This window comes from Clinocottus analis, unplaced genomic scaffold (genome assembly GCF_023055335.1).
Source record: "Clinocottus analis isolate CAN_PGR_092001 unplaced genomic scaffold, fCliAna1.0.p SCAF_11, whole genome shotgun sequence".
NCBI lineage: Eukaryota > Metazoa > Chordata > Actinopteri > Perciformes > Cottidae > Clinocottus > Clinocottus analis.
In genome coordinates this window covers 14597219-14667218 of record NW_027175832.1, presented here as the reverse complement: position 1 = coordinate 14667218, position 70000 = coordinate 14597219, and the positions used below count along the sequence as shown (strand labels likewise).

The following is a 70000-nucleotide window of genomic DNA, read 5'->3' as shown; positions in this document are numbered from 1 at the left end:
CTGTACAGTTGGCTGTTGGTCCAGGCGACAATATAATAACAGGCAGTAATGACTGAAGCTCCAAGTAGGTCTAAAAGTAGGTCACCCATCCATCGACACCTGCGCCCTGTAATGTTTTATGACAGGTGACACACGCGCATGTAAACGATGCCGTATTGTTGTTCCGCCTTTGTGACAGTGCGCAGGGGCCATTTAACAGCGCAGGGCAAATTAGATTAGTGCAGGCGCTAAACAGGTCAGCGCCATAAAGCGACGTTTCACACGCGCTCTCTGATTCCATTAGAGGCCCATTAGTACATGTTGTCTGTGTGCTGTACGGCCATGATCCTGCAGAAATAAAGCACGCAGGATCTCCCACAGCAGCTCATCGTGCACGTGGGGCCTCGGGGAATGGAGCAAATTGTATCAGCTGCTTAAACACCGAACACAGTCGAGTTGGCTGCGGAGCTCCATCTCATTGTGTTAAAGCTACTCTCTAGTAGTAATTCATTGATGAAAACATGAATCCAGCAGAGGAAAATCACAATGACCCCTGGAGAGGCAGCGAGTGTGATTACTGCCATTGGCAAGTCTGTGGCAGGCGTCAGCTAGGTGGAGGTATTTTGCCATCTCTTATTGATTCGTTTGAAAATTGTGCATGTGAAATTGTTGAGTAAAGAATAAAACATGTAAATAAAAGAAAGAAGCCGCCAAGCTGAGTGGCTGGAGCCACAATCAACTCAAATAATGAAATACAAGTCGAATCATATCTCCACTTGTCCTCTCCTTATATGTAGTTAGGTGTCGGAGGTGCCACGAGCTGCCAGTACTAGTCAATACTAGTCGTGGCACTCCCGCGACAACTATTGTTGTCACGGGAGTGCCACGACTAGTTAGAGACTTGCCACCAGTCGTCGGAGAGGTGCCACCACAAGAGGACCAGTGGTCAGAGAGGTGCCACCACCAGAGGATCAGTAGTCAGAGAGGTGCCACCACCAGACGACCAGTAGTCAGAGAGGTGCCACCAGTAGAGGACCAGTAGTCAGAGAGGTGCCACCACCAGGCGACTAGTAGTCAGAGAGGTGCCACCAGTAGAGGACCAGTAGTCAGAGAGGTGCCACCACCAGAGGACCAGTAGTCAGAGAGGTGTCACCACTGGAGGGCCAGTAGTCAGAGAGGTGCCACCACCAGAGGACCAGTAGTCAGAGAGTTGCCACCACCAGAGGACCATTAGTCAGAGAGGTGCCACAGTCCTGACACCTGACTGACACCTGCCACACACTTGCCACAGACTTGCCAGTGCCACAAGGAGGAGCTTGGCTTTGCTGGACCCCTGAGAAAAAAAGCAAAGTCCCTGCCTTGTACAGAAGTACAAAGAGATAATTGCTTAAAGAGTTTCACCTCATTTCCGCCCCCCATGTCATGCATCACTATAAAGCACCTGGGCACACAATCACACCGCTTTGGGTTTCCTTGGCAATGCGCGAGCTAAATCCTGCTTCGCTTCTTCAGGTGGAAGTGAGTCAAGAGCGCTGTTGAACAAATCGCCCCCGTGCCACACGCTATGCTTTGTGCGAGCTCGGTGTAGAGGAGGGAAATAAAAAAAGAAATAAAAAGGTATAACGAGCACAGAGGCAGATGCCAGTGTACTGCCGTTGACAACAGGCGCTTGTCTCAACAGGACAAACACACGTTGGCATGAGCAGCCAGAACTACAGAGGCTTATCTGAGACAAACATGCTGTTTTTATTTGTTTGTTTTTTTTGTATTCATCACACCAACCACCAACTGAGCATCATTGCTCCACTGCTCTTTTCCAGCAGGGCCTTGGCACACCTGGGAGCCGTCAATACAGCAAAACTGAGCCACTGAGCAGCTGCAGATGGGAAAGGTGCAGTGAAATCACAAAGCCTTCAATATCCAGAGAATACTGTCAAATAACACACACACAGTGTGTGAAATGATTAGTTGATTTATTTTTCTTATCTTTTTGGAGGAGGGAGGGGGCAATTTAAAGATGTTACTTTGGTGTCTGGTGAATTGCATGTCATTTATTGTGACAACTGCAACCATCACATATAGGGATTATTGAATGGCAGGCATGAGATCCATAAAAGAGACAGCTGGATGCAGCGTGGATCTCAATAACACTGTAGTGTGAAGGATCTGAATCTTGTGTTGACTCAGTCAGCATAAAAATGCCAAGTCACCATGGTAACAGGGGATGCGAAACACGCTTTGTTAAAGGGCGATGGAGCCTGAAGACTGTTCGCCACGAGCCTCGTCCCGTGGGGTCTATTTCAGTTTAAGGATGCGGTGATTACAATGTAAAAACACACACAAACACAAATAAACGAAATCGTTGACCAAACCGGATATCCCATCAGATTGTGTGCACCGCTGCCACTACGGGTCACGTTGAAGCTCCTTCATATTACATAACGGTGTTGAATTACAGTGGGAGAATTAACCGAGCGCTGACGACATCACAATTCACACCCGATGGGTATTCACAGCCGTAAAAAAAAAAAATGCTGCTTAATAGCTGGACCCCATCGTTATAGTTTTGTTTTTTTGCGCCAGACACGCTGTAGTCCACAAAGTTGCGTAACATTTCTGTCACATTCCCCCTGCCTAACGAGCATATTTAGGGCCAACCATTAATACATCGTGGAGGGATATCATCTCACGTCAAACTACAACACCAGTCGACATGAACACGTCGGGACATTGTTGTATGTCTTTCAATTCGCGAAAATCTCTCCCATCCCAGTCCACCCACAGAAAGACATCTGGCCAAACATCGGACATTGATTATATATTTAGAGGTGGGGGGCGGGATGGATGGATGTGCGCCTACCTGTCCGCAGGTTGAAGGAGAGCCGGGATTCAACGAGGTATGGGGTATCGCTCTTGGAGCGGAGTCTCCTGATCTGTCTGCGGTCTGTGCTGCTGTCTGGAGAGGTCGCCATCAATTTGAACCAGCGTCCGGGGAGGACTGCCGGCCGACTTGGGCAGAGGCAGGAGCTCGGCCACTCACACGGAGAAGTGGCTATCGATGGGGAGGAGGGAGTTCACAGAGAGAGGGAGAGGGAGGGAGGGAGGGAGAGTGAGAGAGGGATGGAGGGAGTGTGTGTGTGTGTGTGTGTGTGTGTGTGTGTGTGAGAGAGAGAGAGAGAGAGAGAGAGAGAGAGAGAGAGAGAGAGAGAGAGAGAGAGAGAGAGAGAGAGAGAGAGGAGTAGAGAGGGAGCGAAGGAGAGAGAGAGCAAGAGAGGGGAATAGAGAGGGCGAGAGAGAGAGAGAGAGAGAGAGAGAGAGAGAGAGAGAGAGAGAGAGAGAGAGAGAGAGAGAGAGAGAGAGAGAGAGAGAGAGAGAGAGGCGTTGGAGGCATGGGTGCAGGGTGAAGGAAACATATAATGATAGCAATTTGTGTGTGTGGGGGGGGGGGCTAAATCGGGCTCAGTTTTTAAGCAAAAAATTGGCTTGAATACAATTACATAGGCTACAGTATTGTTGTATAAATCATAGTAGACACTGCGTGCTATTAAACAGTAAAAGACAGATGGTACATAGTTGCCCACTTACGTATAACACAAAATGGTGAGAACCACAGCAGAAGAGATGCAATAAAAAAAGAGAAGATTTAAAGAGGGATCAGTGCAGATTTGATGTGATGTGTGATCAAGTTGTCAGTGATTGGATCTTGATTGTGTTTGTTGCATCAGGGAAACATGAAAACGCGGAGAGGAACACAGAGAAACACAGTGAGACTTCTACGGTCTGACCGTGATGTGGGGAATGAATGAATCATCCTGAATGAATCACACTGACGGCAGTCTACCACTAGGTGGCTCTCCTGAACTTAACTTTATTTTCTATCTCAGCTTCAGTTCATGTGTGTTTGTCTGTCAGAGTGCGATTTACGACAGTGGCGGTGGGTTTACGGTCTCTCATGGTAAACTGCAGAAAACAGAAGCAAGAAGACTACAAGCACGCTAACTCGGCGTGACTTTCTGCTTCGCGAAGTGTGGATATCTTTAAGTGAGGTGAGTATGATGAAGTCACAAGCGGGGAGGTCATTTACGGTCCGGTTTTTCGCCGATATTGTCCGTAAACACAACTGTTTGGATGTGCAACTTAGTTCCTGTTTACGTGACATACAGCACGGCGAGTTCGCGACGTTACGTTAACGTTGATGTTTTAAAGGACGACACGCAACATGAAAGTTAAAGTTAACTTCGTGGTATAAAAGTAAGTTGACTTTGTGGCCAAGAAACCGACATAACGACGTCTTTCACTACTGCACACATGCGGGAAGTTTGCAGCTCTTTTCAGTTGTTTTATTCGTTTATCGCCTCGTCAAACCTGTTGGGACGCATTCCCGCACGAGGCGCGCCCATGTTTTGTTGTTATTGATAGTTTAAACAAGCATTAGGCCGTTTAAAACGCAGCTTACCGCTTAAGGCTCACCCCCAACACAGTCAGATGTAATGTTACTACAAGGCAGTGCACGTGCGTGTTACCCGGACTTATTTTTATTTATATGAATAGGTTCTTGTTTCGAACACATGGTGTTTTGTGAAAGGTGCACACACACACACATTCATGGTCTTATCTGTGTCCAATAGCCAGGCCTCCTTGGGTTGTGGTGATTACCACTGCTTTTGAACGTCACATGACATGCATTCCTGCAGCCTTGTCCTGATAGTTACGTTTGATATATTTAAGGGTTGTACAAAGTGGAAAGAGTTGCACATACACATGCTCCCTTCTATTGACCTCCCTACTTAATATTAAGCTGTTACACCAACTGTGGATTGCTGCAGATTACCATTGCATAATTTCGTATATACGTGCATCCCAAATTTAACGTGACATAATGCGGTATTTTTGGAAGCGTTTTGTTTAGACCCCTGTTAAAATTTTACAGTAAAGATATGGGTTTGCGCTGCATGTCATGAGTTTGTAAAGAAAACAGGATCACTTTGTCAACTTTCACATTTGGGCACCTAAAAGTGAGGAATGCATGCATGTAATATAACAACTGCACATATCTTCAACACACACACACACACACACACACACACACACACACACACACACACACCATAAATTAAAAAAGTTGGTCAGGACAATGCAATAATATTTTTTTCTGTTTTGTGTGCTCCTTTCCTGTCTTCTGTGTGTTTACCTGATCCCTCTCTAAGGATAGCGACAATGCTTCTCCAAAATCGAGCAGCGCTGGCTCTCGGCCTTCGCATGTGCTCCACTCATGCGATGAAAGGACCTTTGATGGACACAGCGAGGCCCGTCTCAGGTAACAGGGAATCTGTTTGTGTAACACTGGAGTCCTGCTGTGTCGGGTCAATAGTGGCCTTTTATTACACGTTGGATGTCAATATGAATGAAAACCAAATACACCTAAATCAAGGACTATAGGTCATGATGAGTTAATATTGAACTGACTAGATTCAATGTTGATGAACTAGTGTTTAATGATTAGATCTGTATTTCCATAAATCACCTCTTCCCCGGATCAATTATTCCTGAATCCATTAATGCAAAGTTTGCAGTGTGGACACCAAAAACACTACAATACATGACTTAAATATTTACATAGTACTACTTACTGATATATTGGCCCTCCTAAGGCCTGAGTAGACATATTGTTTGGAGTGACATTTAAAATTGCTGCTGCATATCAGGACAAGCTCAAATAGTGGTATGGGGGAATACCACTATCTGGTATCAGATACCATTATTTTATTAAGTAACAGTTTAATAAATTTGTCTAAATGTATGTATTTATTTATTAGATTTTGTTGAACAAAGTTGGTGAGGTTTGCTTTCCATATAAAATAACAATCTCAGCCTTACAGCATGTTAAACACTCGGTACCGTAATCGCCCATGGTTTGGCTGGTGTGGTTCAAAAAATTTCCAAATTCCTAGAAAGCACTTTGTCATATGCTGCTCTTCCTTGTATTTTCTCTCTCTAGACATGTCTGAATTCCGCAAGGTCTTTTCCAAAGCCAAGCACATAGCAATCATCACGGGGGCAGGCGTGAGTGCGGAGAGCGGAGTACCGACCTTCAGGGGAGAAAACGAGAAGTGGAGAAAGTGGCAATCTCAGGTAATTCTTTTTTAAAACCAACAGACACACACGCACAAAGTTGTGCGTGGGTGTATTACTCTACATTTCTTTGTCTTTTATATAGGTCAAAGTTTTGTGTTTGGTCTAACATCCAGCTGTGGTTCAGAGTTGTTGCTGTGGAGTGGGTGTATTTAATGTTTACATAATACATCTTCACAGCTCAGTGGATTTATCTCGGCAGCAACAGCCAGCAAAGAGAGAAACGGAGGTTGTTGCATAATCTGGTTCCTTGTCGTGGGCTGCAGCAAGATTTACCTCCCAGGAGAGAATCCAAAATAGTGTTTTATACCAAAAAAAAGAAGATAATCTCCATTTCTAATTGAGCTGTTGAAACTTCATCTATGCTGCTTATCACTCTCTCTGTCCAATTCTTTCCTCTGAACGTTTTGGATCGTTTTGACCCAAAACGCACGCCTGTGTTGATGCATCCACAGGACCTGGCCACCCCAGAGGCCTTTTCTCGAACCCCGTCTCGGGTCTGGGAGTTCTACCACTACAGAAGGGAGCTGACTCTGAACAAGAAGCCCAATGCCGCCCACCTGGCCATCGCGGAGTGTGAGGCCCGGCTGAGGAAGCAGGGACGCTCCGTGGTTGTCATCACCCAGTGCACAGAAGACCTCCACCGGCAGGCCGGGTCCAAACACGTGCTCAAGATCCACGGTGAGTTGGGCAAAGTTGGGCCGGAACCACAGACTGTCATGCATTCACGCTGAAATGTCACAGGACATTATAGACATGATCGTGATGATTTTGAAATCACTTAATTGAGAGAGGTTGTCTTGCCATTTAGAGGCCAAATTGCTCAAAGAGGCTGAAATGAAGAGGATTCATTGCTCTATAGACATTGGTAATGTAAATCAAAACTAGAATCCCGAAGCCGCTCCTGAGTCAGTGTTTGCTGCAAACTCTGACCACATATCCCATGGTCTTACTGGGTTACAGAAACATTAAGTGATTCACAGTTGTTGGTCTTTCAAACAAACAACCCATGAGCCCACAGAGTTAGTCACTCATTCAATGTCGGGACACAAATTCTGAAAAGTGTTGCTTCTCTCAGTTCGATATTCAGTAGGCTTTTCTTTTTTTCACCCAGTTTGTCTTTGCATATGAGTCAGCAAAACTATCGTTGTCAATAAATTGTGTGGAGAAGGTGGAGGAGGGAGGCGGGGCTTCGATGAAAAACAGCTATGTTTTTTCATGTGTAACTGCAGGCAGTCTGATGGAGACGCGCTGTGTAAGCTGTGGACATGTGACCGTGAACAGGCGCAGCCCCATATGTGCTGCCCTAAAGGACAAAGGGTAAAAGGCAGCACATCTGTAGTACACACACGCACACACACACACACACACACACACACGCAGCCTGATAAACATGCAGGACATGTCGCCTGATCTCTTCGGTTTGACCCCCAAAGTCGAGGGAAAAGTGTAATTTAACCCCACGGTGTTTGTTCTCTTATTGTGCAGTGCACCTGACCCAGATGTTGCTGATGCCCAGATTCCTGTGGATAAACTGCCACGGTAGGATTAGTGTCACCTCATATTAATAACACTGAGGTCAGATTTACTAATCCTTTTGCACTGCTTTTCTGATGCATGCTACGCATGGAGTTTTCCTTTTATTAAACAGGTGTGCCACCCTGACAGTCATCTTTGCATTCTGCATGGCTGCAGTTTAGTGTGCTTCTCTCTCCTCCTCTCTTGGTCTATACATTTAGGGGGGGGGGGGGGCAGAGGGGGGGGGGGGGTGTTGGTAAATACCAGGAGATTTGGATTGGCTTCATTTTGTGTGTGCTAGTTTTCTCTCTCTGTAAAGAGCGGTTGCAAGCATGTTGAAAAAAAGAAGATTGTTGTGGGAAAGAAAATCACCAGTGAACCTGTCTTGCACAGAAATAACTATTGCAGCAGACAAGTGTGATAAGGAAGGAACAAAACATCCAAATGTTCCATCGCACTAACCTTAATATTCAGTTAACGGTAGAATGCATACAAGGGTGTAAGAGACACATTGTATAGGTAAAAAAAATTTCATATTAACTACACAGCAAGAGGAAATATTCAGAAAAAGAAACTCGGATTTTCCCAGATTAAAGTCATACATTTACATGAAAACAAACTCACAAATCTGCATTATTATTATTATAAAATATTGTGCAGTGCAAAATCCATAGTGACGACAGCCATCTGAAGGTCCTTCCTCCCTGAAGTGATAAGAGTTGTCGTGGTCAGGATGTCGTCTGAGTGGCGTGAAGGTCCTGAAAGATGCATACGCACGTTTTTATTTTAATGCTCTTTTATGACCATAAATAAATGCAAACCGTGTCAAAGTCGCAGCACAGTGGAGATTCCAACCGTTACGCACTGCGCTGCCATTGTGACACGCTACCGCTTTTAATAGGGAAAAGAGCACAGAAAAATGCACCTGACGTGAACCACAGATTACGGTGAATTATATTCTTAGAGGTCGCTGGGGAGATGGCGGTCAGGAATACCCAGCTTAGCCTTCTGCCTTGTGACCCGGCCCCGGGTAAGTGGATGAGAACAAATAGATGGAGAGTCCGCTTCACGCTTTTACCATTTTAATCTCAGAATATTCCGATTTGTTTATCTGTCTCATACATTTACGACATTAATCTCGGAATTTTTTATTCTCATTTCCATAATGATCTTTATATATATATATATATCTCAATTTTTAAACCTAGAATTACCCCCAATCCATAAATATGTGTATTTTACCAGCACTTGCTCTATGCTTGTGAGATACTAGCTGCATTAACCTCCACCTGCTCCACTTTGAGCTTCTGCTGGACCTGCTGCTCCTTCTAAGCCTCCTCCCTTCCTCCTCTCACCACCTGTCGCTGTGTCTTGTCTTTCGATTCATGCTTCTTCTTTTGTGTTACGGACAATTATTCCGTGCTGAATGCAGAATGATACAATGAATTGTCTGAGCACCGCTTGGTTCCGTTGTGTTAAAGGTGCGGCGAAAGCGACTGCCGCGGTCTGCTGAGGCCCAACGTGGTGTTTTTTGGGGAAACTCTGGACTCTCACATCCTGACCAAGGTGGAAAAAGAGATGGAGACCTGTGATCTCTGTCTGGTGGTGAGTCCTTCGTCCCGCATGTCATATTATTTTCCTCGTGTTATAGTTGTTGCATCAAACAATGTTTGCTTAGAATCTCTCAAGGAAATGGCGTACAGTGGATTTGAAGCCAACACCCGTGTTCTTGCTCCCTGTTGTGAACCCGTAGGTGGGAACGTCTTCAATCGTTTACCCGGCGGCCATGTTTGGCCCCCAGATTGCATCCAGGGGCGTCCCAGTGGCCGAATTTAACATGAACGCAACACCAAAGACGGAGTACTTCATGTAAGTGTATTAAAAAAAAGACGCCCCACCTTTCTGGTTCTCCAATAAATGACGTTAGCGTGACAACATATGTGAAACCAGGCCAGCAGGTAAGGCCTCTGAATCAGTGAGTGACCTTCCTCCTGTTTATTGAAAATTCTGACGTGTGTGTGTGTGTTTCTGTGTGTGTGTGTGTGTGTGTGTGTGTGTGTGTGTGGCTCAGGTACCACTTCCAGGGTCCATGTGGAACCACGCTGCCTCCAGCTTTGGCGCCACATGAGTCCGAGGTTTAGGAGGCTGTTCGTAAAGAGAATGACTTGACAAACAGCAACCGGCGGCTTCTTCTTCATACTAATGTAATCCAAACGTTTGCCTTAAGTTCATTTGTTGATGCTTGGTAGAGGGAGACATAAGCTTCAACTTTTTTCTCTTTTCTTTTTTTTAAGACTTCGATATGGATCTCTTTATACTTGAATATAATGTGTAGAGCAAAAAAAAATAAGGAAATGGAATATTGTACATTTTGCATGTTGGCTACTTTGAGTTTGAGGCAGTATCTATGCATCTTTAATGTTTATTAAGAAAAGGAATGCACTATGTATGTAGTGATTGGCATAGGATGGTTGTGTTATTATACACACACACATACACACAATTTGCGCATTAGATGCTGGTGAGGGATCATAATGCTTTGTTGTAGATAGGAACACATTACTCCCGGTGCTCAATGGAGAATACTCGTCTTTTTCCTCTGTCTTTCTCTCTCCACTGAATGAACAGATGTACGGAGCATAACATAATCTTGTGCCTTTTCAAAACTGTTTACACAACCTTGACCAAACGCTCGCTTTAAACCTCAAGTGCGAATCAACCAATGTTACAGAGATTTAGTTGAGTGTACAAAGTTTGCTTCTGACCAAGGACGGAGAGGGGAGAAAGGCCTTCCCTTTAATCCTGATTCATCAATATTTTAAATTAGTTTATTGTGACATGGGGTTATTCGTCCCCCATGTGTCATGGGGTTATTCGTCATACATTTTTACATTACTGTCAGTTTATAAAAAATTGTGTGTGTCGAAAAACTGTCGTTGGAAATTGTCTACAAGTGAATGCATCCATGTTTTAAAACGGGATTAGCTGTCTTTTTGTTTTGTTTTTGCCCGTAAAAATCACGCACAATTTACTGCTGCCAATGCAAAAATATATCATGTAATTATTAAAACACTAAAAGCATGTGTGCTGTTTTTGTGTCTTTAATATCAATGCATTGAGTGTACTGTACTGTGAGTGCCCCGAATGGACAGTAGATGCCAGCATGTAGCTTTCTATCGCAACCAAAGCTCACGCAGTGAGGCCCTGCCCTGGAAAGGCGGCACAGAAAAACAATATGGTATCCAGATTCTTCTCTTAGTATGCATGAGTGAGAGGAAACGCAGACTTAAGTGCCCCGGGGCCATCGGTGAACTCCAATTTGTAACGGCTGAGCCGTGCCGAGGAGGCGGCATCGACTTCAATCACACTGCTGCTGAGAATGGAAACAGTTTGAGGAGTGAGACACGTCTTATGCCAGCTGATCTCTGAACATGGAGCTGCATACATTTAAGGATTTCATTCAGTATTAATTGAGGGGGTGAGTGTGTCATTTAAAAAGATTTACAGAGTAAAACAAATACCGTTCATGGGTGTAATATTATTTGGATTACATTTTTAGGATTCAAGATTCATCCTTTTCTTTTTGGCGGCTTAAAGAAACGTCAACGATTGATTAGAATAAATAATTGATTCTGAATAGAAGAAAAGAAAAAGCAAAGAGTACATGCATTGCAGAAAAAGAAACCCCTTCCATTCGTGTGACTCTGTGTGGGGTCCTGGGGTAGGGGGAAGGGGGTGGGGGGGGTTGGAACAATCAGGGCCTTGTGCATCGTAGAGGCAAAAGGGGAAAAAAAAAAATCCAACTCCGAAAGGTGTTCATCTTCATTGACTGACTGGACTAACATGGTTAAGTCACCCAGTGGAAATGAAAGAGACAGCAGGGCGAAGAGTCATTCAAATTATCTGTGGAAGACTTCGCTCATTAGACTGTGCTACGATGATGTGCTGATAGTCGTAAAGGAATTATCTCCAGAGAGGGCCAAGGAGAGTAGCACAGTTTCACACACACACACACACACACACACACACACACACACACACAATCTTAGTATATCTTAAAGGAGTGATCAGGGCTGGCTCATTTCATGCCCACTGTAGTAGTTTTAGACCTTAAACAATGTTAAGTCCACACAGCATCACAACAGTTCATCTGCACTGGTGAAACGACACCGAAGCCTCTCAAGTTTTATCCTGTTGTTGCCGCCACACAATTTGCCTTGTTTGCTCAACAATTAGCATCCAAATCAAATCCTTTCATCTGTCCACCAAGTATGTTAATCTGTCAATGTATCATTATCGCGATCATCATCATCATCATCATCATCATTGCCATGATTGGATTTCCTCATTTCCTCTTCTCCCGCCGCTGCTTCCTCTTCAGGGAGAGGTAAGGCCAAGTCTCATTTGTCATCAGGAGGTGAAAGTATATGCAGGGACACTTATGTAAGGTTAAGGCCCTAAAACGTTCTGAAGAGTGTACAATTGTTTGTCATAGTGACCTCAATATCATCCACAAAAAAAAGTGTGTAAAATGTTGATATTTTGTGTTTTACTCAGAGAAAAGAGGATCTGGAACATTGATGCGTACAAGATGTGTACAGGTCATTGAAAACATATCATGCTAATTTTATGTTTACCCTATATTGTCCCCATTAAATTAGGAAAAGTCATGAAATATGAAGCAAAAAAAATGATGTCAATCATTAGACGTTAAACATTGAATTGGGTCAAATTGAACCCAAAGGCGGTTTAATGTATTTTTGGGAAATAAAGACGTTGTTATAGAAGATGTAATGTTTTCCTCACTGATGTTCTGATGATGATGATGTTCTGTTTTACATAGAAAACCTTCTCAATTTCTAAAATTGTGTTTGTTTTTCCTGGGGTCAAATTGACCCCGAACACATTACAATTGTTTTTCATTCCAAAAGTTATAGATAAAACAAATATGTACTTAGAAATAATATAAAGCCATTAAAACATCAAAAAAATATCTCTTTCCAATTGTAGGTCAATCAGTGAGATGTTATGGTGTTTTGCATATTTCACCAAGTATTCTGGATGTATCACCGGGGGTGTTACTTTATTTTTAATTTAAAGAACTATTTAGGTAGTCAACAAACAAACATAAAGTGCCTGACACTTCAACTTGGGAAACAATATTAATCATAATATATTTCTGGAGGTTTAAATTGTTGGGGTCAAATTGACCATAAGGGTAAAAGATGTTAGTCGGTAACAGGAGATCTCAGCCGTCTGGTTGTCGTTCCTGGAGCTGGTGTGAACAAGGCTGCCCGGGGAGCTGGCAGCTCCTCTCCCAAGTCCTGCAGCTCATTCACCGTGAAACGGGAGCAGTGGAGAGGTTTCTTATCCGACCCAAAAGCCGCCGGGTTAAGACTCATCGTTCAGCTCTACAAATATCCCTCTGTCTCTTCCAATGAGGTGGTAGATAGACCGGGACATGGTGTCTCACTGTGTGTGTAGGCATATACTGGTTTTAATATGTGTGTGTGTGTGTGTGTGTGTGTGTGTGCGTGCGTGCGTGCGTGTGTGTGTGTGTGTGCATGTGATTAACTCTTTGACTTATTTAGATGTAGTCTTTGTGTTTTTTTAAAAGCTGAGAGTGGTTGATGGCCAGCAGGATGTATTTGTGTGTGTGTGTGTGTGTGTGTGTGTGTGTGTGTGTGTGTGTGTGTGTGTGTGTGTGTGTGTGTGTGGTTTTCTTTCTGTAAGCAGACCGGCGGAAGTGTCAGACCACACCGGGTCAGGATCGGTGAGAAACTGTGGACATTACACAGACACACACAGAGAGCTTGTCACCGTCCATTAGGCCAATTAGCGCCGACACGGCCCATCCTGCTATTTCAGGACTACAGTATCAAAGTGAAGAGGGTTGCTCAAATCCTACATATCAATTAACTACTTGAAAACGTATGAAACCATGGTGGAGAGACAAAAAGAAAAAGGCCACAGACGACGTTGCAGCCACATTTCTGAAGTAGCTTCATCCCATATCACACAAATTAACAACTTGTCCATCATTAAAAGTGGTAATTCATTTAATGTTGTACAATACATTTAAGGATGGTTTGAATCATATTCAGTATGTACATACATACATATATACATCATTGCATTGATGAGGATGAGTTAATGTAGAATTTTAGTAAAAATGTGTAATGTGTAGATTATAATGAGAATCTCTGTCATTTGATCTTTTTTGGACTGAATTTGTGTCTGTCGCTTTGTTTTTTCTTCTTTTTTGTTTTGAGAACATTTGAAACATGATATAAATATATGTTAAAGATGTACGTTAATCAATTGTTAAACTTCCAAAGAAGATTGATTGCACTGTGAAAAAAATAATAAGCTCTCAATATTTCAATTTAGCTGCATGGTTTAGGGAAAAAACAGAACTATACACAGGCGAGGTGTTTTCTATTTATAGCAACTGTCAATTCACAACACTGGAGACGAGCCAGGGGCTTGCCTCACGTGCGCACACACACACACACACACACACACACACACACACACACACACACACACACACACAGACACATGCACCCAGTGCTAGCAACACATACTAATCTCCTCGTGGCCTTCTCTTCCCAGCCTTTCCTCGAACTCTTTGTGTTTGGCAGACATGGCTTCGACACCAAAGGTTTGCGGCCAATCGCTCCGTTGCCATGAGAGGCACCATTATTTAAACGTGGCGATGGCACTCGTCGCCCGGTCCTCGAAAACTGACCGGTCACCATCCAGTACGTTGTGTTTTGAGACGCTTTAACTTTTGCTCCCCCCCCCCCCGAACAACGAGCTGAAGGATAAACAAGACGTGAGAAAAAAAAGGTTTCATATGACCCCCACCCAACCTGAATTATGCTGATGCGGGTGCTTTGAGGTATAGCCTGATTGGGAGGGAGCTGTTGTTTGAGAAAGGCTCAGGTGCAAGCTAATCTGCTCTAACTCTGCACTAATTAGGATCAAGGCCAGTGGCCACTTTCACCCGGTTATTGATCAGCGGACAAGTATTTGGCTCCATTATGAGAACAGCGGCACACCAGAAGAGGAAGCTCTCCTCACCCCACCCCGCACTGCCTGCATGCCCAAATGTTGTTTGTGTCTTTGAAATTCAATATCCAGTTCCCATTCAGTGTCATGCGTTCCCAAGTGGTGATGAGTCTCATTGGTTACATCTCCAATCGGCCCCGCTCTGTTTTTGCTTGTTTTTCCGAGACCCGCGCTCTTCATCTGACCCCATGGGACCCCCTCGGTAGTCACTGTGTAGGTCTGCATTAGCCGGCAGGATGGGGATCTCGAGCAACCCCCGTTTTTTTTTCTTCTGTCGCTCATTACTTGCTGCCACCATCGCTCGCTTTCTCATTTCACTCCACTTGAGAAAGGCTTTGCTAGGACATAAACTATTCCCGAAAGCTATTTCCACTCACAAAGTCAATTGCAGAGGTCTGGGCTATAAAGTCTGGATTGCAAGCAATCAGATCTTAGAGGTTTTAAACAGCCCCCCTCCTAAGGTAGCCAAACTTATTTAAAAGACAAAACAAAGATGAATGGTTAAAAAAAAAAAAAGATTACAGAGTCTTCCAGTGTCAGGAGGTGTCTTTAGTATTGGCTGTCTGATTGTCTGACTGTTTCTTGCCCTATTGGACTTTAGCAGCATTGTCGCCATGTTTCCAGACCTCAGCCGTTACTTTGGTGAGTATACTGATGAGCAGAGAGCTGGGCGATATGGACAAACATCTTCTGTCCCGATGGATCATTTGTTTTCACGAAAAACAACTAAAACGTCGCAGTAGAGCATGTTTTTAGCAAATATGATGGATGATAATGACAACGCTGACTATGTTTATATGGACACAAATACTATAGTGATCCAATTTAAGAAAAACTGTTAGATTTACCTCCACGCTGTTTTTTTTCAAATTTGAGTCAGTGTATGCTCACTATTATCAATTTAGATGACGAAATTGTAAATCTTGATTTCATCAGTAGTAAATAGTGCAGTGTTTTGGATGACCATGTCTGTAAGTGAACCGGTACATTTTAATGGAGTCTCTCTCTCTCTCTCTCTCTCTCTCTCTCTCTCTCTCTATCTCTATTTCAGTTGGGCACGTGACACCTTGGAGGAGGGAGGGAGCAGGGCACATGGACTGGACGCAGACAAACAATCGCACTCACACATTGCCTCTCCCAGATTACTTGAACTATCAGGAGCTTTAAGAGGATTTCACAATGGGGAGGGTGTTGCACTTGAATCACATGCACCTGATGGATATTGATCCACCCTAAGCTTTGCACAGAGACACATGCCAAACAGCCACGGTTGTTACTTCTTGTTTTTTGAAAACAAGCCTCTGACCTTACATCTTGAGTTTAGTGTTTAGAGGTGCGGGGGCCTTCTCCTTTGAATTCAAATCCGCGGTTCGATACTTTGAAATTGCACCGCCCCGATGTGTCTGTATCACAGTTGGACAGAAAGTGTTTACACATGTATTCCACGGACCGCATAAAAAAATGAACTCCTGAGTAACTTTGATCACACAATCCCATTTCCATCTCAGTGTGCAGATAAACTAAATGGGTCCGTAAACAGTACACTCCAGCCGCTAGGCCTATTAGCATCGCCGATGTGAGTGGAAGATTGAAGGGGCGGTGTTGTCTGTTAGCGGAGGAGATGCTGATCGAGTCCCTCGGATGTGTAGGTTGATAAGCGAAAGGTCGTAATCAGCAAGCTGTCATGTGAGAAAAACTGGACGTCATGTATGCCGTTCAGGGAAAGGAAGGGGCTGCATCAGGATGACTTTCGCTAACAAGCCTCACCAAGCAAACCGAGGAGGTGTCGCTTCAAGATGGTGAGGCAAATACTGTTTTTACTTGGGCTGTATTTAAATATTTAGTTATATTCCACACAGTATTTGCCTCCAGATCTCTTTAATTTACCTTCTCACATGTAATATTAAAAGGCAACATTGCAAAATAATTAGGAAGGAGAAGACGTCCAAGATTATTCGTATTTTTTGCCCATTCGTTAAATCACCCCTTGACCCCAAATGTAATGTCTTAGTCCACTGTTATTCCAATAATCAAGATTAATTAATTAATTAAGATATTTTTTTTTTGCAGTTGTTTATTGACATACACAAAAAGCAAAATTGTGATACGGTCTGTCAGAATGCGACAAATTTCGAAATTCTGAGCACATCAATTGCCTCCCTTGGCTCTCAACATGGCGACGGCTGAGCTAGCAGCCAGCGGCAAACGATGCGATTGTCGGAAACAGTCCCGGATGGGGAAAGCGGAGGGTGGGCGCTGTATTGGATCTCAGGACAGCGCGGTTAGCGGTAAACCGCCGCGAGAACGCAATGCAGAGCGGGAAGCTTCTGAGCTAAGCAGCGGTGCGCGCACAGGCTAACGTACGCTAGCCAATAGCCAATAGCTCTGTGCGGCTCTATTGAGAACCTTTAATGCCAGGAATACTTAATACTTGATCAGAGTTTTGCTTTTGTGTGAGGTTTCCTTTAAAACACAGTCCAAACCTGTACAATGACCTCGTTGACACTGAACTGACAACTGCAACAACACACATTGTGTTCAAATCATGGATTCTAGGGTTGTGTATGTAAAGCAGCATCGAAGGGGAAGAATTACACTCGATGCTGAATGAAGAATAAAGCGTGTGGATCTTTTTTCTCCTCCGCCTGCGTCCAGTTTGGATTTGGTAATTATGTGTGCATTATGTTTTTCAGCCCTGACAAATGGAGTTCTGCAGTCTCTTGCTGGAGGCTGGAATGGGACTCATTTCTTTCAAGTTTATGTAAAAACACCGGACTCATGGCCATATTTGATGTATTCCTTCTGTTCTATTTCACAAGTAAAGGGAAAGAAACAGCTACACCACCGCGTTCTGAACGTAAAAATCTCATCTATATATAAATGAAGCTCTCACACCTTGTAGAGTTCTCCTTCTTTTCTGATCTTCCAGAGACATTTCTCTGAGGAAACCAGGAGCAGCACACCTGACTGATAATCATGGGAAAAAAAGGTGTTCTGTTTCTTAGCACATTTTAATTAAGGCTGACATTAGCTAATTCACAACATGCATTGCCCGTCCCTCCTGGGTCTGGCTTGGCTGTTTCATTTGCTGGTGTTGAGCCAATGTGTCTGTGATTATAAGATCAGCAATGCCTCAACCATGCACATCTGGACCCTGGTGGGACTTGCCTTCTGCTGGGCTATCATTACAGATGATCACTTGATGACAGCAAATGGAGAGCAGTATTGAGATGGAGAATATTGTTCTGCTTTTTCTCTGCTTTCCATCGCAACAGCCCCCCCCCCCCCCCCCCAAACACACACAAATAAATGATGTGGACATGAAGAAGTCTCGTTTGAGAGACCAAAGGCCCAGCACAAGACCAACTTGGTAGCAAGCAAGATCCTGTATGTGCCGTCGATCAGCTTTTTTTTTTTTTTTTTTCTTTGGAAAGAAGCTGCAACTGACAAATGCCGGAGAAAGATTTAATTGCTCCGAAGAGCTCAAGCTGTTGAGTCATCAAGCTGTTATTCAAATAAACGATTTTGCGATGTAAATATGTCAGATACATAATCATCTGTTTGACGCCACTTCGGATCCTCAGCTGTTTCATGTCTTTTCAGTCTGAGAGAGGATTTTTTTCGTTTTCGTGGGTAAAGAGCAAGAGACAGAAATAGAAAGACAGACGCATGAGGAAGCGGAGACGCTGTTTTAGCAGAGAGGCACCGCAGCAGGGAGGCGGGATGCCGTCTCCTTGTCCGACGCCCTTGGAGTGCAGTCGCTGTGGTGTGAACTCCCACAAGACCTCTCTTTGTTCTCACAAGATGAGGGCTGGCGGAGTGTGACCACGGCGCTTCCACCTGAAGCCATCAAAAGGGGAGCGAATGACACTTTTATCCCATAAAACCCCCGAACCCCTCCCACCAATGTTCCTGGTCACAAACAGGCCAAAAGGTCCCCCTGGAAACACTGCACACCACACAAACGCAAAGAAAGCATCTGCCAATCAACTGGCAAAAAAAAAACAAAAAAAACAAGCACACAAATAACCTGCACGTGCAGATACATAAATGGCAATCTGAATGTCAGATTCTCATCTTGTTTGACATTTGCATCAAAGGCATGTGAGATGTCTTACAAATTAGAAGAAGACCAAGCGGCAGTGCTGATTTATTGAGATTAATTTAGCAGCTGCTTACACGTGGATATTGAACTATTGATCAGGGCGATGGCGCGAGATCAATGTCAGATTAATTACACTCAGGCGGCCGGACTACACATGACGACGCTGTTTTGTTTCATTTGCGTGTCACCTCAGGCTGGTTGAAAGTAACCTGTCACCGACACACTGTCACAGAGTTTGAGTGCTGGCTAATAAAGTCGAGCAGACAGGGGAGGAGGGTGAAACACTGAAGCTGCAGCAACGTGTCCCACATCCGGCTGTCCCACGTGTCTCTGCAGGAGCGGAGACAGAGTGAGACCAAATCATTTAGTGTGGACAAAAGTTGCACTCCACCTAGCTCGGGGACTAAAAAAGAACTTTCATTACAGATTTAGATATTATATTTTGAGTCAGTGTTTGTCCCACACTATATCTTTACAAAAAGTAAAGCGTCAGAAACAGATGACAGCTGCGAAGAATGCACGTTTTTGAGAATAATTAATGTTCTGCCAAAGGGGCTGATCAACTAATGAATCGAAACTAATCGTTTCAGGTCGACTCGGCATCGACTGAATCGAGCTTTTTTTTTTGGTACTCTGATGTATTCAAGATGTTCTTTTCTCTTGCTCATATCGAGACGACGTGGTCTTTCATCGTCTCTAAATTTGGTCGGCTGCCAAAATACTTTACTTCTGTGTCTCGAGTCAGATCGGTGGAAGCGAGGACACAAACAGCTGAGAAAAAGAGAGAGAGAGAGGAGGGGAGAGAGACAGAGCTAAGGAGGGGAACAGAAGGCTCGCCAGTGCCCTGCAAAGCACGGCGCAGTGCTGGACTTTGGCATGGGCCATCCATCTGTCACTTTCTCGCACCCTGCCTGGCACTGTCGGGTCACGGCGACGGCCGCCTGTGACGGATGACTAATCTTCCCCTGGTAATGAATGAGAAGCCACCCCCTGAATGCCAAGAGGGTGCTGTTGGTGAGGGTAGCTGTCTCGCTGGCAACACAGAAATCATATGATGAATGGCATGCAAGCATGTTATCCCGCACCCGGGTGCATGCCAGCCACACACAGTATAGCTGCTGATGCCAGCCTACAGTGAAAAGGGAGAATCACGGTCTGAAAGCATTACTACAATATTAATTCTGCATATTTCTTTCCCCCGTGTGTGTGTGTGTGTGTGTGTGTGTGTGTGTGTGTGTGTGTGTGTGTGTGTGTGTGTGTGTGTGTGTGTGTGAGAGAGAGAGAGAGATAGTGGAGGAGACAGGAAAAGGAACAGCATAAATGGATCAATACATATAAAATAACTAGATTGCGCAGGCTTTAATGATGGAAACATGTCATCATGTGTAGGTGGAACAGAATGGGTGATGTATGAGCTGCTCTCTGTCACATTAGTGCGCTCTGCAGCCGCACCAGTCACATCGTCTTGACTGTGTGTTGAGTAGCTGAGACCTGTCTTATCTTCACCTCATAATGCGCAGGCGTGATCCTATCTGAGCCTTGCACACAAAAAAAAGAAAGAAAAAAAAAGCTTTTACCATCTGAACTAGACGTCGTGTGCGCTGCTCTTCGTGTGGCGCACAAACGACTGCTAAAAAGAAAATATATACATATATATATATATCGGTATATCTATATTTTATTTGTTTTGCAAATCACGTGGAAAATACAGCCGGGACATGAAGGTTTCACTGGTCGCTGATCTCTCCTCCGAACAACACTATTCAACCTGTGGATAGTGAGGAGCGCGCCCGCGGCCACCGGCCAGTTCTCCGGTTATATCTGGGACGCTCTGCCTGCAGCCGGCTGTCCTGTGCGCGTCTTTCCCCGGTCTACGTCGGCGTGGGATCCACTCTTCCCTTCGACCCGAGCCGTGAGCAGGTATTCAGTTTATGAATGGCACTGACATGGAGGAAATACCGTTTCAGAAAGTCAAAACCAGGCGGAAGAGAAGTCACTGTCCGACGGGCGTCCCCCTGACCACCATCGCGTGCGAGGACGAGTTTGACTGCAAGGAGCTCGAGTCCCTCTTCCAGAACTACAACCTGAAGCTGGAGCAGACGTCCACTCTCAAAGCCCTGGCCGTGCTCATCTTCATGTCCTCGACGCTGACCGTGGTGGAGTTGCTGTCCGGCCCCAGCCTCACCATCTCCAAGGGGTCCCACCCGGTCCACTGTGTCGTCTTCGTCTCCCTGTTCATCGTGACGAACGTCAAGTACCTGCAGGTGACTCAGCTCCAGCAGATCGTCAACCTGGCGCTGCTCTTCGGCTTCACCTTCTCCTTCCTCTGCTGCCCCTTCTCGCTGGGCGCCATGGGCATGGAGCCGCCGACGTCCCCGGAGCAGGGCGTGTGGCAGCTCATCCTGGTCACCTTCGTCGCGTACGCGCTCCTACCTGTGCGGACGCTCTTGGCGGTCGTGTTTGGAATAATGGTCTCCATCTCGCATTTGATAGTGACCGCCACTTCTGTCACGGCGAAGACGCAGAGACTGTGGAGAACGGTGCGTATGTATGTGGTGACACACGTTGCGCCCTTTTGGTTGTTGGTATGTTGCCTGTATGGTGTAGACTCGCGCAGTGAAACGAAACCAAGTTCAGCACCGAGGACAGCTCCCCGTGGTTGCGCTTGATGGAGTTTGGGAAGGGTCTGATCACGTTTGACAAAAGTGTAGTTCTGGGAACGTTAAGGGCACCAAAACAATTAGATTCAAATAAATTAAGTGCAGTTTTTGGATCCAAAAAGAAAAACACTAGATTGAAGAAGACTTGATCTTGTGGGCAAACACAAAATGAGACAGTGAATGGTTTGTTTGGTCACTTTCCCCCTCCTGTAAGTGAGTCTCCATATCATTTTACAGAGGTTTGGTGTCCTGTATGGGGCCGTTTCTGGTGATGCTTCTGTATACCTGTACGACCCCCCCCCCCCCTCACCCTCCCCAACCCACACACACACACTGACCAACCCACCCTGAACAATGAGGAAAAATGAATGAGCCAAGCAGTCTGCTTGTCCATGACTGTTTTCCATGGGGATGTGATTCAGGCCCAAAGGAGCTGCCTGGGAATCAGAGTGACATCCTGCTAGCACCAGAAGTAGGGCAAACAGCGGGGCCCACACACACACACACACACACACACACACACACACACACACACACACACACACACACACACACACACTATATATGCTTCCGTTATGGAAAAAGAGGGCACAGTCATTCATGTCATTTCCGAGCCGAAATAGAAATTGGTGCGCCTCTCTCTGTGCGTTCATATCTTACACCCCCAGTCACAATACTCCCACTTCTGACTGACTGTCATCAGGTGTGAGGAGGAGAAGATATGTAACATCAGTCAAACCCCTCTGGGGGAGATGGGGGGGGGGAGGCGGGGCCTCCTCTGCACAAGCAATATGACACAAAGATTGTGCGCTTGGTAGGAAGCGAAATTGAGACGCGATTGGTTCATTGCGTCCTCGCACGTTATTCACACGGCAAGCGTTATTTGCAGAGGAGAGTGTTCCCACCTGCATGCAGCGGCTGTGAGAGCTACCTGCATTGCCAAGTGAAGGACACTGCTAGCTGCACTACCAGAGAGGGCTAATCCATTAAGCTGAGAGATGAGCTGTGTGGCATGGCGTGACCTCGCGCGGCCCTGGGCCTGGTTGGTCACCCACCTATAGGTGCCGGGCACTCTGCCTGTGGCTCAGTCCACCTGAAATAACTTACGAAACTTGGAGCGAGCGTGGGATATTGCTTGAAAAAATGGGATATCGCTCGTGCCCTACTCTTCAGCCGTCTGCTCTTATTCTTTTGAGTGCCCCGTTGTGCTGCTGCAGCAGAGAGTTGGGAGTAATACACATGTCACATGGCATTAGTTTACAACCTTGCTTGTAGCTTTGATTGGACACTAAACAACCATTACATTAAATCCAGAGCACAGTAAGTCACATACTGTCTGCTATAAATAGTGCCAGGGAGTTTGTTTATACCGTTACCATTCACAGTGATAATAGCCTGCCTTATTTAATAAAAGCCCTATTGCACAACAGAATAGTACAGATGTACATATGAAAAATCATATATTTTTTTTACATAGTCAACGCCAAATGTAGATGTTGGGTGAACTCGATGTAGGAGTGACGATACAGCACATTTCGATCAGTTTTTGCCATCTCAGGGTAAAATTGGGGTTCGCTACGGCAGAAAGGCGGAGGAGTGTTCTGCGCCGCTCGTTTCAAACGTCCACATTTACTTACTGGAGGTTGTGAAGTAACTTGAGCAGCGTTTGAACATGTTGATGTTTGCCAGCGCTGCTGCCGAGCACAAAGACAGACTGCCGCTGCCAAACACGCGATCCATTATTCATTGGACTGGGAAACAAGCCTGTCTGTGGCAAGAGGAAGTTAGTTCAATTTGAGAGTATGTCTTGTGAAACTTTTCACATATTTTTCTTTTAAATAAGTGAAGTGAAAAGTAATTGGTTATAGATTTTTGTGTGTCGTTGTGGGAGAGCTATCCAGTGGAAAACTCTCATGATGAATGGACGAAGACATGAAGAGAATGAGTTCCTTTAATCCTATGAACATACAACCACTGCCCCGTGGTAACAGCTTGCTGGTGGACACTGGAGGTAGATCTTGTTTGGTTCGGATGCGAAGTCTTAGCCAGCTGACCTCAGTCAAGTAGAAAGAAAAGAAAAGAAAACAACAACACTCTTTTCTCAGTGTCCCGGACAAGGTTGGAGCGGTCATGCTGCTGTGCATCTGCTGTGATGGATGAACCAGCGCACGGGTTCTCAGCCACTTTAATGTTGCCCGCTCCAAAATAAAGAAACGTTCGGCCCCTCCACCCTCTCATCCTTCTCTCGGTACTCCGAATGCAACAGCATGGAGAATAGTGAGAATATTATTCTGGTCAACGCAACTTTGTTTATCCGTGTAAATAAAACCTAAGCACATTTTAGATAGGAAAAGAGAGATACTGAAATCTAATTAATCAAAAAACTCAACTTTAATAATACAGTTAAGGGTTCAATGGTTTAACAAACAACCACAAATGTTGAATCTAAAAAAGACACAAACTGAAATGAAGCCACAGAAAAACATATCTGACTTAATGGGACTCATTTAATACTTAAACTTTTCAAAAGCCCCTTTGAGGTACCTATTCCTCAGTTATTGGACCTCAGAATTAGAGGACACAATGTCACATCTGCAAGTGTACATGCATATATGCAGCTCTTTCACTAAATACACACATTTAAGAAGGTACCAACACACAAACAAGCTTGCAATTAGAATACAAATCAAATCCCTCTTAAGCAGTAAGGAGTATATAAAGCGACACACATCTCTTAATGAGTCCCTAATACCGCACACGTGTCTTTGACAACTGTACGAAATCATTTGAAACAGTGTGATTTTCTGTTCCTTTTTTAATATAAAAAAAATACTTCTTCCGATTGCAGTTGGTTGCCAACACAGTGCTGTTCACCAGTGTCAACCTGTCAGGGCTGTTTGTGCGCATCCTGACAGAACGAGCCCAGAGGAAGGCCTTCCTGCAGGCTCGCAACTGCATTGAAGAGAGACTCCGCATGGAGGACGAGAACGAGAAACAGGTACAGGCACCTGTGCATTGCTGAAACTATGGGTAAAATTAGATGTGCGTCTGCCCCCCCTCTCTCCTCCATCCCCATCCTCCCCTCACCCTCTTGTGCCGTGAGTCACTTCAACACATTATTCATTTCGACTAGATTTCATACCTTTTTGTCTGGCACATTTCTTATCGCTTCTAACACTTTGTCCTATGATAACTTTGCTGTGTTTGACTGTATGAATGTATATTTGAGCTTACTTTATCTGCTTTCTCCCTCCCTTTTTTGTTCACATACACACACACACACACACACACACGCACACACTCACACGCAGGAGCGCCTGCTAATGAGTCTGTTGCCCAGGAACGTAGCTATGGAGATGAAAGAGGATTTCCTGAAGCCCCCAGAAAGGATCTTTCATAAAATCTACATCCAGCGCCACGACAATGTCAGGTAGGATCCTCACATGGACCGAACACAGCCGCAGACCAATCCCGGTGGTGATTAAATCCCTCTTGGATTCACTTACCCAACAGCACTTTTAACCGTGGTATTTGGAGATGCTCTCCGCATGAGAGACTTTCCAGCTGAAATGATGGAATAAACGCTGTCCCAATGCATTATGGTGCATGCTTAAAAAGAGGAGAAAAGGGACTGAATAACTTGACCAAACATGTCGTTTGGAAAGAGCACCGAGGGCTACATAATGTGGTGTGATCCGACCCAACAGTGTCCTGAAACATTAACACGGCCCCAGGCCGCAAAACTGAAATATTTAATTCCTCTCAGTGAATATCAAGGGTGAGCTTCCGACTCACTCGTTTATTATCAGCCCCCAGAACGCGGTCTCCAAAGACGCCTTCGATTTGTTTAATACGGGTGGGCAATTTTGTTAGAGAAATGGGCAACAAGGAGCAAACCCAAATATGGTCATATTCTGATTGCGCTGCGGCTTATATGCCAGTGGTGCATATGCCAACTTGTGGGCCATCATATCCTGGCAGCCCACAAGGGAAACGAGGCTTTCTGAGTTAGGGTGCCTACTGGGGAATATAGAGAAAGACAGATAAAGCAAAGCTTAGTGAGGAGGAGATTTCTCTGGCACTTATCCAGTGTCTCGCTTTGAGAAGTTACAGAAACTCCTTTTTTTTTTTCAGAAGACATCACCTTTCCTGCCTCCCAGACATTTTTTACATTAACCGCACCATCTGTTTACCAATTGTGTCCAACATTTGTGAGTGGACTGGCCCTTCCTGGCCATTTCCTGTCTTTATGTCATTCATCGTAGTCTAATATACAGTGTGCAGGGGACAGTGGCAGTATTCAGATCCTCTGTGGAGCCAGGCGATATGGCCGAAACCTTGTCACATGTGTATCTGCAGTACTCCTTTGAGCCACAAGGGAACCGCCAATCTGATAACTGTAGCTATACCGACGACATTGCATCGAACAAAAGGTTTCGTGCACATTCTGATTGTTTTGCTGTTGACAGGTTGAGCTGGATATGTTTCCAATAACACACGCATGAAGCAATGTTATGATTTGATTAAACGCATATCTCTTCAAAGATGTGTGTTTTACCGATCCAAGATGATATACACGGTGACGTGGCAATGGCAGCAAGAATGTGAAGGAACGTTTATTTACGGACAGATTCGCTCTTTGGCCTTTTGTGAGCCGGCGAGTGATGGTTTGTCAATAACCAAACCATTTCTTTCTGTCCTTACTATGATCCTTCTTATCATTGTTCTTCTTCTTTACTACAATGGATACATTAGCAATAAAGTAGCGTTTTGAATGCTGTAGCCAGTCACGAAGAAACTCATTTAACTACGAACACAAGTGTTTGTAGTTCAACAGAAGCAAAAAAATAAAAATTTGAAAACGTTTGAATGTTTTTTTTTTAATGTAAAATCTTTATCTGAAAAGTTTGCTACAGTACTCAGACAGCTGTAGTGGAGAAGAAGTTGCAATAAATAAACCATCTCGGAACAGTAAACTCACTTATTTACATCGGCCAGCGTACATCTGCAGTGAAGACAGTGACTCCTGCAGCTGCAGTTGACTGCCATTGACCTTTCGACCCCATTTTTTCGCTCACGTTTGAAACCCAGACGCTCTCCTTTCACATCACCTCGCTCTGAAGATCTCCTGCATCACGCTCCAACACTCCCTTTGTTTCCTTTTTCTCGTCTCCTCCTCCTCCTCCTATCCTCCGTGCTCTCGGAGCAGCAGGGAGGCTTGAGGAGAAGAGTTTGCTTAGCCCCGGGATTACGTTGCTACAGGGGATTAAATGCAATGGAGACTAAATTCTTGTTGCATAACTGCGTGTGCGCGCGCGGTGGTTATATATGGACACATCTCGGTGGAGCTCTGCTGATTGCTTCTGTGCCCTGAACTCCTTCAGATAGCGCCACCCCTTCGAGAGCGCTCTAGACTGGATGCGGACGTGATTTATGTGATTTGGGTGGACTGTAATTAGAAAGTAAACATTGTGGCGCACAATGTACTGTTGGTTTTCTTCATTATGCTCTGAGACTGCAGTGTTTGATCTGATTAAAACCCAGCCACAGGGATATTGTAATAATCACTCACGAAAGAAAGACAAAACGACAAGTAACAAACCTGAAGTTTACTTAACATGATATGTGGGACCTTAAAGCCCCAGGTTCACATCTACACTTTCATTGTTTATGACGGTTGTAGTATAGTAACTCATATGATAAAACAGATATAAAATGCTCCTGAGCTGAAAACAACAGTGAGTATTTTTTTGGGAAGACATTTATTTACAGTAATTATTTCAGAATTGTTTCCTGGTTTGTGAAGTCACGTTTTATAAATTGCCTTTTTTTTCTCATTTATATGATTAAAAATGTGAAAATAGCCACGGATTATAAGCCTACACCTATTAAAATCCCACCACTCTTCTAATCAAAGACCTTTCAGTCTTAGCATCTCTTATATAATCCAGTCTTCGTTTTGTAATTCACAAGCATTCATTGCCACCGTGTCTATTTCTAACATTCCTTTTGACGCCCACACACACATATATAGCAAATACAGGCACAAAATGCGAGTTAAAAGACTCCCCCCCCTCCTCCCCTCTTCAATGAAGGCATTCCGCTTACAAAGTAGATGTAATGTTGCTCACTCACACCATCACGAAGAAGTTGTACTTTAACCTTTAGAGAAATTTGTTGTGAGCATCCTGCACACCCGTCTGCGTCGGCCCTGTTATTGGCCCGACGTCAGCACATACACAGCCCACATACTGCAGCTCCAGAGGGGCCCATCCAAAGTTAACCCTTGAGTTGGCTCGTGTCTTCCGTTACGTGATTAAATTGAAGCCGTGTCTGCCAAAATAGCAACAGTAATGCCTCCCACGAGGGAAGGGGAACAGGAGATAATTGAGGGAATAACTTTCCGCGAATATGCGCCATTGGAGAGGAAACAATGGATGAGGTGTGAGGGAGGTCGAATTAGACAATATTATTAGACGAGCTGTAGTCACCACAGGAAGAATCATCAAGTATTAATCGTTTGTATTGTTGGGCTTTGGCTTGCTGAGGATGGTAGGGAGTACAGGGTCAGAAACCTGAGTTGGCGATGAGGTTTTGACTTTGACCAGGGAATTTGGTCCACTTACAGGAGGTACAGGAGGTTTGGACTAACTCTCAGCTGTTGCCAAGAGTGCTGCAGCGTTTGTTTTGAAAGTTTTTGCCGGAGGACATTCAAAATCAGATACGGGGGCTCCCAGTCTGAGCTTCCTGCGCTTCTCAGTGCCGAGAGTGCCTTCGATGTGTGAGATTACTCACGGAATTCTTTTCCTGATGCATCTGCAAAGTCTGTGTCAAGCCTCTCTGGAAACACTTCAAATTCACATGTGTACATTTTGCACGTGGCTGTTCAAATACAGTTTAAATGATGCAGATATGTATATGTACAATATAGCTATGTATACATAGATCTATTGTACATGTACATATGTATATATCAAAACTAATGCAGTGGAGTTGAAAATAAGCCCCAGATGTTTGTGTTATTAACTGAATGCTCAGCACACTCCCCACATTCATATTTATCTTTATGATTTAGTCCGCCTGTCCTCGCACACGTGGACACGGCTCCTTATTAGCAAGTAAGCTTATATGTATTCCTGGATTTATGTACCTGCATGATGTGCTGAGTGGGACTAGTTCCTCATGATGGGAGGGTATTTAATCATAAACATTTGAACATGAAGTTACGAACATAACATCTGTGGCTTATTTAGAATTCTTCAGCTTTCATATGACCCATTTTTTTCTATCTTTTAAAGATAATTTTGGGGGTATTTTTTTTGTCTTTATTACAGCTACAGACAAACAACAAAGAGAGAGACAACGGGTCGCACTCGAAAGCACCCTGACCTTAACTCTGTGCGGAACACAGGCCCCACTGGCCGTGCATGCGTCACATTAAGGTGGAGACAATAGTAGGCATGTGGTTTAAATGAGGTAAACACGGCCAAAAATAACCGAGCGCAGTGAAGTTCACGTTGGGTCACGAAAAAGGGACCGTGCCCTCAATGGGATTCTCCCTGCAGCACGTCATGACTGGTTTATGCTTCCTGCGCTACATGTAGGAGCGCCTGGGCGCTTTCACTGCGAACCTGTTTGGTGTTCGCTTCAAACCAACTCAGGTCCATTTTTTAGTTAGTATACGGGTTTACTTGGGCCGGTGTGAAAGCTGTCGATTGAAACCCTGGTGGCGACCAAGGAAACGGACCGAAACCTTTTCAAAAGATGGGTCTCAGTTCGAGGTTTGAAAGCTCACCAACCCACAGCAGCTATGTGTTTTTTAGCACCATTTCACAAACATATCCATCTGCTGGTCATGAAATCTGTTCACGAAATGATCTTATTGATCTGTATTTACGGCCACGTATACAAGCGTGCCCGCTTGGGTTTTTTCAATGATTAATAGGTTATTATTAATAGTCCAGTAAAAACTGTATGACAGCGATCACATCCCTTAAGCACGTGTTCGTCAGTGTGAACAGGAACCGCAGCAGAAGTCCTACTTTCCTTAAGGTTCTTTCCATAAAAATACCCCAAACATTTGTATGCCTGTATGAAACATTCGGCCCAAATCTAACCGAACTACCGGCAGAAGGAAATAAGTTGTAGCCTTGAGCTGAGTTGCAATTATATGCTGTCACACAACTCATTCATCAGCTTCCAGTCCAGTATTCGTCTCGAGCCATTATTCTGCTGTTTCTTTTTGCCTTTTTGAGGGACGCGTGCTTGAAAGCAATAAAGCAAGTGGAGAGACGATTCACACAATGCGGTCTCGCGAAGGCGCGCTTGAATGTTAAGCCCTGCAGTCGTACGGGAAGCGCCGGAAACGGCACAGTCTGCTGCCTCCACGTGTCAAGTAGCCACGCAGATCTCATGAAGCAGACGTGAGCGGAGACATGTCGTCACATGCATGATTCTGTGAACGAGTGCACTCGCGATCGTCCTAGAAATGTGTGTGCGTGGCTTCTTCCTCACCTGTGTAATATTATCACATGAGAGAGAGAGAGAGAGAGAGAGAGATAGAGAGAGATAAAGAGAGCGATGTAGTGCTACTGGGCTATTTTTAAAAGCAGAGCTCTGAAAATGATTAGCATAGTTCAGTTCACGTAAAGACACACAGAAAGGCCTGATGATCGTCTCCAAATAGAACAACAGGATTTCAACGTGTCGTTTGCATCCTTTCTTTCTTTCCGCAACTGCTAAAATAAATAGTTCCCTTGTGAGAATACGGTTGGATTTTCAGCTGGCTTTTGGGCGATTACCTAAGGTTAGGGGACTGCGAAATGAAATTTCTTGTTTTTTTCCATCAGCTTGTCTGAGTTTACATTCCCAGGTCTTTGAAGAGAGTGACAGAAGGTTGGAGACGTTTGGGTAAAATGATAATCGGCAGTTACTTTAAGACGACTCGTTCAAGGCAGTTTACGAGAAATGGTTTTGGGATCCGGAGCAGGCATGAAAACAAATATTGTCGTGTTAGCTTGAGGGATTAAATAACTGGGCACCAAAATGAATTTGGTGTTCATCCAGCGCTTTGCTTTATTTTTGGGTAATTCAATGCGCACATTGAAGATGCTCCGACTGCATTCGCGCAATCATTTCTTTCCACGGATGAAATGCACTGTACCATCGGCTCAGTTCTCTGCAGAGTTTCAGTGAATTTAAGTGTTTACACTGGCACAGTCTTTAACGTTTCAAATATGGGTTGGCCACAGATGGTTGCTGATTAAAACACTCGCGAAAGTGTAATCTATTTCCCCTCGTTACAGTGACATCTGCGAGGCGACAAAACTGACATTTCGCAGCTCCCCGTTAAGAGATCCAGGCCTCTGTCACACCGTGAAAACACCAGCCCGCATGCCGGCAACAGTCTGCCGTCAGAGCGAGAGCAGACATGCGAGTTGGACAGGACAGTCAGAGTATGACAACTAATCCCTTCAGGAAAGTGACCTTTCCTCCAGAGCCTGTTGTCAAGTTACAATGAAACATAATGAATGAGATAATCAGTACAAATCAGTAACGCCACAGAAAAACAGAAACGACCAACGGTCAGGATGCAATGTCTAAAGTCAACCTGATGTGTAAAATCTTTGGTAGCACTTTATAACAAATGCACACAATTTAGCACGAGTAAAGCATTAATAAACAATGAACTCATCATTTATCAAGCATTATTCCAACACACAGTTTACACAGTACATGTTTAATTCTTGATTAATGAGCTTGGGTTTTATACTGATGGATTCCCCCGTTTGCAAATTAAGCATTCAGGACTTGAGGATGAATAAGATAATTTGTAATAGTGTTAGTAAATGATACACAAAAAAATGCTGCAATTCTGATTAATTTACAAAGCACCTATAAGCATTGTCTCACAGCTACCAGAAGTCTCAGTTATCTTCTCAACAGTTATCTTCTCAAGTGATAAAGAACATTATTATGATGGTGCTGAGGGGCCACGCCCGTCAGTGGCACGAGTTTTCAAGTTTGTTGGCACATAGCTACACATAATTGATCACGCTAGCCATGTTTAGCTCGTTAGCCCGTTAGCTCGTTCGCTAGAAACACTGTCAGAATGGAATAGGGCCTCATTTAGCCAGGCAGCAACCTTCGGGGTCTGAGAAGTGAAACCAATGCTGAAATGCGTGCGTGTATGGTCTTAATCGCAAGTTTCAAGTCTTCTTCAACACAAGATTGTTCATTTCTAAAATTGTGGAAAGAATAGACAATAAAGCAGTGTATGGATTGGGGCGTGGCTACCTTGTGATTGGCAGGTCGCAAATAGTTCAATTCACTTAATTTCAGTTAAACCTTTCACAAATAATCAGTTTGTGAAAGGTTTTTACAGCCAAACTGGAGGCTGGTTGACGTTAGGGTGACTATGTTGACTTCTGATAAACAAATCTGAACGTATTCTACTCGGCCAATCAAACGGTTGTGTATTCCGGTCATTATCGAGTGAGAGACCGGGAGCGAAGACCCAACAGTTGGAGAATCACGTGATTCAGAGAAGTTATTTCACATGGTGTGCTTGGAAAAGAGAAAAGTGGACAGCGAGCCCAGATCCTTTGACCAAGAACGGACAGACTCTTGTTTGTTCAATCTTCCCACGTGCCGCTCAAAACCAGTGTGTCTCATCCTCTCAGAGGCTGTGGCGATTATTGAAAGTGGCAACGTGAAGCGCCACTAAGAGACAAAGCACAACTTTTGAGCAAACAATCCCACTCTGTGTGTCTATATATATATATATATATATATATATATATATATATATATATATATATATATATATATATATATATATATATATATATATAGACACACACATGCACATTTTGTTTTATCTATGAGCCCAATAGAAGCAGAATCCTATCACATTCATTCACTGCCCAACAATGATGTTTACAGAGAGAAGAAGCAAGTGGTCCCTTCACACATTTGTCTTTTTAGAAGATAACAATGTTATGGATTTCTTGTCTTTTTTGATTGACATCGCATTACCTGCGGGACAATTATTTCTAAAAAGAAGTGATAGCTTTTGATTTGAAGAGTCACATCTTTCAAAAGCTTTCTGTTATGCATTCTATTACATGTTTTACTTCAAATGAGAGAAACACATTTAAGTATTATTTACAATCAATTACATTTGAAATCAATGACAATAAATACTGTTGCGATATTACCGGTAGTCAATTGAACTGTCTTGACTTGATTTGACAGCAATCGTTGACTCCTTGCAGGTGTTGATACAACTGTTGGCTACCTCAGTACATATGGCACTAAATCTTAGCGCTGGACATTCTTGAGATGTCCGGGACCTTTGCATGAGGACATTCTCTCTAACTGGACCTTGCTGAATATTGATTGAACAACCCTGCACTAGATGTTAGTTTTAAATCATCTTAGTTTATGTCAGCACTTGTCACACACTCGAACCAGCGTTAGCTGTCATTGCTTCCTCATTGTTTCTTCCATCGCCCAGTTGTGGTAAGGACTAATAACCAACAACAGATAACGTCTGCCTTCAGTAAGCTGTGAATCCAATGTAACTAACATGCAGAGTCACTGAGCAACAGACGGAGCCCTCAAATCACAGATGGAACTAACGGCTAAAAGAGGCGGTGAACAACATTAGCCCCCCTCAGCCAGTTAACTGCTTGTGTGGCTCTTGGAACTGCAGTGATACCAATAACTATTTTAGTGCCCGCCTACACAGATACTGGACCAATTGCATTAAAGCACCGACAGTCGCAAACCGAAGATCCGTGCCACCTGCAGAGCATTAAAGAGGTGCTATAACAGCAGAGAAGTAAATTAATCGTAACGTTTCTTCTTTTTTGGATAATTGCGATTCTGACTAAATCAGCACACAACTCCAAACAAAAGTGCTGATTTCACATCGGTTTTTCTTTTCTTATTCTAATAAAATAAATGTTCAGTTCCATTTTAAACCTCAAGCACTCTCCAGCTCAATTTAGCAACTGTGTTTAGCAACTGTGAAAAGGGAAAACAAGTTTCACCAGGTGAGGTGACAGCGCCTTGATGGTTGCAATAAATCCCAGAATGGCGGTTCACCAGCTCCTAACAGGACATGTCTCCACCTTGATCCCCACGAGAATGCTCTAGCTTCTATTTTGAGTCGCTCTGCTTGACTGCGCTTGCCTGTTAGAGAACGGAGCACGCTCGCTCCTGCTCGCTCTCTCTCTCTCTCTTTTTCTCTTTCTTTTTGCTGCTGCAGGTCATTAATTTGAATGTTTGATTAGCTTCCTGTAAAAAAAAAAAAAAAAAAAAAATATTATCAAAAGAGAATGTTCAAATTGACTTGAAGCTCAGGCTTCCATAGATGCCATTTACTAAAACCTGAAAGCTAATCTGATCAGACACCCAATAATCTTTTTTTCTTTCTTCCTTACTCATCCTTCATACATGCTGCTATAAATAACCTGCTTTGACTGAAAAGCTTCTCTTTCTCTCTCCGCCACAGCATCCTGTTTGCAGACATAGTCGGTTTCACCAGTCTGGCCTCCCAGTGCACGGCCCAGGAACTGGTTAAACTGCTAAATGAGCTGTTTGGAAAGTTTGATGAGCTTGCAACGGTGAGTTTGTTTCCCCTTCCTTGGACACATATCCCTCAATTACAGCCACTGTTGGCATGAAAAGCTGCTCTTTTGCTCGTGCTCCGTCCAAACTTTGACACGGGATGGAAGTGTGTGTGTGTGTGCGCTTGTGTGTGCGTGTGTACTGCTTTGGTCATAGGCCTCTGGCACATGCCACTATTGTACCAGCTTAGCATTATGTCACTGTGAATACTGGAAGCCCATATGATGCTTAATATGATTACCCGGTGCTTCATTTGAGGAAGAGTTGACAGACCTCTCTAATCTGGGCCAGATTTACACAGGGCTAAACCTCGCCTCCACTCGTCACTCGCTGTGTGAACGGACTGAATGAGGCGGCCACTGAGTTGTCCTTGTCCCAATGTCTCTTGGGTTCGGATGTAAGGGGGGAAAAAAAAAAAAGATTTCAGCTTCCCCATCTGTCAATATGTCGCTCTATGTGATTTCTGTGCCGAAAAGCCGCTCAACTTTTGCCACGAGTTTGACCGCTGCGGGTAATTCTGTCGCTTCCGAATGTGACGAGATCAGCGCCGGTGTGACAAATAAACCTTTGAATCAAAATGTCACAGGTACCTCAATGTGCTTTTTTTGTTTTTTTCTTACTGGAATTGCGCTGATGGGAATCAAAGCACACCTTCAGGACAGGTGGGACACACTCTTTCTTGGACACTGGGAATTTGGTTGACACATATATTTAGTTTGGTGAGAAGGTTGAGCCCCTGAGCCCCCGCAGATCACCCTGCCACAGCCTTATCTACATGTAATCTGGCCTCTATTACTTACACTAGGCACATGCCCTTGTCAAATCCATTAATCCACAGGATTACAACTAACCCTTTTTTTTGCTTTCATAGAAGGTTTTGCTTGGGAGCGTCTATTTTTAACTTGTTTGTTTACGAGCACAAAATTAGAACCGACTAAAAAGAGAGTGTCTCTCAATTTGACTTGATGTTGTCAAATGATTGTCATTGCCTTTCCAATTAGTCTTGGATCGCTTGCTTTACCCGGCTCTGGCTGTTTGGCATGACAGCTGCAGTCTGTCTTTATCCTTTGGAAAGTTGAGTTCTGGGATTCCATGCATGCAATAAACACGCGCGAGCACACACACACACACACACACACACACACACACACACACACACGCACACGCACACGCACACGCACACCCAGAGACGATCTCATTTTCAAGTCAAGTGATGTCAACAAGTCGATGCACTTTAAATTTCAAAGATGCTGCAATTCATTTAGCTTCAAATGATACAGTTCCACTTCCATCTCCCGGAGTAGTTTGGCTTGGAGAAATGCAATCTTGAGCTACGTCTGTTTCCTTGCTGTTATGATTGGATCCGTCTCATTCTTTGGGTTACAACCGAATAGATTGGTCTGATCTCCGCTCGGATGCCAGCTGGGAGCCTTGTGCTGCACTGAAACGCCGACCCCGGCCATGAAACTTGTCATCAAATGTTCTGGCCTTGCCCTGAACCAAAGCCCCACTCATTCTGATCCACTTTGGCAGGAAGTGGCAGTGCCGGTGAGTCATGGCTGTGGTTACTGTGGCCACGTAGACTCTTCTCGTTCCATAGTCAGAGCGGGCGATGCCACATGGCCACCGGGCATCATCTCATAATACCATTCCAGCACCATCCCCACACCACCTGTCCACTCTTTGGACTTGTCAAGCTCCATGGGAAGTGGGCCAGGAACGCAGTGTACTCCTAGAGTGTTGCTGTAGCAGACCAAGTCTCCTCTCCTCTCCTCAACCAGCCGACTTTGTATAAACATAAATGAAGATAAGCCTTTTAACCTCAGGTAGCAGCTTCTGAACTTGACACTAACATGTTCACAGTTAATCCTAGACATTAGATTAAAAACGTTTTTTTTTTCGCATTTGGGAACAGTTTGCCACTTTTTAACATTATCTCCATGTCAATTATCACTGATGCTCACAAAAAAAACACACTCTTGTTGTTTCTTATTGTTGGCCCATCTTAGCTGTATGCAGCTGAGAAAACGCTGTGGATAAAAGACTGAAGCGTTATCTCCTGTCGTCGCCATCTTGGCAGCGACGACAGAGACTTAAGTCCCGGCTAATCCACAAACGGGCAAAGAGGCGGATCTTACGTAGGAAAGAGTGACGTAGCAAAGTCGACGGACAGCGGCCACCCGGGACGGCATCCACTTGTCACTCAAAGCTGCCAGGCCCTCAGTTATGCCTTTCAGCCTTGATAACCTTTAAACGGGTACAGTCAGCCTTGGAAACCTTTTTTTTTTGGTTCCAGGCCAATTGAGGAACTGTAGTTTTTGTCACTTCCGCATTGGGTTAATTTCTTAGCACTGGTTACGTATTACAGGCCACCTTGCAGTGCTCATAGGGACAGACATGTACCCTCGGACGTGTAGCATTAACCTTGCAAGCTAACATTCAGCAATGGATGGAATGAGGCAAAAAGCCCTCGATCAGTCACGAGGTTTGGCTTTTGAATTTGGTTGCATCAGTAATGCGAGCAAATTTGCATTTGTGATGAGCTCTTATCAAACATGAGTATATGGTCTCAATCGCTAGTTTCAAGTCCTCTTCAATACAGCACGACGTTAATATAGTAAATTATGGTGTGCTTTCCGTATGCTTAAGGGGGTGGCTATCTCGTGATTGACAGGACGCTACCAGAGTGTCTGGGAGTTGTCCATGTTTTTATGTTACAACTTTCAGAAAGGGTTTTCTGTTTCTGAAAGTTAATTGTCACCTTTCAGGTCACATGAAAAAAGCTTTTTTTTCAGCACGCGGTACTTAGCTCCACCCTCTCGCTTCAAAACAGCAGTCCACAAACCAACGGGAGACAGTCTAAGGTTAGGAGGCATGACAAACAACCCCCCTTGGACTGTGTCGTGTGAAGTATTGGGGGTAGCTTGTAGATTGAAAGTCAAAGGAAACCCACTCACACATATCAGTATTTGCGGTTTCATTCCCACCACCCACGACAACGCAAGCTGGGAGTAATTATAACGCTTCACCACCCGGCTGAGAATCTGCCGACTATGCCGCTGAGAACGAAGACGAGGGGCGCCGAACATCGCAGGGAAGCTTTGAAACCGCATCTTTACTCGAACTCGGCCTTTGGGAAAATCGAGGAAATGTAACAAACAGAGCCGACACAATCACACAGGGCTGAAGAGACGGAGTACGGAACACAGGCATCATGTAGATAGCATTCATAATCAGGACGTAAATGTTAGTTTTTTAAGGAAAGTAAGAGAAGAAGGAGATTTGTTTCGAAGGGGGACAACAAAAATGTAAATGGCTGAGTTTGCAAGCGACTGTCCGGCACTCGGAACAACAGCATCTGTTGTGAGACGGGCTCTGTGATTAATTTACTGTTGTTGTAATGCTATATAACATTAATAGCTCTGGACTGGTTCTGATTTTCTCTGTGTGTGTGTGTGTGTGTTTGTGCGCGTGCGTGCCATCGTCGTTTCCATGGCAGACTTTCACAAAGCTTTTCATTTTTGTGTCTCTTTTCTCTCCTCTCGCAACACCTCCCTGCATCACAGCTCTAAGACTCCTCCGCTCCTTGTTTCTCAGCTTTTTGATTGACACGCAGCAGCCTACTTCCCTCAACTGTGTGTCTTTTGTGCCCCGTGGTTCTCGGCGCTCTCTTCCTCTCTCACGTTTCCATTTTTAGGATGGCTCAATGATGGAGCAATCTGCTGCCTCTTACTTCCCTCGACAAGTCAGAGTTTCCTTCCCGTTCACACACGTATGACCCGCGAAAGGCTTACAGAACTGCCTGCGCCATGAGTGCAGCGCAAGGATACATGGTGGGGGGTGACGGGATGACATGGGATGACACTGCTATATTTGCAACCTGGGTATATTTTTTCCTCCACTATTTGGAAGAGAATTCATCTGAGTATATGAGATCATCAGTTTTCATAACTGCAATTCCTTGTTTATACATTATATTACGATACTAAATAGTCGTGAGCAACCTGAGAGATGGAGCAATTTCAACTGCAATCTCTCTGTGAGACACTAAAGATTCCCAAAGCAGCGGAAGAAAGTGAACTGAAAACAATTATATTCCCAAGGAAAGCACATTTCTGCAAAAAGTTAACTTTAAAAAAAAAAAAAAAACTGTTTCCAACTGCTTTGTAGATGTGATCATTTGTACATCTGCAGGTTTATATAACACAAAACCCTATGCCAAAAAAAATTGAACAAAATGCAACTGCTCAGGATGCTAATAAAAATACATTCTCAAATTAGGCACAAGGACTGTTCAGTGCCCACACTGTGACAGCTGCCTGCCAGAAAGGAATGTTCGGGTGTAAACACAGCTCCATTCGTCCTGTTTGGGTTCGTCTCACGAGCGGGTGCAAGGATCACTGTCAAGTCCTGCAGTTCCCCCGCAGACCCCTGCGTCCCGAAAACTGTGAACTGAAGCCAAACCCAAGCCAAACAAGCCAGCTTGAGATCTGGACTGAGGAGTACGGGAGAGAAAAAGGCAATTGTTATAGACTGTACGTGTAAAAACAGTCGAGTGGCCCTTCATATTTATATTGGAAATAATAAGATGTACTTAAATAGGCAAAAATTATTCGTTCAATATCAATAGCTTGTTATTTTTATAACAGGCTCTAAGCATTGCTTAGCTAGATGCTGATTTCCTGGAAAGGCGGTCCAGAGCAATACTTTAATTACAATACTCACAGCAAGCGTTCTTGAGGTGTTTCTACCACAAGAAAGCTTCTTTTTTTATACATTGTGTGACAGTTTTTTATATTGTGAGAGAGAAAAGTTGACAGATTCAAATCACAGTTTACTCATCTGACAAACATGTTCTCATAAAAGCTGCACAGACATTATTTACAAAATTAGATTAAGCTTCACATAAGCAGTACTCCACGTTTCCATTTAGGATCTAATGTTACGAAAAAGCAGTGCCATCTTCGTAAATAAAACACTGTCGGACCACCGAACATTTATTGTTTGTTGTATCCGTCATATCTGTGAAATACATCTATATTAATATGTTTGCCTAGCGGATCTCCAGCCCCCGCGTGTTCCAACCCACCAGTTTGTGGTGGGTTGGAAGTGTTGATATATTATTCATTTGTTGTTGCACATGAATTATTGCTTATCAATTCAAATCAATAAAAGGCAGCAGGGTGACAAAAAGGGAAATATCCCGTCTGTGCTTATGTGAAAGCAGAGATGGAGAGAAGTCAGGAGAGCAGCGTGGAGAGAGCTTCTCTCTCTTTGAAGACGTTGCAATGAATCATCGTCTGCCTTTATCGACGAAATGACGTCATTCAATAATTCAAGCCGGGGCGGATCGGAAATAAATGTGATTGTTTAGAAGTTAAGAAAATCGTTTCAAGCGTAGTTTCAACACTTTTTAACCACGAACATTTGACGAAGGGCAGATTCAGAGACAGATACCCGCAAACGCACCTTCTGTTTCCCTGTCTCCTTGTCCCTTTTTGTCTCCCTTTCTTTTTTTTCTGTGCGCACCGAAGTGCTCTCCAGTTTCCACCTCTGCAAGCTTATGCGTGTACACGAGGTGCCCGGTCACGTGACTACACCGCACTTTTGAGGCTGCTGGCCGCGCTCGCGATATATTCTGACCTCACTGGCAACATGAATTATCCAAAACGGTCATCTTAAAAATGAATTTGGGCTTCCTTTCTAATGGAAATTGCGAGTAGGTGTCTAAGTCTACCTGTCCCTATATACACACAGTAGCTGTCTTGGCCATCCGGATTGCCCACAATGCCTCAGTCACATGACGGTGGTAATCCTGCTTGGGACTGAATCAGCCTCTAAGCCCTCGCAGTGCAGATTAGCACAGGAAAAGTACAGAGTAGGAGACTCTGTAAGTACCAGGGCTTTCCCCTGCTTCCTGTAGCTTCAACTGCACCTCTCTCGAGCGCCATCTGTTCCTGCTTCACCGTGACCCGAGTCACCCGAAGAGGCCTCATTAGCTCCGTTAGAGTCAAGCAAGGGTGTTACTGTCAAATGGAAACGAGAACAAGATCAAGGTCCAGTTCACAAGATTTCAAATCTAAAGTATATGCTAACCTCGTCTTTTTCGATGTATTGAGGGAGGTAACAACTTTGAAGTGAAAATATTCTGCTGTTCATTTCAGCTCATTCCATTTACCATAGGTTTCACATTTTTACATTTTACAAGAAGCTAAAATATGACTAATAATAACACCTTGTTGATCCCCCAGATAGGATATATATATAAACCTATAAGTTATATAATGACACCATATCTATATAAGAACCTAATTATCTCATCCCAGATCATTATGCCTCCGCTACAGCCGTAGCATGATGTTTTCGTGTTATCGTCTCTCCGTTCTGTCCATTCCCGCAAATGCACAATCTCCTGAACGCCCGCAGGCGTTTCGTAAAATGTGGCACAAACGCAGCGACACACAGACCTTGGACAGACAGACACCTGCGCCGTGGCGGTAATTGTCGAGGTTTGAATCCTCATTTGAGATCAATGACGAGCTGCTCAACGGTCGACATGTTTCTCCCTACGTTGCCTCAATGTTAAAAATAGAACATCCGTCTTGTCTTGTGCCCACCGATGTGCATAATTATGAGGCTTTGTGCTCTTCACATGCATGGCCAATGATCCCATTACCTCCATGGAAACAATAAAGGGTTATGAGAAGGCGTCCTCGGTAACCCGGTCTCCCTGGTAAAATCTCTGTCTGTTGCTCATATCCTCTAATAATGGGTTGTATTGGTAAGCCGCCTTTTCATGCCACTGCTTATTGTCCCCGAAGAGTAAGAGAGTGACTCACCTTATTCCCTAAAGTGAGACTGATCCTTTGATTTTGCGTTGCATTGTGGGAACCACTTCAGTGTTTGGTGGGACTTCAGGATCTCAAGAGTTTGCTTGCTGTACAAATGTCAGTCCACGTTCTCTGTGTTGTCTAACTGCTGTTGTGTAGCTGTTTTATCTGACTTGTATTGACTGCCTCTGTCTCTCACCTGGCGTCTTTGGGTCGGGTCCTGTATCTCCATTGCCTTCAACTGTCTCTGTGATCGGCCATTTTGAACTATGCGCGGCGGTTGTTGCCAGTGACATAGCTTTAATCTCAGCAGCATAAAACAATCAATCCAATATCCAGTATCACATTACAACATCTGGTGAACCAGCGCCAATGACCAATTCATCTGGCGACAGCAATGCGCTTTCCTGGGACGAGAGCGCACACACACCCCACACACACCCCGACCCCCGTTGTAATCACAACGTTGTTACACTTTGTGTACGACGAGGAGGTAATGAATGACTCCATAAACTCAAATCGACCTTGGAACTTGCAGCGATGGATAGCCCCAAGCTACATTTACAAATTACACTGATGAATATGGATCAGTGTAATGGATAAACTATAATTAAATGTCAGTTGCTCTCAGACGCCACGGTTGCAACTTTGATTCAACTTTGAGAGTGATGCCTTTTGTACTTTGAAGGGTTTTTTTTTCAACGCTTACTAAAGTGACCACGATGATGAAGATGATGTTGCTACTGATCCTCATTGGGGGAAGACACGTAATCACAATCTCTTTTTGTACTGATCAGGAGAACCACTGTCGGAGGATTAAGATCCTGGGGGATTGTTACTACTGTGTGTCCGGACTGACCCAACCCAAGACTGACCACGCCCACTGCTGTGTAGAGATGGGACTGGACATGATTGACACCATAACGTGAGTCTTCATATTCGTTGTCTTTTATCGAGCGGTATTACAATAGTGAACTTTAAAATGTCAGTCCACCACAGGAATGAAATCATTATCTGTCCATCTGCTTCTCTAAACAGGCGCAGCTGAAGCCAAAGAAATTGTCCCTTTAATCGTTCTATTCTCGACACGCGGTTAAACTGAGCCCATGTTAAGAGATTTCAAGTCGACTAAACTGCAGCCTGATTAGCCATGTGTGCTGTGAGTGGATTTTAACACTGACCATCTGAGTGAGCAGAACTGTCGTTGGCTCAGAGAGGACTTTCATGGAAAACGAAAATCAGCTATTTCATTGAGCTTGTTGTCCCTGAATATAGCACCAAAGGAGAGGGAGAGATGGAGATGCAGCGGAAGATTAAATCGAAAACTTTCTTGATTTGACCGGAGGCCTCTTAATTAAGATCAGACTCTTTTTTTTTCTTCACACTTGATTAAACAGAAATGCTCAATTTAGCAGTCTTTATTGTTCTTAAGTCTATTTCTGCATGTTGGAGCAAAATATAGCATTTTGAGCAGTGTTTGTTCCCCGTCGGCTTCCTGACAGATTGCCACATCTATTTACAGACAATGCTTGTAGTGAGGGTTTCAGATTATTTCCCTGCAGCTGACCTCGATCGTTATACATAATGCTTGATTTAATAGTGAATATTCAATCAACTATGTTGTTTTAAAGTAATGCTGAGGCTTTTTTTTTTCCTTTACCAAACACACGATGATAACAGTATATAGCGGCCTTACCCACAATGGATCACCTGAAAAACATATTGACCGACGACTGCTTGAGGACTTTTTTAATATTACTGCAGGTCTAAATGTCCCAGCATGTGGAAGTCAACATCCTCTGCCACAGTTTTCTCATGATTTGTTGAGTTTGTGTCAATAGAGTCTAGTTTGGCAGACTGTATTATTAGTACAAGTACAAGTCTTATGCAATAACTGTGCTTGTGTTCAATAATATATTGTTCAAACTCTTTCGGGATGACATTACATTACAAAATGAACGATAGGTTTAGGCAACAAAACCAGGTTAAATCTTTGAGGTATTAGAAGACAAAGCAAGGGAGAGAACGCACAGTTTGAGACACGCTCATTCATGCGCGCATGAAATTACGTTGCAGCCAGAATGTGGTTGTTGACGTCTTAAACTAGTTAAAGTCATAGAGTTCAGCACTGCGTCGTCGTTGTTGTTGTTGTTGTTGTTGTTGCACTCACCTGCACAGAGGAGTCCTTCACAGTCCACGTTCAACTTTTCCGAGCAGCAATTCTCAAAGCATGATACAAACCATCCATTCTGCCTCTCAGCCCAGTATGACCACTCCGCTCAATATCTCTGGTCCCACTGCGTTCCTCACATATTTTCTCTGGTTAAAAATAGTAATAATAGTAAAATGACTGTTTATTTGTGTGCACAAGACTACAAGTTAACAAAACGCAACTTTGTTGCAGCAACAAGAATAAATGGAATCGTTTTATTTCTGCACTGCCCTTTTAATGCTCCGCCTATTTATAGATGTAACGATAGAAATACAAACCCCACTTCATCACTCCATATGTTCTGTCCCCGCAGGTCGGTAGCAGAAGCCACAGAGGTCAACCTAAACATGCGTGTGGGCTTGCACACGGGTCGGGTGCTGTGTGGAGTGCTGGGCCTCAGGAAATGGCAATATGATGTTTGGTCCAATGATGTGACCCTAGCCAATGTAATGGAGGCTGGAGGACTACCGGGGTCAGTACTGGACATTTAGCACGAAGACCAGCCTCAACAGCGATGGACACCGCACATGCACGCGAGAATTGATCTAGAATTGACACATTAAATCATACATATATATATAATATTATTTTTCTTTTTGTTTTTAACCAAGAGTCTCACACTTTTTTTTTTAATACTGATAATTGTTTGAAGAGTTAGCCATGAAAGCCTTTTTCAAACGCCTCAGCAGGATGTCAGGTCTCCTATCGAGAGTCTCTGTGACACTCTTCTGCAGATGACCTGCTCAGGACTGTTCGTGCCTTTGAGCCTGCTTGTGTATTACCCTGTCCCGTCTCCACATGTGCTCCACAGGAAAGTCCACATCACAAAATCGACGCTGGAGTGCCTAAACGGAGATTATGAGGTGGAGCCTGGAAACGGTCACGAAAGAAACGCCTTCCTTCAAAAACATGAAATTGAAACCTTCTTTATAGTGCCATCTCACCGACGGAAGGTATCGCACTGTAATTCTGTGCTGCTGAATGCATATTTAGCTTGCTAGCGGAGTAGAATGATCAAGATGAAAGCATCAGTCGTTTCTTGAGATGACACTTCCTATAAGACGTCGGCCTTAGTTACCTGGACAGTTGCTTCTGCAGGACGTATGCTAATCAGTATTAACCGACTTATGTGGTAAGTCCGAGAAGGTTCAAAAAGCAGACTTATCTTGACCTGTCTTCACCTCTATGCCAATATGTACAATCAAACCTTCAAATAGAAACAAGCCTACAGTGTTGACTGAAGCGTCCTGCGTCATATGATGGAGCTCACTTCCCGTCCTGTACTGGATTGGACTGGGGCCATAAAGCCCGTGGCACCGAGCGTCTCGAGTCTGCACAGTCCGACGTACTTACAGTTATACATATGTGTGTGGAGTGTGTCAGCAATGACACATAAACATGCACATCTCCCAACAGATGTGCCACAAGCAGCTGGAGAGGGAATTTCAGTCTTGGTTTCATATTACTCTCCTCTCTTTCTACTTCTCCTCTCCTCTCTTGCAGCAGGTTTTTTTTTTTATCTTATGCAATGTAAGGCTTGCACGTAGGTTACGCGGGGGCCTCGTATGAACCCGTAACACCCCAGTTGCGTGCATTTTTCTTCGATATGCGGGAGACTTTGCTAATCCTCTTAATAGAGCTGATGGTTCGACTTCATCAAAGGCATGGCTCAGAGAAAGATGTGCGCTGACTAAGCTGCGTTGGATAGGCTGCTACTCATTCTGCTATTGTGCCTTTATTTATTTGCTCCCGCCTTCGACGTTGCGCAGCGAGCAAAACGAATGTCTTACTGAAAATGACATCTCCTCAAACGCTTTTAACTTGTGCTTAATTTTGATCAATCTTTCTAAAATAGCTTTGTCAACGAGAAATGAGGGCAGCAGAATCCTAAAACTATTAAAACCACCTGTGGGACTGACCTTATCTGAACCACTTTCTAATGAAATTCCTGAGCCTGATAATAATGATTGCATGTGTGTGCATGACCATGTGTGCACGTGCATGCTGTCCAATGCCTGTGCATGATTTATACACCCTTACATAATATAAATATATGTATATATATACATATACATACAGATATATATCTGTGTGGGGTATCATGACTAAATCCTTGTTCCCGTTTCTTATCTGGTGACAGATATTCCCAGGATTGATTCTTTCGGATATAAAGCCCGCCAAAAAGATGAAGTTCAAAACTGTGTGCTACTTACTAGTGCAGCTTATGCACTGCAGGAAGATGTTCAAGGCTGAGATTCCCTTCTCCAATGTCATGAACTGCGAGGACGGTGATAAGGTATAAACTCTCAGTGTCTGTGTTGACGTTTCTGTGTTTGTTCGTGCTGTGACTTACGTAAATGGAGACAAAAAGATGTACAAGTCTGAATGTCTAGAGTTTTCTGCAATAGTTCAAATATACTTGATAAACGCTTGTTTGACTTCATGATTTTAATTATTCAAAAGGCCCGGAAATGTGGGCCTGATCTCTTTATTTAAACCACAATCTGAATCTTTGTTGTCTTTATTCCTGATATTGTTTAAGCACTGCAGGATACTGTGGTCAGTCGCATGCTTTTTTGGAAAACTTTACATCAATTGAGAAGCATTTCAAACTTTACTTCTTAATATTAACGCTTTAAATTGAACGTATATTCCTGGGAGTCTTGCAAAACGAAAGCCATGCCGTTTCAATAATGACCTTAACACCAGGACATGAATAAGTGTGGGCTACAAACATTATTCCAACAGAACGGAGCTGCTGATCGTCCAAGGGTACAACAAACAGCTCGTGTTCAAGGATTCCTTTGTGATTTACTGGCTTTCTTTATGTGAACTCATGGACATACAGTATATATTATTAGCATGTGCAAGAGACGCTCCCGTCCCCAACGCTGTCACACAAATGTTCTTTGTCACCTCATTGAACATTGTACAGTGCAGTCTTGCAGGGATGTTCGTAGCACAGCCAGTTTCTGCCACCCGCCGTCGTCTGTACGGATCTTTGCTGTAGACTTTAGACTCAAACATTAATCTTTAACCATTTGGAGTTCACTGCATATTTTGGGGGTTTGGGGCCAGTTCGAATGTGTCACCTTGTGCTTTAGGAAGTTACGGTGGTCACTGTTTCCAAACATTTTTAAGTGATTATTTCAGAAAACAATTGTCAGAATAATTGATTATTAGGCTAATGGCCAGTACAGCTAGCAGCTGCAAATACTAGTCAGTAAATAGATATGGATGAATGCTTTGTTGTAAGAAGCTATGGGAAGGGATGCTCATATATCAAGACCTCAATATATCATGACACACTGGCAATCGAGCCAAATGTCAAAGAGCTTACTTGACCTTGTGTGCCTTACCATAAATCCAGTGGCCTGGCAGCTGTGTAATTCTGGCGACAGCTGTTTAAATCCAGATTTTCAGGTGTGTGTGTGTGAGTTGGGTATATATCTTTTTCTCATTATGGGGACTAACCACAGATCACAAACAAAATAAAAATATATAAACAGTCCCCATGAGTTTGTTTTGGGGTAAGGACTTGGATAAGAGTTGGCGAGGTATGTTACAGTTGTGGTTAAGGTCAGGACAAGCACAAAGGGAACAAGTCAAAACAAGTGTCGTAGTGTAGATTTGTGTTTTAGATATAGTCTTTGAAAGTTTGACCAAGCATCATCTTCCTGCTTTCATGACGTCGTCGCTCTCAGTGGCTGCATCCAGTGAACCTCAACCTCTCACACGTCTCCTCTTAGATCTACATTACTGATAATGACAAGAGCAGCGTAGACAGAAGGAAGGCCGATTCATATAAAATGAAAGACATATAGGAAAGTGGCAACAGGTTAAGTCATCCATGCACCCACTACTGAAGGGTAATTTTGCATTCAGACCACAGACACTTGAATTGTGTCGGAAGATATATGCATTCAAGGCACGGAGGGGAGCAATACGGATGAATAGGATTTTTGGTGCAGCAGACATGGCTGCATGATGTGTCCTGTGCTACATTGAGCGCAATATGGAATATAAGGAGAAGTCGGCATCTGTGCTGCTGCCTCGTGAATAACAAACCGAAAGCATGAGGGAAGCACAGAGAACTAGGGGATGGAAACAGGGAGATAAAGGTAGAACAACAAGATGGGGGAGGGAATAATTAACAGAGACAGGGAATGATGTAAGTAAGGGAAGGATGAAGCATGGAAGTAGGGATGAATACACAAAATCATGGACGAAAAGCAGAAAGAAAGGAAGAGCAGACAAAAGCAGAGAAGGGAAGACGAGTGAAAGGATATTTACACAGAAGCAGGCAATGAAAGAGGAAGGAAGAATATACAGAGCCAGGGAAGGTAGGAGAGGCAGGAGAGAAAGGAAGGAATTAAGGAAGAATAGATGTAATCAAAGAAGTGGGAAAGGAAAGATGGACGCATAGGTAAGAATATATGGGATTGGGATAGGCAAGGAGGAAGTAAGAAAGCTCACGCACAAGCAAGAAGATGAAAGAAGGAAGTAAGGAAAAGGGAAGGAAGGAAGGAAGGAAGAATGTGCAGAAGCATGGCGAAAAGGAGAGAAAGAAAAGGAGGAAAACGAGGAAGTCAGTGAGCTTTATAGATTCATGTGATGTCATGAACTTGTGAACCCTCTGGTGATCCTTGCTCACCCTTTGCTCCCCTGCTGTTCCACCGAGCTACACAATTCATTCACCATGCTCCCTTACATGTACACACACACACACACACACACTTGTACACACACACACGCACACACAATCACAAACATCCACTCTGCCATGTTAACTCTGGCTTTGCTCCAATGCCCAATGTTTTGCAAAGCAGCTCCCTTTGGCTGCCGAAGACACTTAGCCACAGCGGGGTGCATTCAGTAATGAAGTTAAGTGTGAAGGCAATGTCCTAATTTGAAAGTATAATCAGCTGCCCGTGTTTATTGTTGACTCTTTTTCACCCTTGCTCCTTATATGTTAATGCTCCAGTAGTGCGGAGAAGACAGGGCGCTGCATCGCAGCCTCTTCATCACCCTGTTGTTTTTCTAGCTCTACATCTGCTGTTGTTGTGAACACTGCTGTCTTTCCCTCTCCATCTCCACATAGCGGAGGGCCATGCGGACGGCTCCGCAGAAAATGAGGAACCGCCCCAACGCGAACCAGGCCAACGTGGTCCAGAGCAGCCCCAGGACCCGGGTCAACCGCTACATCGGCCGCCTAATCGAGGCCCGCCAGACCGAGTCGGACACGGCGGACCTCAACTTCCTCACGCTCATGTACAAGTGCTCTGAGCGCGAGCAGAGGGTGAGGGTGCTTCAAGACACCGCAAGACACACACCGCACCTGTGCTTGATGTACATGAATGACATGTTGTCACCCACTCTCTGGCATTACGCAGTACCACCAGCTTCCCGATGAGCACTTCATCAGTGCAGTGGTCCTCTCTCTGATCCTCGCCGCCTTGTTTGGCCTTGTCTATCTTCTCATCATACCGCAGTACGTACAGCACAATGTGTTGCCCTGTTGCTTTCCCTCTCTCCATTTCCCCCTTAGTTACTCAGTCTTTGTCTTTTTGACTAACCCCCCGTCGTCTTCTTTTCCCCTTTTTTTCTTGTTTTTTTTTTTGCATCCACTCAGGGGCACAGTGGTACTTGTCCTTCTCGTCTTCTGCATCTGTTTCCTAGTCGCTTGTATCATGTACCTGCATATCACTAGAGTACAGGTAAACACGTCCTTCTCGCCTTCCTTTCCTCTGTCACCTTCTGCTCACACCTCAAACGAAACAGAGCTGTCAAGTTTTCTCGTTTTAATTTTCCTCTGCTGTATCTCTTCTTTTTTTTTTTTGCTGACTAAAGAAAAATATGTAAATGTGTTTCACAAAGGCTCGTAATAGCGATTCAGTATTCATTGGCTTCAAGATTACTTTCTAAGCCCCAGTGCTGTGTTTAAACTAGTCTATTCATTTCAGCTTTTGTTGAGGTTGATGGTCGTCCTCAAAGCTCCTGCCTGCGTCAGTTTAAAAGCTGTTTCTTTTTTTTCCACACTTCATGTTTTCCCTCTCTCTCTCTCTCTCTGCTGTTCTTTACTTGCTCTACTCACCTTCCGTTATACCCAATCAGCATTTACATGTTTGATTTCCAACCTCTATTTCTATACTATTCTTATGCTAACGCCTAATTTGTCCAATCGTAGTCTTGCCATATATATATATATATATAGTATCTAACATGTATAGGCTGCAATATAAATCTCATGAAGATGTATCATATCAGTCACAATTCCTCATGGTGCCCGTCGCCTTCACCTGACTTGTCTTTGTTGTTGTCTCGCAGTGTTTCCCAGGGTGCCTGACCATTCAGATTCGCACTGCTCTCTGTATTCTTATAGTGCTCTTAATCTACGCTGTGGCCCAGGCCTGTGTGGTAAGTGGGAAAGGCAACGGTAACAAATCCACCAAAAAACACCCACCGGTATGGGCAACCAGTAAGACATGGACTGTAATTGTAGATCCTTTTTAGTCTAAAAAAAAAGGTAGTGCTTTGCATGCTATGCTAGACTTGTGTGAGATGATTTATCCTTACAGATTTCTATAAATATTGTCGCAATTGTCCTTTAGTCGATGGTACAGTAAATTAAATTGAAAAAAGAAGAAAGACATATCTTACTATTTCTATGAGAGTAGGCTACAATTGTCTACTTTCATCCTTATGCATATGTATCCGTCTCGCCTCGGTCAGGTGGGCTGCATGCCCTGGTTCTGGGGTAGTGCCAACGCCAACAGCTCCATCGTCATCATCGATGTGGAGAGCGGCGCCAACCACACTATGGAGGAGCTGCCTTGTGACGGCGCCCGCTACGCCTACCTGTCCTGTGTGGTGGGCACACTCACCCTCGCACTTTTCCTGCGGGTCTCCTGGCTGCCAAAGATGGTGCTGATGGTCCTCCTGGGGGTGCTGTACGTCACCGTGTTGGAGCTCAGCGGCTTTCGCAAGAGTGCAGGGTGAGAGGTCCACGGCACGAGCGCGCACGGCACGAGCGCGCACGGCACCGCTCGTTTGCACTTTAAGAAATGATCTGCGATTCTGCGTTAGATCTGGAGAAGGGACAGATAACCAGGAGTTTGAAGGAACACTTCCACGCCGTGTTCTCAGATGTGTGTGTGTGTGTGTGTGTGTGTGTGTGTGTGTGTGTGTGTGTGTGTGTGTGTGTGTGTGTGTGTGTGGAGGAGTCTTTTGCTTGTCTGCAGCCCACACACTCTTTCATTTTCCACTCTTTGAAGCAGCACATGCTCATTAGTTCCAAATCAGAAGCCTGAAAGGACACTGTGGTACAGGACGGGGCCCGGACAATTCTATTGGCACACAAATTATAACTGTGTCCCTGAGACGTGATCTTGTCGAATTTAATAAGGTTATTGATTGATTGTGTTTTAATAATATAATATTGCACGATTCAAAGTTTCAAGCACAATTGAATGGCTTTCATTTATACCTTTTATACCTTATCTAAGATTTTGTTTTGAAGTAAAAAAAATTTTTTTTTTAAAAAGAATCTATATATATTTTTGCAACACAACTTTTTTGCTTCCGACGCTGTGGGGGGTCCACTCAACCCTGATGTGTAGTTTTCTGTGTGGTCCAGTCCGGTGCTGACTTGTGCGTTGGTCTCTCTTCCACAGTGGGGGGTCCTTCCACATCCGGGGCTATGAGCCCATCCTGTCTCTGTTGCTCTTTGTCAGCGCTCTGGCCCTCCACTCCAGGCAACTTGACCTCAAACTACGCTTGGACTTTCTTTGGGCTGTGCAGGTCAGGAAGTGTGTGAATCCAGGTCTGGATGTCATAATATACGTTGTGTGCTGCAGAAATGCTGCCATTTCAACCTTGATATAAGTAAACTTGTATGGAGGATTTGTATTTATAGGCCGCCAGCTGTCTGTACTTTGGCAAACACGAGGGTAAGGCGCTTGTTTTCACTTGGCGCCAGGAGGGTGTTTTGCATAGTAGAATTGCAAAAGCTGATCTAATCTAATCTAATCATTTAACCAGCAGCATTAGTCATGTAATGTACCCAAGTGCATCCAACTATGAGCCCCACAGCCCATGTTGTAAGGTTTGCTACTGACCCCGTGTGGTGAAAATGTGGGACAAGCTCCTGTCCTCACGGCCATATTTGTTTATTTCTGTTTGTTTGTGTGTGTGTTGCGTTTGCCATCAGGCCGAGGAGGATCGAGACGGCATGGAGAAAGTCAAGCTGGACAACAGGAGGATTCTCTTCAATCTTCTGCCCGCACACGTGGCTCAGCACTTCCTGTTGTCCAACCCCAGGAACATGGTGAGCGTCGCTAATAGACAGGCAGACAAACAGGTAGATGAACAGACAGAAAACCCGAATGAGAAGACACCAAAATGCACTTTGACGCCGTTACACTGTATTCTATCGTTCTACATTAGGATCTCTACTATCAGTCCTACGCACAAGTCGGTGTCCTGTTTGCATCAATCCCGAACTTCAACGATTTCTACATCGAACTGGATGGCAACAACATGGGAGTGGAGTGCCTGAGACTACTGAATGAGATCATTGCGGACTTTGACGAGGTGGGATGCAGATTTTCAGTTTTTATTTCCCTCTCCTCTCCTTTAAAAACAGACCTGCTTAAACAGTGTCTGCATTTTGTACTTATTTGAATTGCAGCTCATGGATAAAGAGTGCTACAAAGACATAGAGAAAATCAAAACCATTGGAAGTACATACATGGCAGCTGTGGGACTCGTCCCCACCATTGGTACCAAGGTGACGTGTCATTTTGTGTGTGAATGGATGTGATGCGCCATAGCGCCAGGACAATCCGGGGGATCGTTTCATGCATAGATACTCATCGCTCTGTGCCCTCCTCTTCAGGCCAAGAAATCTGTGTACGACCATCTGAGCACAATAGCAGACTACGCCATAGAGATGTTTGACGTTCTGGATGAAATCAACTACCAGTCGTACAACGAGTTCGTGTTGAGAGTGGGTATGTCTACCCTTTGTGTGAAGCCGTCAGCACAATCACAAAGTAAACACAACTAGACAATCTCAGACATCATTATGTCCGCGTTGTTTACCGTGTCCTCGTGTGTCGTGCAGGTATCAATGTGGGTCCGGTGGTTGCGGGGGTGATTGGGGCTCGGCGACCCCAGTACGACATCTGGGGGAACACGGTCAACGTGGCCAGCAGGATGGACAGCACTGGAGTCCCAGGGAAGATACAGGTATCTAAACGCACATTGGAGTACGATAACTATGTCAACATATTTGGGAAGTTTAGGTTCCACGCTATTGCCAATAGGGAAACCTGGATGAAAAAACATGTATATGTTGTAAGTAGACCAGCGTGAACCTGGACTTTAAAGACAAGTAAATAACATTTCATTTGGTTTGATTTGATGAAGTGTTTTCCGACAGTGGTTTCTGTGTTTCCAGGTGACCGAAGACTGCTATCGTCTGCTGAACACCAACTACGACCTGGTGTGCCGCGGCAAAGTCAGTGTCAAGGGTAAAGGTGAGATGCTGACCTACTTCCTGGAGGGCAAGGTTCAGTGCGTGGGCACCGTGACCACCTCGTCGGTCGTGCGCTCCGCCAGCCTGGCGCGCCGGATCCACTCCTGCGGCAAGACCAGCGTCCCGACCAACCTTGGCAGCGTCTCCTCCGTCAACAGCCTGAACGCCTTCGCCAGCATGGGCAGCAGCATCCATGTGAACGCCGGCAACAGCAGCAACAGCCAAGCGATGACGTGCCTGCCCTCCACCTGCGTGCCCGCCGTGGGCGAGGAGGACGAGGAGGACATCGAGGTGACAGAGATCCGGATCGAGGCGGCGGCATCTGTCGCAGATGTTGCGGTGTAGGAAGAAAGACAAACTTCACTGCAAAGAAAGGAAAGGAGAAAGCCTGGTGGGAGGCCTAGAGAAGACAGGGCTGTCCAGGTGTTTCCTACAAATCCTGAGCTACTGGCACAGCCCAGAGTATGCTCATTCAGGGCGTGACTTTTGAAGAAATGACACGGTGATACGGGACAATCATACTCACTCGGAGGGATTTTTTTTTAACTTCCTGCCACTCTTGGGAGACAAGAATGCCCAGAATCTCCAATCCTGTCTTTCACATCTCTAAAACCAGATGATTAGATTCGTGGCGTTCCCGGGCTCCCCTCAGATCCAGGTATAATATGCGCATCTTTGTTTTCTATGTCGTGCATAATCCGTGTACAGGGGATATGTGCGTTGATATCCAGACAAAGACTGATCACGCTATTGCTTTTGCACTGTCTTTCCGATTATGCCAAGGATACATTGCATTTATTTACCACTTTAAAAAAACAAACGGTGTTGTTTCTTTTTTGGTGTGCGTAAGCATGCACGTGTGTGTACTTGTGAGCGTGCGTATGCATGTGTGGTTAACTCTGAATTGTAAATGAAACAGCACAAAATACTTTTTTCTTTTATACTCAGAGCTCACTGGATGAAATAGTTTGTTTTTCTTCTTTTTAGACATATTTACAGTTGATAGTGCATGACTTGACAGCCATAGTAACGGCACTCCTGTTGAAAGAAAACCAAAGTATTGAGCTTTCCATAGACCTTTAGTTCCACTGCTCATATTGCCTCAACATAATGGAACAACACACGAGAGAGAAGGTTGAAAATGTTTGGCCTTTGGGGCTCTTTCCGACGTCACAGGTGGACTTTAACTGCAAGTTAAGGCCCGCCTCTTTGTGGGGTGCAGACATAGTATATGTAGATATCCAGGAAGGCATTCATACACACAGAAGAGAGCACATACAAAAGCACAACCTAGTCCTTTAGCCTATACATGTCAATAGCTCTGTGCACATGGCCGCGTCTTCTCGAGACTGCGCAAACTTTTGGTGCAGTGTCTGGCTGCTGTCCTCTCTGAGGCCTGCGTTGCCCTATACTCCAGCTTTTTTTTTCTTTCGCTATATTAAAGCCACATTTTGAGTTTTCCTCAAAAGATATATATAAATATAAGCTTTAGCACGTCTCTCAGATACAGTCTCAGAAATGTGAGGCCCTTTCGAATATCTTTGTAGCCTCTTTATCGGCGTTGGACTTTCACTCAATCCGCAAACGTGTAAATACATCATGTTTCAAGTTTTTTGCCTTACTCAATAAGCTTACAGTGATTGCAACCTGCCTTTTTAGATATATTCACTTTGATATGCAGATCATACTTTTTGTAAATAGCCAAAAAGCTGTAAACTATGTTGTTTCTTGTACAGTGTAAAGTTGGGTTATTGAATATTTTGTAATAAAGACAATATTGGTGTATAAAATAATCAAACGAGTATGGCTGTGAATGTCGATGAAAGGCGGCCTCCACCATATGAAACAAAGTAGGTGTACGGGATTGTGGTTGAGGGAGGAAACAAAGATTTTTTTAGTTGATTTTTAGGATGAGCCATATGCGGGTTTAATCTATTTACACATTGTCCCCCCTCCTAACCTCAAACACTCTTTGGGTAACAAATACAGCTTTTTACAGGGAGTCTTCCCTGTTAGTTGCACTCAATAAATTGTCAGTTCTCACACCTGAGTTTAAGGCTATTAGAATAACAGCTGTCACTCTACAGTGCAAAATGCGGCAGACAATGGTTTATTATGCCGAACGGTGGACTCCAACAAGCGTCACCATGTCACAAACACTGAGCGGAGGGAAAGAGGGAGGGAGCGTTGACGCAGAATTTATCTTGGGTTCACTCCGTATAACAGTTAAGTCAACACACGGTGGCCTCGTTCAAACAATTCCAGTACAGTACAGAGTGGGAATTATTTTATTATTATTTATTATTGTTTTGGAATGAAATCAAAATGACAAAAAACATGTGGTCCGTTATCGAAGCTTCGGGATAAATTGTAACGTGAATGTACCCTGAAGGAGTTCCTACTTTATAGAAAGTGTTCTGGCTGAAGTTGACATTAAGCAATGGAGGGAATCCAAGGTGAATGATGATTCACAAATAACACTCCCCCCTTGCAGGGCTCAAAGGGGTCAAGAGGAGGGGTCAATAATTGAATTTCAACAACTATGAAAACAGTAGACATTTTTTGACACTGTGTCATTTTTAAGAATATGCAATTTTATGATAGTCTCCTTGAAGGAACTATGTATTTTGGAACACATTTCAGGGAAAAACAGAGACGTTGTTCTGAGTTTAGTTAATTGTGAACAGTTGTTGATTTTTAGAGGAATTTCCTTTTAAAAACTGTTAAATTCAAAGCCAAATAATACATATTTAAGGGTAATGTTTAGGTTTTTCGTTTGTTGGAAATGAACCAGGGCCGCTGTCAAGGACTCAGCCTACATGGGGGCGCAACATCGACCAGGTGAGTCAGAAAAACAAAACATGCACACCCCTTGAGGTCTTACAGCCGTGTTGAGTACATTGAGAATAGTGCCTAAAGGTCAGGAGGAATGGGAATGGCTACGTCCAAAATTCCACACCAACACGTTATTGAGCACGCGCTAGAACAGAATGTGAGTTTTTTGAATATGTCCGAAACCTTAATATGAAACAAATAGTACGCAAATTGTGTATTTCTTCCAGGGTAATATTACAGTATGCAAACACTGAACGCTACCGCAGCATAAATATCCCACAGTGCAATGCGTGTGGTGACGACAGCAACAATTGGCTCATTTGTAAAAGCTGCGCCTCGCCTGGAGTCCAGATGAGAGCAGGCTGCAGCGGCAGGTGTTCAAGAAAAACTGCGATCAAGTCGGACAATTTCCAGCTGTCTATAAAGTATACGCAGGACATCACAGAAAAAAAGACTTCCTGTTAGTTCCAATCTTTTGGACCACATTTGGATTCATTCATATTGTTTATAATATTATATTTATGGAAAAATATGTGTGTAGCTGCATCCTATGTTCTTTTTCTGTCTGCCTGTGAAAAATATTACTGGTTTTGATGTGTGTTCTATAAATAAGATTTTGTATTATAAACCACACAAAATATGTTTTTGGATTAAACCTGAGACTAAAAGTCAACAATCGAGCATTAGGTATTACAACTACACATAAAATAAGGATTTTCTACAACACCTGGTGTTTGCTGTCAGATCTAAGAGCCAATCAGCTCTCTGATGTGGCGAGAGCCAGGCGTTTCCCATCATGCACTGGGCCAGTCAGGCGGTGGAGAGCTGCTGCAGCGCCTGCCTCAGAAATCGCCGGCAGCGTTGCACTCGTGAGGGTATCGTTAACCATCTGTGCATGACGTCAGAGCAAGGCGGGGAGCAAGGCGGGAGCAAGGCGGGAGCAAATCTAACCGGCATGCATTGCGCGTCGATCGCCGGCGATCGATTCTGCGCAGGACTGGCTCATCTTAAACGAGCCTATTTTTCTCTGAACACGTGATGTTTGTTGTCAGATCTATGAGCCCATTAGTTCTCTGGTGTGGTGACAGCCAGGGGTTTCCCATCATGCATTGGACCAGGCAGTTGGGTGAGAGCTACTGGGGCACCTGGCTTTAAAACCGACGGCCGCCTTGCCCTCTTGGGATTACCGTTGACCACGTGTGCATGACGTCAGAGCAAATCAGACGCAAATATAATCGGCATGGCGATTGATTCTGCACAGAACTGGCTCATCTTGAACAAGCCTGGTGGCAACCAGCTCTGTCACATTAAAGATTAGGTAAAGATTCCACTTTGCTTGAGCATAATGGGTTTCAGACTTCATTATTCTGTCACACAAGGTAATATTCAATCATTTTGTTCATATATGTATATTTAGTGCCAGATAAGATAGTTTGTTCCAGGAATTTTGTTTTTTAATCTCCCTCCATAGCTCCAGAGCATATTACACAACTTTTTCCACAGGAGTCTGAAACGGAAACTTTATGTGGAAAAGATTGGTGGAAAAATACCATGTAACTATTAAAAATATGATTTAAAATAGATATGTATTACAGTAAACTGATTTGATTTAATACAACCGTTGGTTCCTGTGTCTGAAAGGACATCCACTGACACCTGTCTGCAATCAAGCTTCCACACCTGATTTCAATAATCAACTAACGACAGCCTGAAACTACAGGAGCCTTAAACAGCAGAAGAGCTCAGTCATCCAGCTGCATATAAGTTTCAAGTGAAAATTTCATGTGAGACTATCATTTTCTTAATCTAAAATTCATCGAATTGACCTTTTTATATTAGCGCTGCTCTGTACTTTAAAAATAACTGAAGAGAAAATGGGTGAACAAAGGTGTGGCCTGGACCCCATACTGGAAGAGTCAGAGAGGGCAGATGAAATCGAAGGAAGCGAAACCGGAGGAGGAGAAGATGATGAAGAGGAGGAGGAGGAGATGGCAGAAGATGAGAGCGAAGAAGATGAGAGCGAAGAAGATGCTCTGCTGAGAGTTCAGAGACCTCGGAGGATGTCTCGTTCCTTCACCCAAGAGAGTTTTCTTTGCAGGCAATCTACCAAGAATACTCAGGAAGAGACGGCCGAGTTCTCAGGGTCCGACTGGATCACACACACGGTGGGTCCAAGTGAGGAATCGATACCGCCTCGGCAGACAAGGTTGGGAGATAAAGGGAGGCTGCAAATAAAGGTAAGTTTGGTGTTTAAGGTGCTCAAATTAAATATCAGGCAACTAAAATGGGAAGATGGATGCTCTGTTGTGGTTGTTGTTGTTTTTTAAGGTCTACAAACGGAAAAGAATTACAACCGCTGAACCGTCAGTGCAGAAGGAGAGAAACACGAAAGCGAAAAAGGAGAAGATGAAGAAGAAAAACAAGGGGTCTCTGGCTGTAAGTGCTCGCTCCAAGCAAAGCTCTTTTTAATAAAGATGATGACGGGAGTTTTTGTTCACCAATGCTCTCAAACATCTTTCCAAGGAGGAGCCGTTTCCTCAGTGGCTGGTGAACTTGATGGTCAACATTGAAGAGGCAAAGACTCACCAGCTGGTGGTGGAGTAACGCTTCTCGCGCAGCGTCGACCAGTCCGGCCTCTGCAACGTAGGAGGCCGGACTGGTCGGAGGTGCCTTTATTGAGTGGGCACCGCCAGAGTAAAGTCCATGGGCAAGCAAAGTTTCTTTGTTGTCATCAGTAATGAAGCCAAACTAAAAAACAGCTCCGATACAATCGGGCAGATGTGAAGTGTTGACTCGCTCTCATTTACAAATAGTATTATTTCTGTTTGTACAAAACTCTTTTTCTGATTTGTTTTTTTTCGTTTTGATGTCAAGTTTTTTTGACATGTGTCTCCCATCAGAAATAGTTAATGGTAAAAAAATTGTGCAACACAGACTTTGTCTGTCTCCTGATATGAAACTGCAAAGAAAAAGAGACAAAAAGCAACTCTATATCTGTGCGTCAATCAAACATTTCTTTTGGGAAAGGACACCACTCCTCACATACATGAGTTTTCTGGTGGTGGTTGTATTCAGATCCTTTACTTAAGGAATACCATAATATCCTGCATTAAAAATGTTACCTCAGTGAAAGTATCAAATGTTATGCTGACAAACGGCTCTTGTGAGTTAACTTCAACCTATAAAAAGGTGTATTTTCATTTATTCGTTATGTTACGAGCTCATTTTCTGTTCTGTAATGTTATTCTTCTAATTAACTAATAACTAACAATCAAATAAATGTTCTAAAGAAGGTGTTATATTTGCTTCTCATGTGGTGAGGTAAAAGTATAAAGTAACATAACAGTTTGACAGTCATTACAAAGTCTGTGCGTTTCTATAGTCATCGTTATATATTGTTGACTCCGCATTTAGCAGGAATACTTTTTTTTTTTTAAACCTAAAGCTTGGGGTCATGTAGAGTACACATGGGTGTTTGTGAGTCACTCGAGGTATCTGCCAATGGCCGTACACGGCTGTGACAAATACTACACCCAGGAAACAGCCAGTGTGAGAGCCACGTTATATTGTTGACATTTTTTTTTTGAAGGGGGGCGTATTTCATTTTTATTAAAAAAGTAATGTGCATTATGCCCTTTTTTAAAATGTCGTACAGTAGAATTAAATAAATCACGTTGCATGGTGTGTTTTTTTTGCCCTATTAAGATGAAAGCTCCCCTAGTCTGTCCTACAATTTGATAATTTCGGGTTGTCTCCTTTTGAAGTGAGTTTAGCGCTTAAGTTAAGCTTCGATGGAGCAGGATGTGGAGCAACATTTTTTTTCTCACCGTGGATTGTAGACTGTATTTCAGTTATTGCCAGCATAAGGTCAGCTTTTGATCCATCATTGCGTACAGATACAATTTTTTGTGTTTATTTTTGTTTTCAGGGAATACACGGGCCTCATCTTTCAGATAGCTGACCAAAGAAAGCATGTGGCCCGCAGAGGAATCTGTTTGAGTGAGACATGGCCGTTTACATGAGTCGGAACCCTTTACGTCCTACAAGAAGTGTTGAAAACTTTTTTTTTTTTTTAGCAAGTTGCCAGTAAACCCCGAGAATACAACCGTCTTCCTTTCGACAAACATGTTGTGATACCAGCAGAAGCAATCCATAATGTTGGAGTTATGCAACGCCAGAGGCGTATGGTCCCGTTTATCTGTCTGCCCGATAACAGGAACCGCCACCAAATAAGGAGGCCAAAGGGACAAACAGGATTTCTGTGTGAAAACAGTGTCAAAGCACAATCAGTCAGTATTACTTCACAAGATAAGAGTCTGTCAGCAACAACAGTTATCACCCCACCAGTCACGGCCTATAAGCGTGCCATCAGTATTCCTCGTTGAAGATGCATCCATTACAACTGTGTCGCGTGTCTTTAAAGGGCAATATTCCTGCTGTTGTTTTCATAACCTCAAAGGGGAAAAAAACACGAAGATCTGAATACGAAAACAGGGTTGTTTTGATGTACAATCACTTTGTGTTCCAAAGTCAATATTGACTGCAGACCTGGTGAACCTAGTTTTACGCACGTCATGCATCGGGTCATCCACCGATTAAAGCCGCTTTGTAAAAGATGTTTTACATCTGCCGCAAGCCTGTCAATCATTAACTCCTCTGGAGGCCAGATGTCCGTATAAATACCGCTGGTTCGCAGAAATCACTTTAGAAGGAAAAGTAAAGGCCTACTGGACAGATTTGCAGCGCCACGTCTGAGAAGAGAAGCCCTTTTGTCTGAAGATGCCTGGATTACATGAGAAGCTGACACTCGTTGCAGCAGCGGCCGCTCTGGCCGTCTTGTCCTCGGTGAAGTCGTCCCCGGTGGTGGGGCCGGAGCCCATCCGCTGCGCCGCCTGCACGCAGGAGACACTCGACGGCTGTCCCGCCGTCCCGGCGGGCTGCGCGCAAGTTCTGAGGGAGCCCGGGTGCGGCTGCTGCATGGCTTGCGCTCTGGAGAGGGGAGCGTCCTGCGGGGTTCACACAGCCCACTGCGGCCAGGGCCTTCGCTGCACCCCCAGGCCCGGCGAGGCCAGGCCGCTGCACGCTCTGACCAGAGGACAGGGGGTCTGCACCGAGGACCTGGGCCAAGGTAGTCTCAAGAGTTTCACGTGTTCCCTGTGTGCTGCTTTTTGTAAGCTCCAGAAATGGCACAAAATGACCTTAAAGCGACATAAGAAATAGTTCAAATTCAATTCAATATTGATACTATATAATAATACTTTCTAAAATGTTTACAGAGGAAGCTGTTCCTGACCACGGCTCACTGCACTACCTGCTGGGTCTCAACCTTCCCTTTGACCCACAAGAACCTACTGAGGGCCAAGAGAGTATCAGGACCAAGGTCAACGCCATCCGCAACAAGCTAATGCAAGAGGTGAGCCCAAAAGAAAACATTCAAATGACTGAGTTGAGAATTTTGCCTTCCTTCCACTAGAGGGAGCACTGAAGGAGCCGTGGAGCTAACTGAGAATACTTTGTTTATTTACTTGTGCGTGTGAATACATTGTGTCTTTAATCTCACTGTCCATCTCTCTCGCCCACAGGGTCCCTGTCACGTCGAGCTGCACGCGGCGGTGGACACGATATCCAGCTCGCAGAAGAAACTTGGAGAGAAGTTCACCACGTTCTACCTCCCCAACTGCGACAAGCGCGGCTACTACCAGGCCAAGCAGGTGAGAGGGAAGCAGAGAAAAGAAACCTGCTCCAACTGTTAAAGCAAAGAGATTTATCCTAAAGCTAACTGGGCAGATGTATTCATGTGGTTCTCTCTCTCTCTCTCTCTCTCTCTCTCTCTCTCCCCTCTTCCTCCCTCTCCATCAGTGTGAGTCCTCTCTGGTCGGACCGCCGGCGCGCTGCTGGTGCGTCTCCCCCTGGAATGGGAGGAAGCTTCCGGGATCGAGTGACCTGCTGGGTGACTCAGAGTGTCATCAGGAAGTCACACACTAGAGGAAGGACTCGCTCATGAACACACTTCATCCGAACACGATGACCCGATGAACTGACTTGATGCAACAACAAAAAACGCACTCATTCACACAAAATGTCAAAATACTATTTCGGAAGAAGGAAATTTCCTCTCATATTATTTACATGATATATGTATCAAGCCTTATTTATTCTTACTACATTAACCATTTGTCGTTTTTAGATTTTTTATGTTTGCCCGTATTTTTTTTTCTCTCTCTCTCTTCCCGATTGTAAATAGGGCAACACTGTATACATTTGTGTTTCTCACTAAATAACTCCATTGCTCAAAACCACAAGTCTACAGCTCTGCCAAGCCCATTTCAGAGGCTTCAGGATCTTTTTTTTTTTTTTTTTTTATTCATTCAAAACTGGAGCTGTGCACAGCACGACACGACACAGCCGCTCATTCATTCAACGTGTTGACATTGTCTGAATGTATCTCCATTGGCGTTTCCTCAATGGGTATTGGGGGAAATACTTAAAGTGCCGCAAGTATGTGCACGGTGACCAAGCACAAACATATCAGGGCTCATCCCGGCCAGCGTGAGGTTTGGGATGGGCTGTTCTGCATTTGTCTACCTCACCAGTCTCTGCAGGTCCACGGGTTTAGCGGAGGATTTCATGGGGGCTCTTCTTAGATACGCCTTCTTTTCGCTCGACCTATTATTTGCATCTTTTGAAGTATTTATTATGATCCACTCAGTGTGAATTCTGTTTTTTGGATTGTTTTGTTGAGAGCTCATGTGCGGTGGACCAAGTTGTTTGTAAATGCTGCTATCCAATTATTGTTTTTTGTTAAAACAATGTGTATATCCTTCTAATTCTGTAAATGTGTGTGTCCCATTAAAATGTTATTTAATCGCGATGGGGTCGTGTTTCAAATGTTTTTTTTTTCCTCTAACAAAGAGTCCTGTTTCACACACAGAGCGAGAAAGGGCAAGATGGGGACAAAAAAACAAATGCCATACCCTGATCATTTTATTCTGCCTTTATTAAGTAAAAAATAGACCTCTTAGGGGTTGCATTGTACATGCAAACAGCGTATTAAACACTTAAACCAAGGCAAGTGTTGGAGATGATCACCGGCTACACAGAAATCAGAGATAACACTTTGTGGCCTTTATCCCAAAAATTCAGCTTATGCGAAAATGACAACAAAACAGTAACAACCACAGTACAGACTGGAGGAAATGTTCCTCTTCTTGTGGCTTCAGATCCAGCAATGAAACATGTATTTTTGAAAGTATATGCACTGTAGTGTTTGAGCTGCACAGTCCAGTCCCACGTCCTGAGGAGCAGGAAGCCACCGGAAACAAAACGGAGTTCATAAAAAAGTAAGGCACTGCATGCTTACTCCGAAAGACATGTTCATACAAACATAGATTTACGTTTGTCGTGACAACACGCACATAACGTCTTTATAAGAAATCACGAGCATACAAATTATTGACAAGCATGTGCATATGTGCAATGCCACTCAATTGTGCGTAGATGAAGAGCACTCGTCAATGTGTGACAAATGTCTGTTTTTTTTTCTTCTTCTCATAATCGGAACGAGGCCTCTGAGATAAAACACATCCTCTTAAAGTTGCCATGGTTGAGTCAAGAGACAAAAAAAAAAAGCTTTTGAAGAGTCCATCCATTGCAGAAAATCCATTTTCTTCTTCTTCCTCCTCCTCCCCCCCTCCTGGTACTCTTCCTCTGTTCCCCTTGCCCCGCCTCACAAAAAAAAAAGGTCCCACAAGCAACAGATGGAAATAGCAAACATCCATTTATCGGCAGAGCCATTTCTTGACCTCTCTCCCAATATCCTCAGTGTCTCCATTTGTTTACAATTCTTTTTGCTCTCACAAAAAAAAAAAAACTCCCTCCCTCCGTCCTGCCCCGCTCCTATTGGCTCTCGGAGTTGTAGTACTGGGCGTCTCCTCGCTCCTTCTCATCGAAACCTGGCAAGGGCTGCCCGTATTTGTCCACGCACCAACAGAAGCCTCGCTTTCTGCCTTTGGACGGACGGCACTGGAAGTGAAGGAAAGAGACAAGGTGAAGGGAGGGAGGAGAAATGAGGAGAGGAGGGGGTGGAGGTGTGTGTGTGTGTGTGTGTGTGTGTGGAGGGGGCGGAGGGGTGCAGCTAAAAGTGTAAATCCAGTTGAATATGCAGCATTATGAGAAGCCACTTTACTCAATGAAGTAGAACAGCCATAGTTAAGAAGCATTAATGGTGAGATTGTGCTGAGTCGACGCAGCCTTGGTCATCCGACGCTCTGTGGTATTTTGAGCTGCTTTTATGGTCTACCTCCTGTTACGCACACATATAGAGAAACCTTTAAGGTAAACAGAAACCTGGTAAAATATTTGCTTAGTCCCGTTTGTGAACAACTGGGAACCAAGATCTATTTTCAGAAGCCGGTGGCCAGTGCGAATCATCTGTTGCTGATTATACCCCACAGCTCCAAATTATGGGTACTACAAATGACTTACAGAGTCTGTGGAGCTACCCAAGGGCTGTTATTTTACTGCCAATTTCACTAAAGGTCAACCTCCACTCTAGTAAAACACGCAGCTATTCATTTCAAGGGCTCAGGCAGCGCCGTTGCCGCTCCACAGAGGAGTCTGTCGCTGAGCGGGAGGGAAGGCCTCTGCATTTAGTTCAACATGTCAGCGGGGTTGGACTGAGAGGACGCAGATCACTGCTGCATAGGAAGTACACGGGGGGGTACCACAAACTGCATGGTAAAACAAACACAGAAATGGGCAGATTCTTTTTTTTTTTTTTAAAGTGCATCTGCTCCCAGCGTAACATCTGTCCTGACATTTACTGGTATTAAGCGCCGCAGCCGGGGACGTTTTTTTTGCTTCCGAATCATGCAAACGTCCAAATTAAACTGACCGACGTGATACGTCTGCCGCGCAGACGTTTCACAAAATAAACAAAGACGATGAGCCTGGCGTTGTGAGGCTAGGTTATGAGATGATTGCAGGCCGAGGCCAACACTTCCATTAAGCAGGAGGGACTACGATGCTACGGGAAGGGCTGCCTCTGCGGCGATCGCAGGGGCGCGGGAGCCCTAAGTGCCTCCATATGAATCCGTCAGAACCACTTGTTTATTACGAGCCCATCGTGGGTGAACCACGTGAGCACGGCGGGGAATGGCTGCGGCTCTATTTCGGTGCACGCTTTTTTCAAAAGTCCAGCAATTATGGGAGGAGCGCGTCGGGTGCCGGCGGCCACCTTGACGTCTGTCTCCTTGGGAGGGTTCCTGTTAAACGGCCATCGTCCCAGCCGTCAACCCCACTGGGGTTTGGCCCCTGTGACTCCCTTCTCCGGAGCCAGTGGCTCGGGTCTACCTCACTGGTGTGGTGGGGCAATGATGAGGCTCTAATGACTACCGATGAATGCAGGAAGACAGCTACGCGTCTGTAATTGGGCTGCAGGAGCCCGAAAGTTTGAGTCACTAAAGTACAGCATTGAATCTTTATTAATGCAGCATGAAAAAATGTAAAAAAAAGGAAATGTGGGTTTCCTTTCACGTCCTCCCGAATGTTGTAAACAGTGTTTATCAGGTAGATGTTTAAAATGATGTGTCACCGCTCGGGAAATCAAATCTGTATTGATTACTGACAGTCAACGTCTGAATATATGATCGTCTTTTATTTTTTATTTCTCACCTGTTTTCTCTTATAGAAGCCCTTCTTGTCACAGTTTGGTATGCGGAAACCTTTGGGGTTGAGAATGTCTGTAATCTTGAGGCTGCTGAGGATGCTCTCAATCTCTCTCCGGCAAGGACCCTGCAGACGAGGGGACACATAAGCAGAGGCTGCACTTCAACATCTCCTCGCTCCAACGCCATTCGCACAAGCTAACATTTCATTTTGCAGTGTGGTTGGTGCACGCATTCTTCGTTAACAAAGCTGACTCAGGCTACAACACACACCGCTCTGCCGTAATACCTAAACAATGGCTGCTGCAACATGACGTGACGCACAAGAAATCAATTGATCCGACCGAATTGCGGCCGGCTTAACAGTTCGCCAAAGCGGCTTAACACTTTACACAAGGATGGGGGAAGAAAGTGCATTTTCGACGGGCTCAAAGATTGAGCCAAAAGGCTTGTCCTCGAGTCCAAGTACTCCGGTTCCTAATCAAAGCAGCCAGTCAAAGCCCATTAGTGTGTGTTCACTTCTCTGGCCAGAGAGAAGATCAAAATAGCAGCGGGGCTTCCCAACAGGCACTCACACGGGCCAATCCATCATTCGCTGGCTCCCAGTACGCCCGGCACGCGGACGCCTTGTGGCCAAACAACCGCCTGACCCAGGTCAACCGCAGGGCCGCCGTACCCGCTCGCTGCCATGCCGTCCTACTGCCAACCATCGACACCGCCACCCAAAACATTCCATCACCCGCAATGGGAGAAAAACACCAAAACACAGAGGAAGAGGAGAAAAACATTCCTCCAGTATGCGAGAGAGAGAGAGAGAGGGAGAGAGAAAAAATAAAAAGAAGTTGGTTGTGGTACTTACATACTCAGGCTCCTGTTTGGTCTCCAGAGAGAAGTTTTGTTGGTCTGTGATGAGTGGTCCCAGGAGCGCCTCCATTTTAAAGCTCTGCGTTCTCTTCTGCTGCTCCCGTCGGAGCACCTCCGACTTGGCCGAGGGGAAGAAGGGGTGAAGCGGAGGTCTCAGGGGTCCGGTGGGTCTGTGGGTGCTGGACGGGGTCTGGAGGCCGGACCCGGTGGAATTGCGCTCCTCGTCCGGAGTCTCGATGTTCTCTGCTGTAGTGTGAGGACAGCCCCGTGTTAAAGCACAAATTTGAACGCCGATTGAGACACGTGTCACGCCCAGGGTCAGAAGGGTTCTGTTACATCTTTCAAATCGGCAGGAAATATAAATATGCAAGATGACCACCACCACCACCACCGCTGGATTCCAAATGTGTTACAACCTCAGCTAGCTTGTAGGCCTGGTCCCTCTCCCCTTAAGAACCCAAGATAAATAGTTACATTATCACCTGAGAGTCAACATTGAAGCTGATTCAGGGAGCCTCAGGGCTTCACACCGACGTAAAAAAAAGAAAGAACAAGGAAACAACTTCCTGATATTGAGTTGCACCACTCCTCTCTGGCACCATCACCTTCTTACTCAAGGCTCAAAGCTCTTTCCCTCTTGCATTATTACATTGTCCTCCTCAACTAGTGCATGCTGCTCAAACCTGCGATGGGACTCTCTCCTCATCACATTGTGCTTTGGCGTCAAAAGCTCGGTAAACGCATAAAAAAAAAAAAAAGTCTGCACGGTAACATGCACATGCAAATAGTTTAAGACCTGATGGGAAAGAGAGAGGAGGAGGAGGAGGAGGAGGAGAGGAGGGGGGGGGGTAACGCACAACAATCACCTGGCAGTTCATTGACCGGAGGAGTCGCTCCGGCGAAGACCCGGCGTCGGTGAGTGGCGTTGGCGCAGATCCCGCGTCCCTCCAGCAGCGCCTGCAGAGGTTTGGTCTCGCCGGGCTGATGCTGACACGTGAGCGCGGAGCCGCATCTCCCGGAGTACACGCCGCACGGCTGGCCGAAGCTCAGCGCGCAGGTCAGGCAGCAGCCGCAGCCCGGCTCGCGGACCCTCTCGGCGCAGTCCCGGGGCAGGGGCTTGCACAGGAGCCGCGCACCGACGTCGCACGGCTCGCACCTCACGACAGGTCCGACCGCACCTGACCTGCGCGTGAACGACGCCAGGAGGAGAGTCACGCACAGGGAAGCGAAGCGGGAGTCCATTGTGGCGTCCGGGGTGGGCGAGGAAGGTGAGGAAGTCGCGCCGTCCGACTGCGGTGACTTTTCACTGGGCAGCTGCTCTCTAATTCACGTGAAGCCACCGGACAAAACATCTCAATATATAGACCCCGGCGACTGTAGTCACACCCCCGAGGAGCAGCCTGCGGTCTGCCGGAGCATCGCCTCGGCTCCGTTATTCCTGCGAGACCGTCCGAGCAAGTGCAGAGCGGCGGGCTGCCATCCGCTCTGTGACCAGTGGTTGGAATAAAATAAGAATTACAACATTTTTTTATTTTTTTTTTAACTAAAACAGTTTAGCAACCTTTGCCTGAGTTGCGGGATTTAGTTGAGCTCTTAATAGCCTGAATACATTTCCAAATCAAATGCATTTGACAGGTGATTAGACTGAAGGAAGTAATGACGTTAATACACTGCGGGGTGTTTTAATGTGTGTCAACTCTCAGTTTGAAGGGCGCACACACACACACACACACACACACTTGAGTCCAGACAATCTGCCATGCACAGAGTCGATCATAGGGGGCGCCAGTAGTGTGTGTGTGTGTGTGTGTGTGTGTGTGTGTGTGTGTGTGTGTGTGTGTGTGTGTGTGTGTGTGTGTGTGTGTGTGTGTGTGTGTGTCTCAAGCACTTACAGGTTCCTCAGCTGTGATGCAGCTCTAATTTCTCAATGATTCAGTGACACTTGCGGTGAACTTAAGAGGCCAAAGTGACTTCATTTGCACGATGAGTATATATGTGATGGCATTTGTTTTGTGTGTGTGTGTGTGTGTGTGTGTGTGTGTGTGTGTGTGTGTGTGTGTGTGTGTGTGTGTGTGTGTGTGTGCGCACCGATCCGCAGCCCGAGAAGCTACACCGGCGGTGACCTTGCATGACCTCTGAACGGTTTGAGCACATGAACCGTAATCCATGCATGAGATGATAACTTTGAGCTTCGGTCCAGCGTTTAGGCTGCAAACAGACTACGTGTTAAAAAAAAAAAATCTCTACAAAACCAGCAGAGGAATGCTACTCAGTGCATTTCCTGAAGCACAAGATAACCATTTTGTGTGTATGACTACTTCACTTTTTGATCTTTTCTTCTGCTCGCTACAATTATTTGAGAACTATATTATCCTGCAGCGTACTTTACAGAACAAATGCTTATTGAATATTGTGCATTTTTATAGATGAGACGACTCAACAGGATGTGTTTTACAGGTCTTGTATTTTCTGTTATATTATTATATTATATGATACAAATTTTGCAAATGCAAATGAAACACGTCGGGATATCAACTATATTTTTGTTAAATGGGCAGAAGACGATCCAGGTGATGAGGTTTTATACAAAACGGGTTTCTTGATCGCCAAAGGAAAGTCACAATACAATTCAGACACGAGATCAGCTGTGGCTGTAGTGTGCATGATGAGTTTTGGTCCAAGACGTGGAGAAATACCGGTAGGCCGAATATAAATCAAGGTGACCTTCCCCCCTATCGTGTTTGCTGCTTTTGAACCACTCAAAAAGAAGAAGAAAAACCACCTTCTGTGTCCCCTCACACGCAGCACACGAGTGGTCATCCTGAACTTGTTGTCAAGATGTGCGACATAGCTGGGACCGCACTGGCTGTTTGTCAGTGCCACAAAGCAGGTATCTTAAAATAAGGACGCATACCACACGTGTGAGTGAGAAAATTCCTGAGTAATTACATCTGAAGCGTTCTTTTAGGTCCACTATAGATGGGTTTACAGACGAGCGGGGCAACGCACCAACACAAAATGTCCAAAATGCCTCAAAAGGATCATCAGCGGGGAGAGGCGAGGTGTACGGTTCCTCTCCGCTTGGAAGCCAACGAGCCCTGGCGTTGTGCCGCCTGTTAACAGACAGGTCTACAGCAGAGCAGTGCTCAGAGGAATGCCAAACATTTGTTTCATAAGCTGCAAAAAAAAAAGAAGAAAAAAAAAAAGCCTGCTGATTTTTCCCTCCTTCTCCTCTCTATCCGCTCAGGAGCTCTTCAGAAGGGGGTCTCTCAGCCACCTGTGCATAGTCAGCATAGCAGAGCAGAGCGCCGGCACAGGGAGCAACGCACCGGAGGAATGTCGTCCCGCGGAGCAAGCCGCTCAATAAAAGAGGGACTGTGAAGAATTTGCTTTTTTGCACACACACACACAGGATATTACTGTACGTGTGTTTAACGTGACCCGCTGTCAGAGGCTTTGCGGGGCCAACCGCAGCTGCTTGTCAAATCTAATCCGGGGCAATTTTCCACCGTTTTAAGGTGATTCGGGACGAATCGGACACGCCGGCTCGAGAGCTTCCTAGAGAGGTCTCGCAGTGGCTTCGGCAGCAGCGTTGCCGTCGCACGGGAGGGGGGAGGGGAGGGATGGATCGTACTGTAGTGGCGGGGGGGGGGGGGGGGGGGGGGGGGGCTCAAAAATCTGCAGCAAGGGGCCAAAGCTCCCGGATTGAAAAGCACATAAGAGTCTAATCAGCTGGAGGTCGGCAGAACACGTTGACCCCCCCAGGAGAAGACCGCATGGTGTGTGGGCCCCCTCTCAAACACCCACCAGCTCTTTCCCCATTCTTACTTGGAATTTTGGGTTGGCATTGTGTGTATGTGTGTGTGTGAGAGTGTTTGGATACATGTCGTTCGTGGGTGTGTTGGAGTACGAAGGGAAATGCTTGGGAGTGGGGCTGCTGATCACATGATGA

The 70000-nt window shown here is 44.7% G+C and overlaps 5 protein-coding genes across 10 annotated transcripts in view; 3 read left to right on the top strand and 2 right to left on the bottom strand.

The window, feature by feature from the left end:
- Positions 1–3018, bottom strand: part of LOC137804939 (phosphatase and actin regulator 1-like) — a 37488-nt gene extending 34470 nt beyond the window's left edge. The window contains exon 1 of the mRNA XM_068604474.1: positions 2840–3018. Coding sequence (XP_068460575.1) covers positions 2840–2951 — 112 coding nt within the window. The 5' untranslated portion in view covers positions 2952–3018. The remainder of the gene's footprint in view (positions 1–2839) is intronic.
- LOC137804947 (NAD-dependent protein deacylase sirtuin-5, mitochondrial-like) lies at positions 2824–10701 on the top strand. Of its 3 annotated transcripts, none has more exons than XM_068604503.1 (9): positions 2824–2876; positions 5187–5296; positions 5978–6111; positions 6567–6792; positions 7344–7431; positions 7600–7653; positions 9111–9234; positions 9383–9498; positions 9701–10701. In XM_068604503.1, the coding sequence occupies exons 1-9, from the start codon at positions 2824–2826 to the stop codon at positions 9768–9770; spliced, it is 975 nt and encodes a 324-aa protein (XP_068460604.1). In that variant the 3' UTR covers positions 9771–10701. The 3 variants fall into 3 exon arrangements, with proteins under 3 accessions (XP_068460604.1, XP_068460587.1, XP_068460595.1); XM_068604486.1 differs by lacking the exon at positions 2824–2876 and adding an exon at positions 3924–4025; XM_068604494.1 differs by lacking the exon at positions 2824–2876 and adding an exon at positions 4123–4230.
- Positions 10702–20261: 9560 nt separating this feature from the next.
- Positions 20262–54461, top strand: LOC137779621 (adenylate cyclase type 1-like). 4 transcript variants are annotated; one of them, XM_068567686.1, is made up of 20 exons: positions 20262–21348; positions 24317–24466; positions 24780–24898; positions 33989–34100; positions 41732–41859; positions 43460–43618; positions 43958–44099; positions 45287–45442; positions 48248–48445; positions 48540–48637; positions 48779–48863; positions 49474–49563; positions 49879–50141; positions 50820–50946; positions 51356–51472; positions 51592–51738; positions 51836–51934; positions 52043–52157; positions 52271–52395; positions 52607–54461. In XM_068567686.1, exons 1-20 carry the CDS (start codon positions 20740–20742, stop codon positions 53027–53029), a joined length of 3462 nt encoding a protein of 1153 aa, XP_068423787.1. In that variant the 5' UTR covers positions 20262–20739; the 3' UTR covers positions 53030–54461. The 4 variants fall into 4 exon arrangements, 3 of the variants coding, with proteins under 3 accessions (XP_068423787.1, XP_068423777.1, XP_068423800.1); XM_068567676.1 differs by having other exon boundaries at positions 51356–51505; XR_011077076.1 differs by lacking the exons at positions 48779–48863; positions 50820–50946; positions 51356–51472; ... (3 more) ...; positions 52271–52395; positions 52607–54461 and having other exon boundaries at positions 49879–49968.
- A 5837-nt stretch (positions 54462–60298) lies between these two features.
- On the top strand, positions 60299–61504 carry LOC137781881 (insulin-like growth factor-binding protein 1). Its single transcript, XM_068570885.1, has 4 exons — positions 60299–60647; positions 60796–60932; positions 61102–61230; positions 61379–61504. The coding sequence occupies exons 1-4, from the start codon at positions 60299–60301 to the stop codon at positions 61502–61504; spliced, it is 741 nt and encodes a 246-aa protein (XP_068426986.1).
- Positions 61505–63350: 1846 nt separating this feature from the next.
- LOC137782011 (insulin-like growth factor-binding protein 3) lies at positions 63351–67293 on the bottom strand. The gene is made up of 4 exons (XM_068571076.1): positions 66915–67293; positions 66044–66294; positions 65192–65311; positions 63351–63541 (listed from the first exon to the last, which is right to left on the bottom strand). Exons 1-4 carry the CDS (start codon positions 67288–67290, stop codon positions 63416–63418), a joined length of 873 nt encoding a protein of 290 aa, XP_068427177.1. The 5' UTR covers positions 67291–67293; the 3' UTR covers positions 63351–63415.
- Positions 67294–70000: the final 2707 nt, after the last annotated feature.

Excerpts from the sequence above, each read along its gene's own strand:
- LOC137804947 (XM_068604503.1), top strand. The coding sequence starts at position 2,824 with ATGGATGTGCGCCTACCTGTCCGCAGGTTGAAGGAGAGCCGGGATTCA. Across the intron at positions 6,793-7,343 it reads ACACGTGCTCAAGATCCACG|GCAGTCTGATGGAGACGCGC; the intron begins GTGAGTTGGGCA and ends GTGTAACTGCAG. Across the intron at positions 9,235-9,382 it reads CCTGTGATCTCTGTCTGGTG|GTGGGAACGTCTTCAATCGT; the intron begins GTGAGTCCTTCG and ends GTGAACCCGTAG.
- LOC137779621 (XM_068567676.1), top strand. The coding sequence starts at position 20,740 with ATGAATGGCACTGACATGGAGGAAATACCGTTTCAGAAAGTCAAAACC. Across the intron at positions 50,142-50,819 it reads GGCTTTCGCAAGAGTGCAGG|TGGGGGGTCCTTCCACATCC; the intron begins GTGAGAGGTCCA and ends TCTCTTCCACAG. Across the intron at positions 51,935-52,042 it reads TCCCCACCATTGGTACCAAG|GCCAAGAAATCTGTGTACGA; the intron begins GTGACGTGTCAT and ends CCTCCTCTTCAG.
- LOC137781881 (XM_068570885.1), top strand. The coding sequence starts at position 60,299 with ATGCCTGGATTACATGAGAAGCTGACACTCGTTGCAGCAGCGGCCGCT. Across the intron at positions 60,648-60,795 it reads CACCGAGGACCTGGGCCAAG|AGGAAGCTGTTCCTGACCAC; the intron begins GTAGTCTCAAGA and ends AAATGTTTACAG. Across the intron at positions 60,933-61,101 it reads GCAACAAGCTAATGCAAGAG|GGTCCCTGTCACGTCGAGCT; the intron begins GTGAGCCCAAAA and ends TCTCGCCCACAG.
- LOC137782011 (XM_068571076.1), bottom strand. The coding sequence starts at position 67,290 with ATGGACTCCCGCTTCGCTTCCCTGTGCGTGACTCTCCTCCTGGCGTCG. Across the intron at positions 66,295-66,914 it reads TCCGGTCAATGAACTGCCAG|CAGAGAACATCGAGACTCCG; the intron begins GTGATTGTTGTG and ends CTCACACTACAG. Across the intron at positions 65,312-66,043 it reads CCAAACAGGAGCCTGAGTAT|GGTCCTTGCCGGAGAGAGAT; the intron begins GTAAGTACCACA and ends CCTCGTCTGCAG.